We start from the raw sequence: 71,580 nt of genomic DNA, 5'->3' as shown, positions 1-71,580 counted from the left end.
ACTGCCCCTCTGACAGTGCAGTGCTCCCTCAGTACTGCCCCTGTGACAGTGCAGCGCTCCCTCAGTACTGCCCCTCTGATAGTGCAGTGCTCCTTCAGTACTACCCCTCCGACAGTGCGGCGCTCCCTCAGTATTGACCCTCCGACAGTGCGGCGCTCCCTCAGTACTGCCCCTCCGACAGTGCAGTGCTCCTTCAGTACTACCCCTCCGACAGTGCGGCGCTCCCTCAGTATTGACCCTCCGACAGTGCAGCGCAACCTCAGTACTGCTCATCCGACGGTGCAGCGCTCCCTTAGTACTGCCCCTCCGACGGTGCAGCGCTCCCTTAGTACTGCCCCTCCGACGGTGCAGCGCTCCCTTAGTGCTGTCCCTCCGACAGTGCAGCTCTCCCTGAGTACTGCCCCTCCAACTGTGCAGCGCTCCCTCAGTACTTCGCCTCTGACAGTGCAACGCTCCCTCAGTACTTCGCCTCTGACAGTGCGGCACTCCCTCAGTTCTGACCCTCCGACAGTGCAGTGCTCCCTCAGTACAGCCCCTCCAACAGAGTGGCACTCCCTCAGTACTGCCGCTCAGACAGTGCAGCGCTCCCTCAGGTATGCCCCTCCGACAGTGCAGTGCTCCCTCAGTACTGCCCCTCCGACAGTGCAGCGCTCCCTCAGTACTGCCCCTCCGACAGTGCGGCACTCCCTCAGTACTGCCCCTCCGACAGTGCGGTGCTCCCTCAGTACTGCCCCTCCGACAGTGCGGCGCTACCTCAGCAATGCCCCTCCGACAGTGCAGCGCACCCTCAGTACTGACCCTCCGACTGTGCAGCGCTCAATCACTCCTGCCCCTCCGACAGTGCAGTGCTCCCTCGGTACTGCCCCTCCGACAGTGCAGCGCTCCCTCAGTACTGCCCCTCCGATTGTGCAGCGCTCCCTCAGTACTGCCCTTGCAACAGTGCAGCGCTCCCTCAGTACTGCCCCTCCGACAGTGCAGCGCTCCCTCAGTACTGCCCCTCCGACAGTGCAGCGCTCCCTCAGTACTGCCCCGCCGACAGCACAGCGCTCCCTCAGTACTACCCCTCCGACAGTGCAACGCTTCCGCAGTACTGCCCCTCTGACAGTGCGGCACTCCCTCAGTACTGGCTCTCCGACAGTGCGGTGCTCCCTCAGTATTGACCCTCCGACAGTGCGGCGCACCCTCAGTACTGCCCCTCCGACAGTGCGGCGCTCCCTCAGTACAGACCCTCTGACAGTGCGGCGCTCCCTCAGTGCTGCCCCTCTGACAGTGCAGTGCTCCCCCAGTACTGCCCCTCCGACAGTGCAGCACTCCCTCAGTATTGACCCTCTGACATTGCAGTGCTCCCTCAGTACTGCCCCTCCGACAGTGCAACGCTTCCACAGTACTGCCCCTCGGACAGTGCAGTGCACCCTCAGTACTGCCCCTCCAACATTGCAGCGCTCCCTCAGGACTGCCCCTCCGAAGGTGCGGCACTCCCTCAGTACAGACCCTCTGATAGTGCGGCGCTCCCTCATTACTGTCCCTCCGACAGTGCGGCATCCCTCAGTACTGCCCCTCCAACAATGCAACGCTCCCTCAGTACTGCCCCTCCGACAGCGCAGCGCTCCCTCAGTACTAACCCTCCAACAGTGCAGCGCTCCCTCAGTACTGACCCTCCGACAGCGCAGCGCACCCTCAGTACTACCCCTCAAACAGTGCAACGCTCCCTCATTACTGCCCCTCCGACAGCGCAGCGCTCCCTCAGTACTAACCTTCCAACAGTGCAACACTCCCTCAGTACTGCCCCTCCAACAGCACAGCGCTCCCTCAGTACTAACCCTCCAACAGTGCAACGCTCTCTCAGTACTGCCCCTCCGACAGCGCAGCGCTCCCTCAGTACTGCACCTCCGACATTGCGGTGCTCCCTCAGTACTGCCCCTCCGACAGTGCGGCGCTCCCTCAGTATTGACCCTCCGACAGTGCGGGGCTCCCTCAGTACCGCCTCTCAGACAGTGCAGTGCTCCCTCAGTACTGCCCCTCCGACAGTGCAACACTTCCACAGTACTGCCCCTTGGACAGTGCAGTGCACCCTCAGTACTGCCCCTCCTAAAGTGCGGCACTCCCTCAGTACAGACCCTCTGACAGTGCGGCACTCCCTCATTACTGCCCCTCCGACAGTGCGGCGCTCCCTCAGTACTGCCCCTCCAACAGGTCAGTCTTCCCCCAGTACTGCCCCTCCAACAATGCAACGCTCCCTCAGTACTGCCCCTCCGACAGCGCAGCGCTCCCTCAGTACTAACCCTCCGACAGTGCAGCGCTCCCTCAGTACTGACCCTCCGACAGCGCAGCGCACCCTCAGTAATACCCCTCCAACAGTGCAACGCTCCCTCATTACTGCCCCTCCGACAGCGCAGCGCTCCCTCAGTACTAACTTTCCAACAGTGCAATGCTCCCTCAGTACTGCCCCTCCAACAGCGCAGCGCTCCCTCAGTACTAACCCTCCAACAGTGCAACGCTCTCTCATTACTGCCCCTCCGACAGCGCAGCGCTCCCTCAGTACTGCACCTCCGACATTGCGGTGCTCCCTCAGTACTGCCCCTCCGACAGTGCGGCGCTCCCTCAGTATTGACCCTCCGACAGTGCGGCACTCCCTCAGTCCTGCCCGTCCGACAGTGCGGCGCTCGATCAGTACTGCCCCTCCAACAGGGCAGCGCTCCCTCAGTACCGCCCCTCCGACAATGCAGCGCTCCCTCAGTACCGTACCTCCGACAATGCAGCGGACCCTCAGTGCTGCTCCTCCGACTGCACAGCGCTCCCTCAGTACTGCCCATCCGACAGAGCAGCACTCCCTTAGTACAGCCCCTCTGACGGTGCAGTGCTCCCTTAGTACTGTCCCTCCGACAGTGCAGCTCTCACTCAGTACCGCACCTCCGACAGTGCAGCGCACCCTCAGTGCTGCTCCTCCAACTGCACAGCGCTCCCTCAGTACTGCCCATCCGACGGTGCAGCACTCCCTTAGTACAGCCCCTCTGACGGTGCAGTGCTCCCTTAGTACTGTCCCTCCGACAGTGCAGCTCTCCCTCAGTACTGCACCTCCGACATTGCGGCGCTCCCTCAGTACTGCCCCTCCAACAGTGCGGCGCTTCCTCAGTACAGCCCCACCGACAGCTCAGTGCTCCCTCAGTACTGACCATCCAACATTGCAGCGCTCACTCAGTTCTGACCCTCTGACTGTGCAGTGCTCCCTCAGTACTGCCCCTCCGACAGTGCAATGCTCCCTCAGTACTGCCCCTCTGACAGTGCAGCGCTCCCTCAGTATTGATCCGCCGACAGTGCGGCGCTCCCTCAGTACTTCCCCTCTGACAGTGCAGCGCTCCCTCAGTACTGACCCTCCGACAGTGCGGCGCTCCCTCAGTACTGCCCCTCCGACAATGCAGTGCTCCCTCAGTATTGCCCCTCCGACAGTGCAGTACTCCCTCAGTACTGCCCCTCCGACAGTACAGTGCTCCCTCAGTACCGCCTCTCCGACAGTGCTGTGCTCCCTCAGTACTGCCACTCCGACAATGCAACGCTTCCGCAGTACTGCCCCTCTGACAGTGCAGTGCTCCCTCAGTACTGCCCCTCCAACAGTGCAGCGCTCCCTTATTACAGACCCTCTGACTGTGCAGTGCTCCCACAGTACTGCCCCTCCGACAGTGCAGCGCTCCCTCAGTACTGCCCCGCCGACAGCGCAGCGCTCCCTCAGTACTACCCCTCCGACAGTGCAACGCTTCCGCAGTACTGCCCCTCTGACAGTGCAGTGCTCCCTCAGTACTGCCCCTCTGACAGTGCGGCCCTCCCTCAGTACTGGCTCTCCGACAGTGCGGCGCTCCCTCAGTATTCACCCTCCGACAGTGCGGCGCTCCCTCAGTACTGCCCCTCCGACAGTGCGGCGCTCCCTCAGTACAGACCCTCTGACAGTGCGGCGCTCCCTCAGTGCTGCCCCTGTGACAGTGCAGTGCTCCCCCAGTACTGCCCCTCCGACAGTGCAGCACTCCCTCAGTATTGACCCTCTGACAGTGCTGTGCTCCCTCAGTACTGCCCCTCCGACAGTGCGGCGCTCCCTCATTATTGACCCTCCGACAGTGCGGGGCTCGCTCAGTACCGCCTCTCCGACAGCGCAGCGCACCCTCAGTACTACCCCTCTAACAGTGCAACGCTCCCTCAGTACTGCCCCACCAACAGTACAGTGCTCCCTCAGTACTGCCCCAACAGTGCAACGCTCCCTCAGTACTGCACCTCCGACATTGCGGTGCTCCCTCAGTACTGCCCCTCCAACAGTGCGGTGCTCCCTCAGTACTGCCCCTCTGACAGTGCAGCACTCCCTCAGTACTGACCCTCCGACTTTGCGGCGCTCCCTCAGTACTGCCCCTCCGACAGTGCGGCGCTCCCTCAGTACTGCCCCTCCGACAGTGCAGTGCTCCCTCAGTACTGCCCCTCTGACAGTGCAGCGCTCCCTTAGTACTGACCATCCGACATTGCAGCGCTCCCTCAGTACTTCCCCTCCAACAGTGCAGCGCTGCATCAGTACTGACACTCTAACAGTGCAGTGCTCCCTCAGTACTGCCCCTCCGACAGTGCAACACACCCTCAGTACTGACCCTCCGACAGTGCAGCGCTCCCTCAGTACAGCCCCTCCGACAGAGCGGCGCTCCATCAGTACAGGCCCCTCCGACAGTGCAGTGCTCCCTCAGTACTGCCCCTCTGACTGTGCAGCAATCACTCAGTACCGCCTCTCCTACAGTGCAGTGCTCCCTCAGTACTGCCCCTCCAACAATGCAATGCTTCTGCAGTACTGCCCCTCTGACAGTGCAGTGCTCCCCGAGTAGTGCCCCTCCGACAGTGCGGCGCTCCCTCAGTATTGATCCTCTGACAGTGCAGTGCTCCCTCAGTACTGCCCCTCCGACAGTGCGGCGCACCCTCAGTACTGCCCCTCCGTCAGTGCAGCGCTCCCTCAGTACTGCCCCTCCGACAGTGCAGCACTCCCTCAGTACTGCCCCTCCGACAGTGCAGCGCTCCCTCAATACTGACCATCTAACTGTGCAGGTCTCCCTGAGTACTGCCCCTCCAACAGTGCAGCGCTGCCTCAGTACTGCCCCTCCGACAGTGCAACACTCCCTCAGTACTGACCCTCCGACAGTGCAGCGCTCCCTCAGTACAGCCCCTCCGACAGAGCGGCGCTCCATCAGTAGTGCCCCTCCGACAGTGCAGCGCTCCCTCAGTACTGCCCCTCCGACAGTGCAGTGCTCCCTCAGTACTGCCCCTCCAACTGTGCAGCGCTCACTCAGTACCGCCTCTCCTACAGTGCAGTGCTCCCTCAGTACTGCCCCTCCGACAGTGCAACACTTCCGCAGTATTGCCCCTCTGACAGTGCAGTCCTCCCTCAGTAATGCCCCTCCAACAGTGCGGCGCTCCCTCAGTACTGCCCCTCTGACAGTGCAGTGCTCCCTCAGTACTGCCCCTCTGACAGTACAGCGCTTCCTCAGTATTGAGCCTCCGACAGTGCGGCGCTCCCTCAGTACTGCCCCTCCGACAGTGCAGCGCTCCCTCAGTACAGACCCTCCGACAGGGCAGTGTTCCCTCAGTACTGCCCCTCCGACAGTGCAGTGCTCCATCTGTACTACCCCTCCGACAGTGCAGCACACCCTTAGTAGTGACCCTCCGAAAATGCAGCGCTCCCTCAGTACTGCACATCCGACAGTGCAGTGCTCACTCAGTACTGCCCCTCCAACTGCGCAGCGCTCCCTCAGTACTGCCCCTTTGACAGTGCAGTGCTCCCTCAGTACTGCCGCTCCGACAGTGCGGCGCGCCCTCAGTATTGACCCTCTGACAGTGCGGCGCTCCCTCAGTACCGCCTCTCCGACATTGCAGTGCTCCCTCAGTACTGCCCCTCCGACAGTGCAACTCTTCCACAGTATTGCCCCTCGCACAGTGCAGTGGTCCATCAGTACTGCTCCTCCAACAGTGCAGCGCTCCCTCAGGCCTGCCCCTCTGACAGTGCAGTGCTCCCACATTACTGCCCCTCCGACAGTGCGGCGCTCCCTCAGTATTGACCCTCTGACAGTGCGGCGCTCCCTCAGTACTGCCCCTCCGAAAGTGCGGCACTCCCTCAGTACAGACCCTCCGACAGTGCGGCGCTCCCTCATTACTGCCCCTCCGACAGTGCGGCGCTCCCTCAGTACTGCCCCTCCAACAGGGCAGTCTTCCCTCAGTACTGCCTCTCCAACAGTGCAACGCTCCCTCAGTACTGCCCCTCCGACAGTGCAGTGCTCCCTCAGTACTACCCCTCTAACAGTGCAAAGCTCCCTCAGTACTGCCCCTCCGACAGCGCAGCGCTCCCTCAGTACTAACTCTCCAACAGTGCAATGCTCCCTCAGTACTGCCCCTCTGACAGCGCAGCGCTCCCTCAGTACTAACCCTCCAACAGTGCAACGCTCCCTCACTACTGCCCCTCCGACAGCGCAGCACTCCCTCAGTACTGCCCCTCCGACATTGCGGCACTCCCTAAGTACTGCCCCTCCGACAGTGCAACGCTCCCTCAGTACTGCCCCTTAGACAGTGCAGTGCTCCCTCAGTGCTGACCCTCTGACTTTGCGGCGCTCCCTCCGTACTGCCACTCCGACAGTGCAGTGCTCCCTCAGTACTGACCCTCTGACAATGCAGCACTCCCTCATTACTGCACATCCGACATTGCGGCGCTCCCTAAGTACTGCACCTCCGACAGTGCGGCGCTCCCTCAGTACTGCCCCTGTGACAGTGCAGTGCTCCGTCAGTACTGCTCCTCCAACAGTGCGGCGCTCCCTCTGTACAGACCCTCTGACATTGCGGTGCTCCCTCAGTACTGCCCACGACAGTGCGGCGCTCACTCAGTACTATCCATCCAACAGGGCAGTGTTCCCTCAGTACCGCCCCTCTGACAGTGCAGCGCTCCCTCAGTACTGACCCTCTGACAGTGCAGCGCTCCCTCAGTACTGACCCTCTGACAGTGCAGCAATCCCTCAGTACCGCACCTCCGACATTGCGGCGCTCCCTCAGCACTGCACCTCCGACAGTGCAATGCTCCCCCAGTACTGCCCCTCCGACAGTGCGGCGCTCCCTCAGTACTCCCCCTCCGACAGTGCGGCGCTCAATCAGTACTGCCCCTCCGACAGTGCAGCGCTCCCTCAGTACCGCCCCTCTGACAATGCAGCGCACCCTTACTAGTGACCCTCCGACAGTCGATCGCTCCCTCAGTACTGCCCCTCCGACAGTGCGGCGCTCCCTCAGCACTGCCTCTCCGACAGTGCGGCGCTCCCTCAGTACTGCCTCTCCAACAGTGTAGCGCTTCCTCAGTACTGCCCCTCTGACAGTGCAGTGCTCCCTCAGTACTGCCCCTGTGACAGTGCAAGGCTCCCTCAGTACTGCCCCTCTGATAGTGCAGTGCTCCTTCAGTACTACCCCTCCGACAGTGCGGCGCTCCCTCAGTATTGACCCTCCGACAGTGCGGCGCTCCCTCAGTACTGCCCCTCCGACAGTGCAGTGCTCCTTCAGTACTACCCCTCCGACAGTGCGGCGCTCCCTCAGTATTGACCCTCCGACAGTGCGGCGCTCCCTCAGTACTGCCCCTCCGACAGTGCAGCGCAACCTCAGTACTGCTCATCCGACGGTGCAGCGCTCCCTTAGTACTGCCCCTCCGACGGTGCAGCGCTCCCTTAGTACTGCCCCTCCGACGGTGCAGCGCTCCCTTAGTGCTGTCCCTCCGACAGTGCAGCTCTCCCTGAGTACTGCCCCTCCAACTGTGCAGCGCTCCCTCAGTACTTCGCCTCTGACAGTGCAACGCTCCCTCAGTACTTCGCCTCTGACAGTGCGGCACTCCCTCAGTTCTGACCCTCCGACAGTGCAGTGCTCCCTCAGTACAGCCCCTCCAACAGAGCGGCACTCCCTCAGTACTGCCGCTCAGACAGTGCAGCGCTCCCTCAGGTATGCCCCTCCGACAGTGCAGTGCTCCCTCAGTACTGCCCCTCCGACAGTGCAGCGCTCCCTCAGTACTGCCCCTCCGACAGTGCGGCACTCCCTCAGTACTGCCCCTCCGACAGTGCGGTGCTCCCTCAGTACTGCCCCTCCGACAGTGCGGCGCTACCTCAGCAATGCCCCTCCGACAGTGCAGCGCACCCTCAGTACTGACCCTCCGACTGTGCAGCGCTCAATCACTCCTGCCCCTCCGACAGTGCAGTGCTCCCTCGGTACTGCCCCTCCGACAGTGCAGCGCTCCCTCAGTACTGCCCCTCCGATTGTGCAGCGCTCCCTCAGTACTGCCCTTGCAACAGTGCAGCGCTCCCTCAGTACTGCCCCTCCGACAGTGCAGCGCTCCCTCAGTACTGCCCCTCCGACAGTGCAGCGCTCCCTCAGTACTGCCCCGCCGACAGCACAGCGCTCCCTCAGTACTACCCCTCCGACAGTGCAACGCTTCCGCAGTACTGCCCCTCTGACAGTGCGGCACTCCCTCAGTACTGGCTCTCCGACAGTGCGGTGCTCCCTCAGTATTGACCCTCCGACAGTGCGGCGCACCCTCAGTACTGCCCCTCCGACAGTGCGGCGCTCCCTCAGTACAGACCCTCCGACAGTGCGGCGCTCCCTCAGTGCTGCCCCTCTGACAGTGCAGTGCTCCCCCAGTACTGCCCCTCCGACAGTGCAGCACTCCCTCAGTATTGACCCTCTGACATTGCAGTGCTCCCTCAGTACTGCCCCTCCGACAGTGCAACGCTTCCACAGTACTGCCGCTCGGACAGTGCAGTGCACCCTCAGTACTGCCCCTCCAACATTGCAGCGCTCCCTCAGGACTGCCCCTCCGAAAGTGCGGCACTCCCTCAGTACAGACCCTCTGATAGTGCGGCGCTCCCTCATTACTGTCCCTCCGACAGTGCGGCATCCCTCAGTACTGCCCCTCCAACAATGCAACGCTCCCTCAGTACTGCCCCTCCGACAGCGCAGCGCTCCCTCAGTACTAACCCTCCAACAGTGCAGCGCTCCCTCAGTACTGACCCTCCGACAGCGCAGCGCTCCCTCAGTACTAACCTTCCAACAGTGCAACACTCCCTCAGTACTGCCCCTCCAACAGCACAGCGCTCCCTCAGTACTAACCCTCCAACAGTGCAACGCTCTCTCAGTACTGCCCCTCCGACAGCGCAGCGCTCCCTCAGTACTGCACCTCCGACATTGCGGTGCTCCCTCAGTACTGCCCCTCCGACAGTGCGGCGCTCCCTCAGTATTGACCCTCCGACAGTGCGGGGCTCCCTCAGTACCGCCTCTCAGACAGTGCAGTGCTCCCTCAGTACTGCCCCTCCGACAGTGCAACACTTCCACAGTACTGCCCCTTGGACAGTGCAGTGCACCCTCAGTACTGCCCCTACAACAGTGCAGCGCTCCCTCAGGACTGCCCCTCTGACAGTGCAGTGCTCCCTCAGTGCTGCCACTCTGACCGTGCAGTGCTCCCTCAGTACTGCCCCTCCGACAATGCGGCGCTCCCTCAGTATTGACCCTCCGACAGTGCGGCGCTCCCTCAGTACTGCCCCTCCTAAAGTGCGGCACTCCCTCAGTACAGACCCTCTGACAGTGCGGCACTCCCTCATTACTGCCCCTCCGACAGTGCGGCGCTCCCTCAGTACTGCCCCTCCAATAGGTCAGTCTTCCCCCAGTACTGCCCCTCCAACAATGCAACGCTCCCTCAGTACTGCCCCTCCGACAGCGCAGCGCTCCCTCAGTACTAACCCTCCGACAGTGCAGCGCTCCCTCAGTACTGACCCTCCGACAGCGCAGCGCACCCTCAGTAATACCCCTCCAACAGTGCAACGCTCCCTCATTACTGCCCCTCCGACAGCGCAGCGCTCCCTCAGTACTAACTTTCCAACAGTGCAATGCTCCCTCAGTACTGCCCCTCCAACAGCGCAGCGCTCCCTCAGTACTAACCCTCCAACAGTGCAACGCTCTCTCATTACTGCCCCTCCGACAGCGCAGCGCTCCCTCAGTACTGCACCTCCGACATTGCGGTGCTCCCTCAGTACTGCCCCTCCGACAGTGCGGCGCTCCCTCAGTATTGACCCTCCGACAGTGCGGCACTCCCTCAGTCCTGCCCGTCCGACAGTGCGGCGCTCGATCAGTACTGCCCCTCCAACAGGGCAGCGCTCCCTCAGTACCGCCCCTCCGACAATGCAGCGCTCCCTCAGTACCGCACCTCCGACAATGCAGCGGACCCTCAGTGCTGCTCCTCCGACTGCACAGCGCTCCCTCAGTACTGCCCATCCGACAGAGCAGCACTCCCTTAGTACAGCCCCTCTGACGGTGCAGTGCTCCCTTAGTACTGTCCCTCCGACAGTGCAGCTCTCACTCAGTACCGCACCTCCGACAGTGCAGCGCACCCTCAGTGCTGCTCCTCCAACTGCACAGCGCTCCCTCAGTACTGCCCATCCGACGGTGCAGCACTCCCTTAGTACAGCCCCTCTGACGGTGCAGTGCTCCCTTAGTACTGTCCCTCCGACAGTGCAGCTCTCCCTCAGTACTGCACCTCCGACATTGCGGCGCTCCCTCAGTACTGCCCCTCCAACAGTGCGGCGCTTCCTCAGTACAGCCCCTCCGACAGCTCAGTGCTCCCTCAGTACTGACCATCCAACATTGCAGCGCTCACTCAGTTCTGACCCTCTGACTGTGCAGTGCTCCCTCAGTACTGCCCCTCCGACAGTGCAATGCTCCCTCAGTACTGCCCCTCTGACAGTGCAGCGCTCCCTCAGTATTGATCCGCCGACAGTGCGGCGCTCCCTCAGTACTTCCCCTCTGACAGTGCGGCGCTCCCTCAGTACTGACCCTCCGACAGTGCGGCGCTCCCTCAGTACTGCCCCTCCGACAATGCAGTGCTCCCTCAGTATTGCCCCTCCGACAGTGCAGTACTCCCTCAGTACTGCCCCTCCGACAGTACAGTGCTCCCTCAGTACCGCCTCTCCGACAGTGCTGTGCTCCCTCAGTACTGCCACTCCGACAATGCAACGCTTCCGCAGTACTGCCCCTCTGACAGTGCAGTGCTCCCTCAGTACTGCCCCTCCAACAGTGCAGCGCTCCCTTATTACAGACCCTCTGACTGTGCAGTGCTCCCACAGTACTGCCCCTCCGACAGTGCAGCGCTCCCTCAGTACTGCCCCGCCGACAGCGCAGCGCTCCCTCAGTACTACCCCTCCGACAGTGCAACGCTTCCGCAGTACTGCCCCTCTGACAGTGCAGTGCTCCCTCAGTACTGCCCCTCTGACAGTGCGGCCCTCCCTCAGTACTGGCTCTCCGACAGTGCGGCGCTCCCTCAGTATTCACCCTCCGACAGTGCGGCGCTCCCTCAGTACTGCCCCTCCGACAGTGCGGCGCTCCCTCAGTACAGACCCTCTGACAGTGCGGCGCTCCCTCAGTGCTGCCCCTGTGACAGTGCAGTGCTCCCCCAGTACTGCCCCTCCGACAGTGCAGCACTCCCTCAGTATTGACCCTCTGACAGTGCAGTGCTCCCTCAGTACTGCCCCTCCGACAGTGCGGCGCTCCCTCATTATTGACCCTCCGACAGTGCGGGGCTCGCTCAGTACCGCCTCTCCGACAGCGCAGCGCACCCTCAGTACTACCCCTCTAACAGTGCAACGCTCCCTCAGTACTGCCCCACCAACAGTGCAGTGCTCCCTCAGTACTGCCCCAACAGTGCAACGCTCCCTCAGTACTGCACCTCCGACATTGCGGTGCTCCCTCAGTACTGCCCCTCCAACAGTGCGGTGCTCCCTCAGTACTGCCCCTCTGACAGTGCAGCACTCCCTCAGTACTGACCCTCCGACTTTGCGGCGCTCCCTCAGTACTGCCCCTCCGACAGTGCGGCGCTCCCTCAGTACTGCCCCTCCGACAGTGCAGTGCTCCCTCAGTACTGCCCCTCTGACAGTGCAGCGCTCCCTTAGTACTGACCATCCGACATTGCAGCGCTCCCTCAGTACTTCCCCTCCAACAGTGCAGCGCTGCATCAGTACTGACACTCTAACAGTGCAGTGCTCCCTCAGTACTGCCCCTCCGACAGTGCAACACACCCTCAGTACTGACCCTCCGACAGTGCAGCGCTCCCTCAGTACAGCCCCTCCGACAGAGCGGCGCTCCATCAGTACAGGCCCCTCCGACAGTGCAGTGCTCCCTCAGTACTGCCCCTCTGACTGTGCAGCAATCACTCAGTACCGCCTCTCCTACAGTGCAGTGCTCCCTCAGTACTGCCCCTCCAACAATGCAATGCTTCTGCAGTACTGCCCCTCTGACAGTGCAGTGCTCCCCGAGTAGTGCCCCTCCGACAGTGCGGCGCTCCCTCAGTATTGATCCTCTGACAGTGCAGTGCTCCCTCAGTACTGCCCCTCCGACAGTGCGGCGCACCCTCAGTACTGCCCCTCCGTCAGTGCAGCGCTCCCTCAGTACTGCCCCTCCGACAGTGCAGCACTCCCTCAGTACTGCCCCTCCGACAGTGCAGCGCTCCCTCAATACTGACCATCTAACTGTGCAGGTCTCCCTGAGTACTGCCCCTCCAACAGTGCAGCGCTGCCTCAGTACTGCCCCTCCGACAGTGCAACACTCCCTCAGTACTGACCCTCCGACAGTGCAGCGCTCCCTCAGTACAGCCCCTCCGACAGAGCGGCGCTCCATCAGTAGTGCCCCTCCGACAGTGCAGCGCTCCCTCAGTACTGCCCCTCCGACAGTGCAGTGCTCCCTCAGTACTGCCCCTCCAACTGTGCAGCGCTCACTCAGTACCGCCTCTCCTACAGTGCAGTGCTCCCTCAGTACTGCCCCTCCGACAGTGCAACACTTCCGCAGTATTGCCCCTCTGACAGTGCAGTCCTCCCTCAGTAATGCCCCTCCAACAGTGCGGCGCTCCCTCAGTACTGCCCCTCTGACAGTGCAGTGCTCCCTCAGTACTGCCCCTCTGACAGTACAGCGCTTCCTCAGTATTGAGCCTCCGACAGTGCGGCGCTCCCTCAGTACTGCCCCTCCGACAGTGCAGCGCTCCCTCAGTACAGACCCTCCGACAGGGCAGTGTTCCCTCAGTACTGCCCCTCCGACAGTGCAGTGCTCCATCTGTACTACCCCTCCGACAGTGCAGCACACCCTTAGTAGTGACCCTCCGAAAATGCAGCGCTCCCTCAGTACTGCACATCCGACAGTGCAGTGCTCACTCAGTACTGCCCCTCCAACTGCGCAGCGCTCCCTCAGTACTGCCCCTTTGACAGTGCAGTGCTCCCTCAGTACTGCCGCTCCGACAGTGCGGCGCGCCCTCAGTATTGACCCTCCGACAGTGCGGCGCTCCCTCAGTACCGCCTCTCCGACATTGCAGTGCTCCCTCAGTACTGCCCCTCCGACAGTGCAACTCTTCCACAGTATTGCCCCTCGCACAGTGCAGTGGTCCATCAGTACTGCTCCTCCAACAGTGCAGCGCTCCCTCAGGCCTGCCCCTCTGACAGTGCAGTGCTCCCACATTACTGCCCCTCCGACAGTGCGGCGCTCCCTCAGTATTGACCCTCCGACAGTGCGGCGCTCCCTCAGTACTGCCCCTCCGAAAGTGCGGCACTCCCTCAGTACAGACCCTCCGACAGTGCGGCGCTCCCTCATTACTGCCCCTCCGACAGTGCAGCGCTCCCTCAGTACTGCCCCTCCAACAGGGCAGTCTTCCCTCGGTACTGCCTCTCCAACAGTGCAACGCTCCCTCAGTACTGCCCCTCCGACAGTGCAGTGCTCCCTCAGTACTACCCCTCTAACAGTGCAAAGCTCCCTCAGTACTGCCCCTCCGACAGCGCAGCGCTCCCTCAGTACTAACTCTCCAACAGTGCAATGCTCCCTCAGTACTGCCCCTCTGACAGCGCAGCGCTCCCTCAGTACTAACCCTCCAACAGTGCAACGCTCCCTCACTACTGCCCCTCCGACAGCGCAGCACTCCCTCAGTACTGCCCCTCCGACATTGCGGCACTCCCTAAGTACTGCCCCTCCGACAGTGCAACGCTCCCTCAGTACTGCCCCTTAGACAGTGCAGTGCTCCCTCAGTGCTGACCCTCTGACTTTGCGGCGCTCCCTCCGTACTGCCACTCCGACAGTGCAGTGCTCCCTCAGTACTGACCCTCTGAAAATGCAGCACTCCCTCATTACTGCACATCCGACATTGCGGCGCTCCCTAAGTACTGCACCTCCGACAGTGCGGCGCTCCCTCAGTACTGCCCCTGTGACAGTGCAGTGCTCCGTCAGTACTGCTCCTCCAACAGTGCGGCGCTCCCTCTGTACAGACCCTCTGACAGTGCGGTGCTCCCTCAGTACTGCCCACGACAGTGCGGCGCTCACTCAGTACTATCCATCCAACAGGGCAGTGTTCCCTCAGTACCGCCCCTCTGACAGTGCAGCGCTCCCTCAGTACTGACCCTCTGACAGTGCAGCGCTCCCTCAGTACTGACCCTCTGACAGTGCAGCAATCCCTCAGTACCGCACCTCCGACATTGCGGCGCTCCCTCAGCACTGCACCTCCGACAGTGCAATGCTCCCCCAGTACTGCCCCTCCGACAGTGCGGCGCTCCCTCAGTATTGACCCTCCGACAGTGCGGCGCTCCCTCAGTACTCCCCCTCCGACAGTGCGGCGCTCAATCAGTACTGCCCCTCCAACAGGGCAGCGCTCCCTCAGTACCGCCCCTCCGACAGTGCAGCGCTCCCTCAGTGCTGCTCCTCCAACTGCGCAGCGCTCCTCAGTACTGCCCCTCCGACGGTGCAGCGCTCCCTTAGTACTGCCCCTCCGACTGTGCAGTGCTCCCTTAGTACTGTCCCTCCGACAGTGCAGCTCTCCCTCAGTACTGACCCCGTGACAGTGCAGCACTGCCTTAGTACTGCACATCCGACATTGCGGTGCTCCCTCAGTACTGCCCCTCCAGCAGTGCGGCGCTTCCTCAGTACAGACCATCCGACATTGCAGCGCTCCCTCAGTACTGACCATCTAACTGTGCAGCTCTCCGTGAGTACTGCCCCTCCGACAGTGCAGCGCTGCCTCAGTACTGCCCCTCTAACAGTGCAGTGCTCCGTCAGTACCGCCCCTCCGACACTGCAGCGCTCCCTCAGTACTGCCCCTCCAACGGTGCAGCGCTCCCTCAGTACTGCCCCTCCGACAGTGCAGCGCTCCCTCAGTACTGCCCCTCCGACAGTGCAGCGCTCCCTCAGGACAGCCCCTCCGACAGAGCGGCGCTCCCTCAGTACTGCTCCTCTGACAGTGCAACGCTCACTCAGTACCGCCTCTCCTACAGTGCAGTGCTCCCTCACTACTGCCCCTCCGACAGTGCAACGCTTCTGCAGTACTGCCCCTCTGACAGTGCAGTGCTCCCTCTGTAATGCCCCTCCAACAGTGCAGCGCTCCCTCAGTACTGCCCCTCTGACAGTGCAGTGCTCCCTTAGTACTGCTCCTCCGACAGTGCAGCGCTCCCTCAGTATTGACCCTCCGACAATGCGGCGCTCCCTCAGTATTGCCCCTTCGACAGTGCAGCGCTCCCTCAGTACAGACCCTCCGACAGGGCAGTGCTCCCTCAGTACTGCCCCTCCGACAGTGCAGCGCTCCGTCTGTACCACCCCTCCGACAGTGCAGCTCACCCTTAGTAGTGACCCTCCGACAATGCAGCGCTCCCTCAGTACTGCACCTCCGACAGTGCAGCGCTCCCTCAGTACTGCCCCTCTGACAGTGCAGTGTTCCCCCAGTACTGCCCTTCCGACAGTGCGGCGCTCCCTCAGTATTGACCCTCCAACAGTGCAGCGCTCCCTCAGGACTGCCCCTCTGACAGTGCAGTGCTCCCTCAGGACTGCCCCTCTGACAGTGCAGTGCCCCCACATTACTGCCCCTCCGACAGTGCGGCGCTCCCTCAGTATTGACTCTCCGACAGTGCCGCGCTCCCTCAGTACTGCCCCTCCGAAAGTGCGGCACTCCCTCAGTACAGACCCTCCGACAGTGCGGCGCTCCCTCATTACTGCCCCTCCGACAGCACAGCGCTCCTTCAGTACTAACACTCCGACAGTGCAACGCTCCCTCAGTACTGCCCCTCCGACAGCGCAGTGCTCCCTCAGTACTAACCCTCCAACAGTGCAACGCTCCCTCAGTACTGCCCCTCCGACAGTGCAGCGCTCCCTCAGTACTGCACCTCCGACATTGCGGTGCTCCCTCAGTACTGCCCCTCCGACAGTGCAGTGCTCCCTCAGTACTGCCCCTCCGACAGCGCAGTACTCCCTCAGCACTGACCATCCGACATTGCAGCGCTCCCTCAGTACTGACCCTCCCACTGTGCAGCTCTCCTTCAGTACTGCCCCTCCGACATTGCGGCGCTCCCTCAGTACTGCCCCTCCGACAGTGCAACGCTCCCTCAGTACTGCCCCTTCGACAGTGCAGTGCTCCCTCAGTACTGCTCCTCCGACAGTGCAGTGCTCCCTCAGTACTGACCCTCTGACAGTGCAGCACTCCCTCATTACTGCACCTCCGACATTGCGGAGTTCCTAAGTACTGCACCTCCGACAGTGCGGCGCTCCCTCAGTACTGCCCCTGTGACAGTGCAGCACTCCCTCAGTATTGACCCTCCGACAGTGCGGCACTCCCTCAGCACTCCCTCAGTATTGACCCTCCAACAGTGCGGCGCTCCTTCAGTGCTGACCCTCCGACAGTGCAGCACTCTCTCGGTACTGCCCCTCCGCCAGTGCATCGCTCCCTCAGTGCCCGCCCTCCGACATTGCAGCGCTCCCTCATTCCTGACCCTCCATCAGTGCAGCGCTCCCTCAGTACTGCCCCTCCGACAGTGTGGTGCTTCCTCAGTACTGCCCCTCCGACGGTGCAGCGCTCTCTCAGTACTGCCCCTCCGACAGTGCAGCGCTCCGTCAGTACTGCCCCTCCAACAGTGCAGCGCTACTTCAGTACTGCCCCTCCGACAGTGCAGCGCTCCCTCAGTACTGCCCCTCCGACAGTGCGGCGCTCCCTCAGTACTGACCCTCCGACAGTGCGGCGCTCCCTCAGTGATATGCCATCAATGACTCAAAGACAAGGATTCAACTGAAGGCTTTTAATCGCTAAGAACATAGCAGCATAGCAGGTCTTCCCACATCGGGTTCACTGGTAGTGAATGACTCACACAGCTCCTGAGACCTTTATATGGCAAAAGACAGGGGCGTAGCCAATACACACAATAGGAACAAAAGGGATGTGGTTCACACAATACAAGCAGGTAAAATACAGCAGGTCTGATGAAGGCATATTTCATCACATTCACCCCTTCTACAGATTTAGTCTGTCCGGGGGTGTGATAGTCCTTCCTGAACGTCGCAACAGTACCTCGGGTTCCGACCGGGAGTCCGTGGTGCCCTCCTGGGCATACCCATGTGCTGGGGGTGTTGCAGGTACTTATGGGGGCGGTGAGGATACCTCTGGGGATGGTGGAGGTTCTTCTGGGGGTGGTGGTGATGGGTCGTCGTCGTCGCTTCCTGCCGAGGCGAGGTCCTTTATGGACACGGTGTCTTCACGCCCGTCGGCGTGCTTGACGTACGCGTACTGTGGGTTTGCGTGGAGTAGGTGTACTGCCTCCACGAGGGGATCCATTTTGTTGCCCCTCACATGCTTCCGTAACAGGACTGTCCCTGGGGTGGAGAGCCACGAGGGTAGGGATACTCCTGAGGTTGATTTGCAGGGAAAAACAAACATCTTCTCGTGAGGAGTGGCGTTAGTCCCTCCTTTTCAAACAGTTTGGTAGGGGTAGCTCCCGTAGGGGGCGCAATTGGTCGGGGTCCGGACCGATTTCCCCGTTTTCCACCACGCAGCCCAGGATACAGAGGCGCGTGGTGCTAAAGACACACTTATCCTCGTTGTAGGTGAGATTGAGTCTGAGGGCGGTTTTCAGAAATCTCGCGAGGTTCGAGTCGTGGTCTTGCTGGTCATGGCCGCAGATGGTGACGTTGTCTAGGTATGGGTAGGTGGCTGTTAACTGGTTCTCATCGACCATGCGGTCCATCTCCCGCTGGAAGACCGAGACCCCGTTCGTTACCCCAAAGGGGACTCTGAGGAAGTGGTAGAGACGTCCGTTCGCCTCTAAGGCGGTGTATGGACGGTCCTCCGGCCTAATGGGGAGCTGGTGGTATGCCGATTTTAGGTCGATGGTGGGAAAACACCCGGTATTGCGCGATTTGGTTAACCATATCCGCTATGCGGGGCAGAGGGTAGGCGTCTAGCTGGGTGTATAGATTAACCGTCTGGCTATAATCTATCACCATCCGCTTCTTTTCGCTACCCTTAACTACTACTACCTGGGCGCGCCACGGGCTGGTACTGCATTCGATGATACCCTCCCGCTTGAGTCTTTCTACTTCCGACGCAATGAACCGTCTGTCCTCCCAGCTGTACCGCCTACTCTTGGTCGCTATGGGTCGACAGTTGGGTGCGAGGTTGGTGAACAGAGAGGGCGGCTTGACCTTCAGGGTAGCCAGACCGCACACTGTGAGGGGCGGCTGGGACCCACCGTAGGTAAGCGTGATACTTTGGTGGTAGCACTGGAAGTCCAGACCCAAGATCACGCTCACACAGAGATCTGGCATTATCAATAGTTTAAAATCTCTGTAATCATTGCCTTTTACCGACAACATAACCGCGCAGAAACCTGTAATTTTTGAGGTATGAGTCTTATCGGCCATGGTGATTTTGCCCTGTGTGGGGACTATCGTTAGAGAAAGTCGTTTTACCAGGCTAGGATGAATAAAGCTTTCGGTGCTCCCGCAGTCAATCAAGCATTTAACCTTGTTCCCGTTTACCTCTATGTCCATCATCGATTTAGACAACAGATGTGGCCTGGATTGATCCACTGTGATCGAGGCCACCAGTGGGTCCTGGAGGTCCGTGTAGTCGGGGCAAGATGGTGGACTCCATGAGGGTGGACAAGATGGCTTCCAAGATGGCCGCTCCCACGGTGCGCATGCGGCGGTGGTGGAGTTGGAGGCGGGGTTCCCTCTGCAGACTTTGCTGAAATGTCCTTTCTTCCCGCATTTAAAACAGGTGGTGCCCTTCGCTGGGCACAGATGCCTGGAGTGTTTGTCCTGACCGCAGAAGTAGCATTTCGGGCCCCGATGCATCGCGGCAGTAGTGGGGCTCCTGGGTGGAGGCTGGGGCTCCGATGGTGCGGGGCTGGCCTGAGACCTGAGAGGTGAAGATGGCTTCCAAGATGGCGGCCCCCATGGCGCGCACGAGGCGGAGTGGGCCGCGTGGCCTGGGGAACAGGATTCAGAGTTCCTCTGGGCCATATCCAGCGATCGCGCTATATCTATAGCCTGTTTTAAGTCCAGTCCCTCCTTTTCAAACAGTTTCTGCCGAATGTAATTTGAACTGAGGCCCGCAATAAGGGAGTCTCGAATCAGCTCCTCCGTGTACACGATGGCAGACACGGCCTTACAGTTACAGTCTCTGCCCAGTACTTTTAGGTTTAGTATCAAGTCTGCTGGGAGTGTACTATAGGCCTCCAAACAGTCAGGGGGAGATAGAGGAACAGATATGTAGGCAAATCTCAGAGAAATGTGCAAATAATAGGGTAATAATAATGGGGGATTTCAACTTCCCCAATATTAACTGGGATAGTCAGAGTGTGAAAGGCTCAGAGGGTGTAGAATTCTTAAAGTGCATCCAGGAGAGCTTTTTGAGCCAGCATGTAGAAAGTCCTACAAGAGAGGGGGCGGTACTGGACCTAATTCTAGGGAATGTGGCCGGCCAAGTGGAAAAAGTGCTAGTAGGTGAGCACTTTGGTGATAGTGACCATAATATGGTAAGATTTAAGGTGGTCATGGAAAAGGACAGGGATGGGCCGGAAATAAAGGTTCTAAATTGGGGGAAGGCCGATTTTAATAGGATAAGGCAGGATCTGGCCAAAATGGACTGGGATCAGCTACTTGTAGGAAAATCCTCATCGGAGCAATGGGAGGCTTTCAGAAGGGAGATTGAGATCATACAATGGCAACATGTTCCCGTAAAGGTCAAGAGTGGTTCCAAAAACCACAGGGAACCGTGGATGTCAGGGGATATACGAGAATGGATTAGGAATAAAAGGAGGGCTTTTGGTAGATACAAAAGGCTAAAGACAGAGGAAGCCCTAGAGGAGTACAAAAAGTGCAGGGGGATACTTAAAAAAGAAATTTGGAGATCAAGGAGGGGCCATGAGATAACACTGGCGAGCAAAATAAAGGAAAATCCGAAGATGTTTTATAAGTATATTAAGGGTAAGAGGATAACTAGGGAAAAAATAGGGCCCATTAGGGACAAAAGTGGCAATCTGTGTGTGGAGCCGGAAGATGTAGGAGGGGTTCTAAATGAATTTTTTGCATCTGTTTTCACTATGGAGAAGGACGATGTAGACATAGAAATAGGGCGGGGGGACTGTGATATGCTCGAACATATTAACATCGAGAGGGAGGAGGTATTGGCGGTTTTAGCTGGCCTAAAAATGGATAAATCCCCAGGCCCGGATGAAATGTATCCCAGGCTGCTGTGTGAGGCAAAGGAGGAGATTGCGGGGGCTCTAACACATATATTCAGGACCTCTCTGGCCACAGGGGATGTGCCAGAGGACTGGAGAACCGCTAATGTAGTACCATTATTCAAGAAGGGTAGTAGGGAAAAACTGGGGAACTACAGGCCAGTGAGCCTAACATCAGTGGTAGGAAAATTATTGGAAAAAGTCCTGAGGGACAAAATTTGTCTCCACTTGGAGAGGCAAGGATTAATCAGGGATAGTCAACATGGCTTTGTCAAGGGAAGATCATGTCTGACTAATTTGATTGAATTTTTTGAGGCGGTGACTAGGTGTGTGGATGAGGCTAACGCAGTGGATGTGGTGTACATGGATTTCAGTAAGGCCTTCGATAAAGTCCCGCACAGGAGACTGGTCAAGAAGGTAAGAGCCCATGGAATCCAGGGTGCCTTGGCACATTGGATACAAAACTGGCTTAGTGGCAGAAGGCAGAGGGTGATGGTCGAAGGTTGTTTTTGTGACTGGAAGCCTGTGGCCAGTGGGGTACCACAGGGATCGGTGCTGGGTCCCTTGCTGTTTGTGGTCTACATTAATGACTTGGATATGAATGTAAAGGGTATGATCAGTAAGTTCGCGGATGATACAAAAATTGGTAGGGTGGTTAATAGCGAGGAGGGTAGCCTCAGTCTGCAGGACGATATAGATGGGTTGGTCAGATGGGCAGAACAGTGGCAAATGGAATTTAACCCGGAAAAGTGCGAGGTGATGCACTTTGGGGGGACTAACAAGGCAAGGGAATACACAATGAATGGAAAGACCCTAGGCAAGACGGAGGGTCAGAGGGATCTGGGTGTGCAAGTACACAGATCCCTGAAGGCGGCGGAACAGGTGGATAAGGTGGTAAAAAAGGCATATGGGATACTTGCCTTCATTAGCCGAGGCATTGAATATAAGAGCAAGGAGGTTATGATGGAGCTGTATAAAACACTGGTTAGGCCACAGCTGGAATACTGTGTGCAGTTCTGGTCGCCACACTACAGGAAGGATGTGATCGCGTTAGAGAGGGTGCAGAGGAGGTTCACCAGGATGTTACCAGGGCTGGAGCGCTTCAGCTATGAAGAGAGACTGGGCAGATTGGGTTTGTTTTCCTTGGAGCAGAGGAGGCTGAGGGGGGACATGATTGATGTGTACAAAATTATGAGGGGCATAGATAGGATGGATGCTGAGGAGCTTTTTCCCTTAGTAGAGGGGTCAATAACTAGGGGGCATAGATTCAAGGTAAAGGGCGGGAGGTTTAGAGGGGATTTGAGAAAGAACTTTTTCACCCAGAGGGTGGTTGGAGTCTGGAACTCGCTGCCTGAAAGGGTTGTGGAGGCAGAAACCCTCACAACATTTAAGAAGCATTTGGATGAGCACTTGAAATGCCATAGCATACAAGGCTACGGGCCAAATGCTGGAATATGGGATTAGATTAGACAGGGCTTGATGGCCGGCGCGGACACGATGGGCCGAAGGGCCTCTATCCGTGCTGTATTACTCTATGACTCTAAGTCCTCTAGTGACTCACCATGCCGCTGCGTGCGAGTAGTCAGAAGATGCCTGGCGTACACCACGTTTATTGGCCGCGCGTAGTGGGCCTTCAGAATGGTGCAGGCATCCTCGTAGCTGGTGGCATCTTGGATGAGAGGGGAGACCCGATGGCTCACCCAGTTTCGCAGGATTCCCAGTTTCATGTCTCCGGTAGCGGTTTCGGCTGCGGCTATGGCAGTGGATGAGTTTGCAATGAAAAATTCGAAGCATTGGAACCAGTGTCCGAACTGTGTGGCTGCGTCTGAGGCATGGGGGTCCAGATCCAAGCGCTCTGGTTTCAGGAGTCGATCCATCTTGGTGTTTTAGTGATTAAAATTGATATGCCATCAATGACTCAAAGACAAGGATTCAACTGAAGGCTTTTAATCATTAAGAACATAGCAGCATAGCAGGTCTTCCCACATCGGGTTCTCTGGTAGTGAATGACTCACACAGCTCCTGAGACCGTTATATGGCAAAAGACAGGGGCGTAGCCAATACACACAATAGGAACAAAAGGGGTGTGGTTCACACAATACAAGCAGGTAAAATACAAGCAGGTCTGATGAAGGCATATTTCATCATACTCAGTACTGCCCCTCCGAAAGCACAGCGCTCTCTCAGTACTACCCCTCCGACAGTGCAGCGCTCCCTCAGTACTGCCCCTCCGACAGTGCGGCGCTCCCTCAGTACTGCCCCTCCAACAGTGCAACGCTCCCTCAGTACTGCCCCTCCGACAGTGCGGCGCTGCCTCAGTATTGACCCTCCGACAGTGCGGCGCTCCCTCAGTACTGCCCCTCCGACAGTGCAACGCTCCCTCAGTACTGACCCTCCGACAGTGCGGCGCTGGCTCAGTATTGACCCTCCGACAGTGCGGCGCGCCCTCAGTACTGCCCCTCCGACAGCGCAGCGCTCCCTCAGTACTGCCCCTCCGACAGTGCAGCGCTCCCTAAGTACTGCCGCTCCGACAGTGCGGTGCTCCCTCAGTACTGCCTCTCCGACAGTGCAGCGCTCCCTCAGTACTGCCCTCCGACAGTGCAGCGCTCCCTCAGTACTGCCCCTCTAACAGTGCAGCGCTCCTTCAATACTGCCCCTCCGACAGTGCAGCAATCCCTCAGTACTACCCCTCCGAGAGTGCGGCGCTCCCTCAGTACTGATCCTCCGACAGTGCGGCGATCCCTCAGTACTGCCCCTCCGACAGTAATGCGCACCCTCAGTACTGACACTCTGACTGTGCAGCGCTCCATCATTCCTGCCCCACCGACAGTGCAGCGCTCCCTCAGTACTGCCCCGCCGACAGTGCAGCACTCCCTCAGTACTGCCCCTCTGACAGTGCAGCGTTCCCTCAGTACTGCCCCTCCGACAGTGCAATGCTCTCCCAGTACTGCCCCTCCGACAGTGTGGCTCTCCTTCAGTACGGACACTCCGACAGTGCGGCGCTCCCTCAGTCCAGCCCCTCCGACAGTGCAGCGCTCCCTCAGTACCGCCCCTCCGACAGTGCAGCGCTCCCTCAGTACTGACCCTCCATCAGTGCAGCGGTCCCTCAGTAATGCCCCTCTGACTGTGCAGCGCTCCCTCAGTACTGCACCTCCGACAGTGCAGCGCTCCCTAAGTACTGCCGCTCCAACAGTGCGGTGCTCCCTCAGTACTGCCCCTCCGGCAGTGCAGCGCTATCTCAGTACTGCCCCTCCGACAGTGCAGCGCTCCCTTAGTACTGCCCCTCCAAGATTGCAGCGCTCTTTCAGTACTGCCCCTCCGACAGTGCAGTGCTGCCTCAGTATTGCCCCTCCGACAGTGCGGCGCTACTTCAGCAATGCCCCTCCGACAGTGCAGCGCTCCCTCAGTACTGCCCCTCCGACAGTGCGGTGCTCCCTCAGTATTGCCCCTCCAACTGTGCAGCGCTCCCTCAGTACTTCTTCTCCGACAGTGCAGCGCTCCCGCAGTACTTCCCCTCCGACAGTGCAGCGCTCCCTCAGTACTGCCCCTCCGACAGTGCAGCGCTCCCTCAGTACTGCCCTTCCGACAGTGCAGCGCTCCCTCAGTACTGCCCCTCCGACAGTGCAGCGCTTCCTCAGTATTGCCCCTCCGACAGTGCAGCGCTCCCTCAGTACTACCCCTCCGACAGCGCAGCGCTCCCTCAGTACTACCCCTCCGACAGTGCAGCGCTCCCTCAGTACAGCCCCTCCAACACTGCAGCGCTCCCTTATTACTGCCCCTCTGACAGTGCAGTGCTCCCTCAGTACTGCCCCTCTGACAGTGCGGCGCTCCCTCAGTACTGCCACTCCGACAGTGCGGCGCTCCCTCAGTATTGACCCTCCGACAGTGCGGCGCTCCCTAAGTACTGCCGCTCCGACAGTGCGGTGCTCCCTCAGTACTGCCCCTCCGGCAGTGCAAGCTATCTCAGTACTGCCCCTCCGACAGTGCAGCGCTCCCTTAGTACTGCCCCTCCAAGATTGCAGCGCTCCTTCAATACTGCCCCTCCGACACTGCAGCGCTCCCTCAGTACTGTCCCTCCGACAGTGCAGCGCTACCTCAGTACTGACCCTCCGACAGTGCGGCGCTCCCTCAGTACTGCCCCTCCGACAGTGCGGTGCTCCCTCAGTACTGCCCTTCCGACAGTGCGGCGCTACTTCAGCAATGCCCCTCCGACAGTGCAGCGTACCCTCAGTACTGACCCTCCGACAGTGCAGCACTCCCTCAGTACTGCCCCTCCGACTGTGCAGCGCTCCCTCAGTACTTCTTCTCCGACAGTGCAGCGCTCCCGCAGTACTTCCCCTCCAACAGTGCAGCGCTCCCTCAGTACTACCCTTCCGACAGTGCAGCGCTCCCTCAGTACTACCCTTCCGACAGCGCAGCGCTCCCTCAGTACAACCCCTCCGACAGTGCAGCACTCCCTCAGTACTGCCCCCCGACAGTGCAATGCTTCTACAGTACTGCCCCTCTGACGGTGCAGTGCTCCCTCAGTACTGCCCCTCTGACAGTGCGGCGCTCCCTCAGTACTGCCCCTCCGACAGTGCGGTGCTGCCTCAGTACTGCCCATCCAACAGGGCAGTGTTCCCTCCGTACTGCCCCTCCGACAGTGCAGCGCTCCCTCAGTACCGCCCCTCTGACATTGCAGCGCACCCTTACTAGTGACCCTCCGACAGTGGAGCGCTCCCTCAGTACTGCCCCTCCGACAGTGCAGCGCTCCCTCAGCACTGCCCCTCCGACAGTGCGGCGCTCCCTCAGTACTGCCCCTCCGACAGTGCAGTGCTCCCTCAGTACTGCCCCTCCGACACTGCAGCACTCCCTCAGTACTGACCATCTGACATTGCAGCGCTCCCTCAGTACTGCCCCTCCAACAGTTTAGCGCTTCCTCAGTACTGCCGCTCCAATGGTGCAGCGCTCCTTCAGTACTGCCCTTCCGACAGTGCAGCGCTCCTTCAGTACTGCCCTTCCGACAGTGCAGCGCTCCCTCTGTACTGCCCATCCGACAGTGCAGCACTCCCTCAGTACTGCCCCTCTGACAGTGCAGCGCCCCCTCAGTACTGCCCCTCCGACAGTGCAGCGCCCCCTCAGTACTGCCCCTCCGACAGTGCAGCACTCCTTCAGTTACTGGCAACCGGGCAGAGTCGGTCCTGGATTATGAGGCTTGAGCCCACGACCTTCTGACTGAGAGGCAAGAGAGAGAGAGTGCGACCCACTGAGCCACGACTAATCGATCTCTGTGCAGTGACAAATTTGACCAGTGTTCAAGATTGATAGACCATAAGAATTAGGAGCAGGAGTAGGCCATATGGTCCCTGGATCATGGCTGATCTTTGACCTCATCTCCACTTTCCCGCCCCATCCCCATATCCCTTGATTCCTCTAGAGTTCGAAAATCTATCTCAGCCTTGAAGATACCCAACTATTCAGCATCCACAGCCCTTTGGGGAATTCCAAAGATTCACAACCCTCTGAGTGAAGAAATTTTTCTCATCTCAGTCCTAAATGGCCGACCCCTTATCCTGAGACTGTGACCCCTAGTTCAAGACACTCCAGCCAGGGGAAACAACCTCTCAGCATCTACCCTGTCAATCCCCCTCGGAATCTTATATGTTTCAATGAGATCACCTCTCATTCTTCTAAACTCCAGAGAGTATAGGCACTAAGCTCATGGTCTACAGGGCAGCAGTGATACCTGTAGTATATGTACCTTTAAGAGAGAACTACTTTTACAGCTCCTGTATACTGTAGTACCGGCAGTGACATAAGAACATAAGAAATAGGAGCAGGAGTAGGCCAATCGGCCCCTCGAGCCTGCTCCGCCATTCAATAAGATCATGGCTGATCTGATCCTAACTGCCAATCCACTATCACAGAACCATCTCCTGAATCTAACAGAATTAGACACACGAAATAGGAGCAGGATCAGGCTACATGGCCCCTGGGCCCGCTCCGCTACCCACAGGGCCATGTCCGATCCGAACCTAGACTCATGTACAAATTCCTGCCCGCTCCCCATAACCCTTAATTCCATTAACTTCTAGGAAACTGTCTATTTCTGTTTTAAATTTATGTAATGATGTAGCTTCTACAGCTTTTTGGGGCAGCATATTCCATGGACCTACCACCCTCTGAGTGAAGTAGTTCCTCCTCATCTCAGTTTTGAAAGAGCAGCCCCTTATTCTAAGACTATGCCCCCTAGTTCTAGTTTCACCTATCATCGGGAACATCCTCCCCGCATCCACCCGATCCAACCCCTTCACAATCTTATATGTTTCAATAAGATCGCCTCTCATTCTTCTGAACTCCAATGAGTAGAATCCCAATCTACTCAACCTCTCCTCGTATGTCCATCCCCTCATCCCCGGGATTAACTGAGTGAACCTTCTTTGTACTGACTCGAGAGCAAGTATGTCCTTTCTTAAGTATGGACACCAAAACTGTATGCAGTATTCCAGGTGCGGTCTCACCAATACCTTGTACAACTGAAGCAATACCTCCCTATTTTTATATTCTATCCCCCTAGCAATGAAAGCCAACATTCCATTGGCCTTCTTAATCACTTGCTGCACCTGCATACTAACCTTTTGAGTTTCGTGCACCAGGACCCCCAGATCCCTTTGTACTTCAGTACTTTCCAGTTTCTTGCCATTAAGATAATAACTTGCTCTACGATTTTTCCTGCCAAAGTGCATAACCTCACACTTTCCAGTATTGTATTCCATCTGCCAAATCTCTGCCCACTTACTTAGCCTGTCTATGTCCCCTTGCAGGTTTTTTATGTCCTCCTCACTCACTACTTTCCCTCCCATCTTAGTATCATCTGCAAACTTTGATATGTTACACTCGGTCCCCTCCTCCAAATCGTTAATATAGATTGTAAAGAGTTGGGGTCCCAGCACTGACCCCTGCGGAACACCACTAGTTACTGATTGCCAGTCTGAGAATGAACCATTTATCCCAACTCTCTGCCTTCTGTTAGACAGCCAACCCTCTATCCATGCCAGAATATTACCCCCAATCCCGTGATTTTTTACTTAAGCAATAATCTTTTGTGTGGCACCTTGTCAAATGCCTTTTGGAAGTCTAAATACACAACGTCCACTGGTTCCCCTTTATCCACCCTATATGTTACTTCCTCAAAGAACTCCAGCAAATTTGTCAAACATGACTTCCCCTTCATAAAACCATGCTGACTTTGTCCTATTAAATTATGATTATCCAAATGTCCTGTTACTGTCTCCTTAATAATGGACTCCAAAATTTTACCTACCACAGATGTTAAGCTAACCGGTCTATAGTTTCCAGCCTTCTGTCTACTGCCCTTTTTAAATAAGGGTGTTACATTAGCAGTTTTCCAGTCTGCCGGGACCTTTGCTGAGTCCAGGGAGTTTTGGAAAATTATTACCAATGCATCCACAATCCCTACCGCCACTTCCCTCAAGACCCTAGGATGTAAGCCATCAGCTCCAGGTGATTTATCCGCCTTGAGTCCCATTATTTTACCAAGTACCACTTCCTTAGTGATTTTGATCGTGTCTATCTCCTCCCCCCCTTTAGCCCCCTGTTTGTCCAGTGTTGGGATATTCTTAGTGTCCTCTACTGTAAAGACTGATACAAAATATTCATTCAGTGTTTTTGCCATCTCCATATTTCCCACCATTAATTTCCCGGTCTCATCCTCTAAGGGACCAACATTTACTTTAGCCACCCTTTTTCTTTTTATATAACTGTAAAAACTCTTACTATCTGTTTTTATATTTTTTGCTAATTTACTTTCATAATCTATCTTCCCTTTCCTAATCAATCTTTTTGTTATTTTTTGCTGTCTTTTAAAGTTTTCCCAATCCTCTATCCTCCCACTAGATTTGGCTACCTTATATGCCCTTGTTTTTAGTCGAATACTATCCTTAATTTCTTTACTTAGCCACGGATGGCTGTCTTTTCTTTTACACCCTTTTCTTCTCAGTGGAATATATATTTTTTGGAAGTTGTAAAATAACTCCTTAAATGTACATCACTGATCATGTATCGTCTTACCCTTTAATCTATTTTCCCAATCCACTCTACTCAATTCCGCTCTCATACCTTCATAGTCTCCTTTATTCAAGCTTAGCACGCTTGTTTGAGATCCAACCTTCTCACCCTCTAATTGAATATGGAATTCAACCATGTTATGGTCACTCATTCCAAGGGGATCCTTTACTAGGACATTTTTAATTAATCCTGTCTCGTTACAGAGGACCAGATCTAAGGTTGCTTGCCCCCTGGTCGGTTCAGTTACATACTGCTCAAGAAATCCATCCCTAATACACTCGATGAACTCATCCTCAAGGCAGCCCTGCCCAATTTGATTTGTCCAATTAATATGATAGTTAAAATCCCCCATAATTATAGATGTTCCCTTATTACAAGCCTCAACTATTTCCTGATTGATACTCCATCCAACAGAGTTGCAACTGTTCGGAGGCCTATAGACTACGCCCACTAGTGTTTTTTTCCCCTTATTATTCCTTATCTCCACCCAAACTGTTTCATTATCCTGATCTTTTGACCCAATATCATTTCTCTGTATTACAATGATTCCTTCCTTTATCAACATAGCCACCCCACCTCCCCTTCCTTCTTGCCTGTCCTTCCTGATCGTTAAATAACCTGGTATGTTTAATTCCCAGGCATTGTCACCCTGCAGCCATGTTTCTGTAATGGCCACAAGATCATACCCATATGTAGTTATTTGTGCCATTAACTCATCTATTTTGTTACGAATGCTACGTGCATTCAGATAGAGAACTTTCAAATATGTTTTGTGACACTTAGTTCCTGCTTTTGCCCTTTTTATTACTTTACCTTTTACTCCATACCTTCTGCCCCTTCCTGACACGCTCTGGTTTTTAATTTCCCCTCTGCTACCTAAGTCTATGACCTTCTCTGTTGTCATTTTAATTATTTGCTCTCTAGGAACCTCCCCCCCCCCCCCCACTAGTTAGTTTAAAGCCCTCTCTACAGCCCTAGTTATATGATCCGCCAGGCCTCTAGTCCCAGCACTGGCCAAGTGAAGCCCGTCCCAACAGAATAGCTCCCTCCTGCGCAGTACTGGTGCCAGTGTCCGAGGAAGCAAAACCCATTTCTCCCACACCAGTCTTTGAGCCACGCATTTAACTCTCTAATTTTATTTGTCCTAGCCAAATTCGCTCGTGGCTCAGGTAATAATCCAGAGATTATTACCCTTGAGGTTCTGTTTCTAAATCTGACCCCTAGCTGCTCATACTCCTTTAACAGAACTGGCTTCCTAATCCTATCTACGTCGTTTGTACCAACATGGACCACTACAACTGGATCCACCCCCTCCCACTGCAAGTTTCTTTCCAGCCCAGAGGAGATGTCCTTAACCCTGGCACCGGGTAGGCAACACAGCCTTCGGGACTCTCGCTCTCGGCTGCAGAGAACTCTATCTATCCCCCTAATAATACTATCCCCTACCACTACAACATTTCTATTTACTCCCCCCTCTTGAATGGCCCCCTGTTCCATGGTGCTGTGGCCAGGTTGCTCATCCTCCCTGCAGTCCCTGCTCCTGTCCCCACAGGGAGTAAGAACCTCAAACCTGTTGGACAAGAGCAAGGGCTGCGGCTCCTCCAGCTCTACCTCCTGGATCCCCGTACCTGCCTCACTCATAGTCACACCGTCCTGTCCCTGACCATGGGCTACATCTGAATTAATTAACTTCATAGGTGTGACCGCCTCCTGATACACAGAGTCCAGGTACTTCTCCCCCTCCCTGATGTGTCGCAGTGTCTGAAGCTCAGACTCCAGCTCATCAACACAGAGCTGGAGTTCCTGTAGCAGCAGACACTTGTCACAGACGTAATCACCGTGAGCCTCAATGGGGTCCACTGGCTCCCACATCTCGCAACAGTAACACATCACCTGCTCCATTCTATGTAATTAATTAAATTATTTATTGTTAGTTATGGACACCCTCTGCCCGATTTTAGATGCTAGTATCCCCTTTAATTAGTTGGATTTAAATTAAATCAATCCCTCTAATTACACCAGTTAAATGGTTTACCAACAGTCACTCTGCACCAGAAAGGCCTTATTAACTACAACCCACAGAGTTAAAGTTTGAAAAGAGCACCTAACACCCCACTTACCCTAACTCACACTTACCCAAACTCACAGCACTCTCTGCTGACTCACACTCAGTGCTTGGACTGGTCTTTTTATACTGTTTGTTTGTTTACAACCAAATGAGTCACCCCTGCTGATTGGTTAGAAAACTGGTTTCCACTGCCTGCTGTGCCAATTTACTCCTACTGCAGTGTAACCTTGTTTTACTCTTCTTAAACCAACAGAATCCCAAATATTTAACTTTTCCCCTTTACTTAAACTGCTTAAGTAATCTTATCAAGAATGATTTAAAGAGAAATAACAATTAAAGAATTCTCACACTTACCCAAACTCACAGCACTCTCTGCTGACTCGCACTCAGTGCTTGCTCGCACCACACCTGTATATAAACCCTGTGTAGGGATCTGTACTGTTAGTTTTGTAGACTACCCTCATCCAGTAAACACCTGTTGATTGTTAATCTGCAGTCTCCGTCTATTTATTGAAGAAAACCATACCTTAAGATTCACGGATTTAACAGTGGCGACGAGGTCGATTAGAACCTACCTGCAACTCTGCATTTCCTCCCAGGGATTCGCTCCTGGAGGACAGTGGAAGAAAGTCGAGGCCAGAAGCATGGGTGTCGACCACGAGCAACCGCCCAGTCATCCGGCAGACAGTGAGCATCGCAGGGGAGGCTGTTGAGAGCTGGGCTTGGTTCTCCAGCCACGACGATCCAGCAACAGGCTGGCAACAGGTACGCAACAGGTACAGCGCAGACCCTTCCCGGACAGCGGCGGCTGGAGCCAACCGATGGCACAGAAAAGGCCGAGCAGCGTCAACAGGGTAAGAGAGAGGGTAAAGCGCACAGGGCGCAGCCGGGGGTTGAAGACCGAGCGGCATCGATGGAAAACAAAAAGAGAGAGAGGGTAAAGCAAAGCCGGGGTTCAGGACCGAGCGGCGGCAATGAGAGAGGCGCACAGGAGAACGCGCAGAGCGCAGCCAGGGCTCAAGGGCTGAGCAGTGTCCACGGGGGAAGAAAGGAAGCGCGGGAGATGCCATTTGAGCCGCGGAGAAGAAGGGAGAGCGTGGGAGACGCCATTTTAGCCAGTCTAACCACACCCAGGGATGCTGAAGAGTGGCAGTGTCACAGCGTTCGACAATGAAGTCGAAGATTGGGCAACATATGTGGAACGCATTGCGGTGTACTGCAAGGTGAATGAAGTGCCAGATGCCAGGAAAGCACTGGTATTGTTGAATTCCATGGGTGCAAAAACGTATGGCTCACTGCGAAACCTAGTAACCCCAGAGAAGCCAGTGGATAAGGATTTCGAAAGCATAGTGGCAATCCTACAGGACCACTTAAACCCCACACCGCTGCTGATAGCAGAAAGATTTAAGTTTCATAAAAGGAACCAGCATAAAGACGAAAGTAATGCTGAGTATTTAACGGAACTGCACAAGCTATCGAAACACTGCCAGTTTGGAATGGGACCAGCAGATACGTTAAGGGACAAGTTTGTGTGTGGGCTTCAAAGTGAAGGAACCCAGAAACGGCTTCTATCAGAAAAGGATCTTACGCTGCATGGGGCGTGGCAGAGATACAACAGAGACCGCAAGAATATGGCACCAATGAAATGTCATATGGAGCAGTGAAGTGTTATCGCTGCGGCAGAACAACACATGACCAGAAGGATTGTTGGTTCAAGGACCAAGTGTGCAGACAGTGTGGAAAAGCAGGACACATAGCAAGAGTCTGCAGGTCGGGAAAGAAAACCAGCAGCCAGAAATCTCCACAGAAGTACAAAAAGGTACATAAGGTGACGGAGAGTAGTTCAGATGAACAGAAAAGTGATACAGACTCCGGAAGCAAGGAGCTGGGTTGTCTGAAACTACATAATGTAATCAAAATGGAGGGTCACCAAACTATCTGGGTCACGCTCAAGATAGACGGAGTCCAAGTGAAAATGGAATTGGACACAGGATCAGCCCTAACAGTCATAAACCGAAGGGACTACAAGCGGCTATTCTCATATATACCCTTGAGAGATACAGAGATTGTCTTGAAGACGTACACGGGGCAAAAAGTCTACCCCAAAGGAAAAATAAGGGTGAACGTGATATACAACGGTAAGGAAACACCAAAAATGGACCTATATGTATTGCCAGATGGAGGACCAGCACTACTAGGACGTGAATGGATCCGGAAGATACAGTTAGATTGGCATTCCATACAGGCACTGACGGTAGAGGCCAAAAAGGATGACGATGTCACACCTGGACGACTGTCAAAAATGCTAACTGACGCACAAGAAGTGTTCCAGGAGGGACTCGGAACACTAAAAGGCATAACAGCGATGATCAAAATAGAGGAAAATGCAAGCCCAAAGTTTTTTTTTAAGGCCAGACCGGTGCCTTATGCGATCCGCCCAGCCGTCAAAGCAGAGCTGGAAGGTTTGGAACGTTCAGGAGTACTGTCCAAAGTGGACTGGAGCGAGTGGGCTACACCCATCGTTCCTGTAATGAAGAGGTCGTTGAGTAATACACCTGGGGAACCAAAGAAGGTTCGCATCTGTGGGGACTTTAAGGTGACAGTGAACCCAGTCCTTCACACGGTACAATATCCGCTTCCGCGGATTGAAGATATTTTCGCCTCGCTATCTGGAGGAAAATGCTTCACTAAGATTGATCTGGCCCAGGTGTACCTGCAAATGGAGGTAAGAGAAGCCTCGAAACAATACCTCACGATCAACACTCACAAAGGTCTCTACCAATACAACCGGCTGGTGTTCGGGGTAGCATCAGCTCCGGCTATTTGGCAAAGGGCAATGGATCAAGTCCTGCAAGGGATTCCAGGGACCCAGTGTTATTTGGACGACATCCTGGTCACGGGCGAAAATGACAGTGATCACCTCACCAACCTGGAGCAGGTGCTCACTAGATTGAAGGAATATGGGCTACGAGCTAATCGCCACAAATGCGAGTTTTTCCAGAAGCAGATCTCGTATTGTGGCCACGTTATTGATGAAGAGGGGTTACATAAGTCCCCTGAAAAGATTGAGGCAGTAGTCAAGGCTCCAGCACCGGAAAATGTGTCACAACTGAGGTCGTTCCTCGGGCTGGTGAACTACTACCATAAGTTCTTACCAAATTTGTCTACAGTATTACACCCACTGAACACCCTACTGCAAACGGGGGTACCATGGAAGTGGAATGACGAATGTAAACGAGCTTTCCAGAAGTGCAAAGAATTGATCACATCAAAAGAGGTGTTGGCTCATTTCAATCCAGCACTACCAATTCGGTTGGCGTGTGATGCATCACCCTATGGTATTGGAGCGGTGCTGTCGCACAAATTCCCAGATGGGTTGGAGAGGCCAGTAGCCTTTGCGTCTCGGTCACTAACCTCAGCCGAGCGCAACTACGCCCAGATTGACAGGGAGGCCCTCAGCCTAGTGTGGGCAGTGAAAAAGTTCAACCACTATCTGCACGGGCAGAAGTTCACCTTGCTGACTGACCACCAACCACTTGTCTCCATCTTTATTCCAAAGAAGGGCGTTCCGGTGATGACTGCGCAACGGCTACAAAGATGGTCCCTTTTTCTAGGGGCGAACCAATATGAAATAGAGTATAAGGGCACGAAACAGCATGGAAACGCTGATGGGCTATCACACCTGCCACTGCCTACTGCGGAGGAAGTACCAGCAGTGGACCCTGTCGAAATATTTTATTCAACTATAATCGAACGCTTGCCAGTAACTAACGCAGATATAGAGAAGGAGATCCGAAATGATCCGACACTGTCTCGGGTATTGAAATAAAGAGTAGATTTGCCTTTCTAAAAATCTAGGCTTTATTAACCTTAAAAACCCAGCAGCACATCTTCAACACCCAGTCCCAACCAAGGCTGTAGAGAACTGAATTTAAGATGGCCACCACAAATCACATGACATCAACTACCAATGAGTTTACAGCATATATCTCAAGGCAGGAAACAAACAACCAATCACAATACTTCTTATGAACAAGAATAATCACCACATTCACCCCTCCTTTTAAAACATACTCCAACCTAGGTAGCCTTTACAATTTACAATTAATTATTTATAACTAAAACAATACAAATATAATGTTTCAACAATTTTAAAACATTACTATCAAATTATTTTAAAAGTCCATTTTCAATCGGTCGACCGGATATCTTGTTCGTGTTGACCTTCTTAACCTTGGTGAAATTCCTTGCCCTCCCACACCAGGAGACACGGAAGTATCTTCTGCAGGAAGGCTATCCATATCCCGATTATCAACGGTTTCCGGATTGGAAATCCCATCAGGAGGTAAACTGGGACGGTCATGAACATCCATCGAGGGCTGACTAATAGAATTATAATTATCTGCAATAGGATTGGAAATATTCATAGTATCTGTGACGACATCCACATTATCTGAATCATGACTATTGTTAATATCCTCAGAAGAGGGCTGGCCACCACAAGGAGCCAAGTCTTTAATTGAAACAGTACTTTCTTTCCCATCTTGGAATCGAATATGAGCATATTGGGAATTTGCCTCCAACAGCTCCACCTCCTCCACTAAAGGACCATATTTTGACAATCTAACATGGCGTCGAAGCAGCACCGGTCCCTGCATAGTAAGCCATGAAGGTACCGAATATCCCGTAGTAGATCTCCGCGGATAGTTAAAGAGCCTTTCATGGGGGGTCACATTAGTAGCCATTGAAAGCAATGATCTAATGGAATGCAGGGCATCAGGCAATACCATTTCCCACTGTGTATTCTTAAGGTTCCGGGATGTCAAAGCCAACATAACTGCCTTCCAGATCACCCCATTATATCGTTCGCACTGTCCATTACCCTGGGGATTATACGGGGTAGTTCTACTAGTAGAGATTCCCCGACTCTGGAGGTATTCCTTCAACTGGGAAGACATAAAAGAACTTCCCTGATCCGAATGGATATACGCAGGCATCCCAAAGATGACAAAAAGTTGAGTCAGACATTTGATAACTGTAGCAGCTGATACATCTGCGCAAGGAAAAGCAAAAGGGAACCTTGAAAACTCATCCACAACAGTAAATATATATCGATTCTGAGTCGTTGAAGGAAGAGGCCCCTTAAAATCAACGCTCAAAAGGAGAAGTAGCCTTTATAAGATGAGCTCGTTGAGGCTTAAAGAAATTCGGTTTACACCGAGCACAGATAGAACATGATGAAGTCATCTGCTTGACGTCTTCAACTGAAAAGGGCAAATTCTTGCTGCGTATGAAGTGTATCATCCTCGTAACACCAGGATGGCACAAAGCATTATGAAGATTAATAAGTGTACCTCCGTGAATCACAGAACAATAAGCCCTCGACAGCGCATCAGCAGCAACATTATCCTTCCCTGGATGGTAAACTATATCAAAATGGTAGCATGCCAACTCAATCCTCCACCTCATTATTTTATCATTCTTGATCTTTCCAAAATGTTTGACATCAAACATAAAGGACACAGATTTTTGATCAGTTACCAACGTAAAATGTCGCCCCAATAAATAATGTCTCCATTTACGCAGTGCTTCTACTATTGCATACGCCTCTTTCTCTATCGAGGAGTGTCTTTTCTCACTATTGTTCAAAGTACGTGAGAAAAAGGCCACAGGTCTTCCATTTTGGTTCAGAGTAGCCCCAATTGCAAAATCGGAAGCGTCCGTCTCAATCACAAAAGGAACCTGCTCATCAATAGAATGCACAACTGCTCCAAGGATATCCTTTTTGAAATTATCAAAACACGTCCTGGCCTCCCATGATAGAGGATATGTCGTAACCCGAATAAGGGGCTGGATCTTCTGCGAAAAGTTTGCAATCCAATTAGAATAATAAGAAAACAGCCCAACAACTCGTTGCAGAGCCGTAGAATTAGTAGGACAAGGTAAATCAATCAATGGTCGCAGGCGTTCTGGATCTGGTTTAATCTTGTTTCCCGAGATAATATACCCCAGTAGATTTACCTCAGTGGTCGAAAAGATACACTTCTCTTTATTGAAAGTTAAACCAACTTTTTCCGCAGCTTGAAGGAATCTTTCTAAATTAGAATCATGCTCCACCCTTGATTTGCCACACACCGTGATGTCATCTAAATATGAAAAGGTGTCAGAGAGAGAGTTATCACTTATAAAAGCATCCATTGCCCGTTGAAAACAGGCAACACCATTAGTAACACCAAATGGTACTCGGCAAAACTGATACAGTTTTCCGCCAGCCTCAAAGGCCGTATATGGTTGATCCCTCTTAACGATAGGAATCTGATGATAAGCACTCTTTAGGTCAATAGTGCTAAAAACCTTATACTGAGATACTTTGTTGATAAGCTCATCAATCTTAGGCAAAGGGTACGCATCTAATTGAGTATACCTATTAATAGTTTGAGAGTAGTCTATCACCATTCGTTTCTTATGTCTCTCATTAGTGGTGACAACTACTTGTGCCCACCAGGGCGAACAACTAGGTTCAATGATTCCTTCCAATAAAAGACATTGAACTTCAGAATTAATAAATTCTTTATCCTGACTGCTATACCTTCTTGACTTGGTAGCAATTGGCTTACAATCCGGCATCAAATTGGAAAAAAGTGATAATGGAGAAATGGATAAAGAAGTTAATCCACAAATAGATAAAGGTGGCTTAGTTCCTCCAAAAGAAAGACTGAGAGACTCGTGTAATTGAAGCACATCATGACCAATCAAAATATCCGCAGAGATTAGGCAAAACAGATAGGCGTATATCAGTATACGTATTACCTAGAAGAATTAATTTCACAAGGCAACAACCAGCTACTTGTGAGGTGAGAGTCGTCTGAGCCATACACACCTGATAAGTAACAGGCGAAATTTTCAAACGCTTCTCCTTCACAAACTGAAGACTTATAAAGCTCTCAGTACTGCCTGTATCTATAAGGGCCTTCACTTCTAACCCATTAACTTGGGCCATAACTATAGCTTTGTTTAGGCCATGAGCAAAGGCAGCAGAAACTGATGCAATAAACGCCCTATCTAAAGGCTGAATAGTCACAGAGGAGGCAACTGATTTACAAACACGTGCATAATGACCTCTTTTGCCGCATTTACTACACACAGCCTCCCGAGCAGGACACTTCAGACGAGGGTGCCGGGCGTTCCCACAAAAATAACACTTCTGAATCCTAGAGGCAACAGCAGCCGAAGTAGAAACTGTTTCAGAATCTGGTAAACCACTCCTATTAAGTCCACATAATTCCTTTTCATCCGGAACTGCCGAAACCACAGTCGCAGGCCGATTAAAAAGAGCGTAAGAATCCGAACTTCTCTGAGCCAAATCCAATGTAGAGGTTTGCTCAAAAGCACTCTTGAGATCCAAAGTCTTATTTTCTAATAACCGCTGACGAATTGATCTAGACAGTAATCCATTAATAAAAGCATCCCGTACCGATTCTTCCTTATATTCTTCTGCCGACGCGGCCTTATAATTACAGTTAGCACCAAGGCGCCGAAGTGCTTGTAAATAAGCATCCAAAGATTCTCCCACCTGCTGCCTACGGGCAGATTGAAGATGACGTGCAAATACCTCATTCTTTGGTTTAACAAAAATCTTTTCCAATGTAGAAATAGCCAATTCGTAAGTTTCACAGTCCAAGATATACTTATACACATCCGGAGCAATGTAGTTGATCAGTATATTCAACTTATTTAGAGACTCTTGATCCAACACACCCAAAAAGTATTCAAATGTACGATACCAGTGTTTCCATTTATCATCCACTCCTGCAGAATTAGGGTCAGCATTAAATCGTTCCGGTTGAAGATATCGCTCCATTCTAACAAAAGGTTAATAAATTGAAATAAAGAGTAGATTTGCCTTTCTAAATTTAGGCTTTATTAACCTTAAAAACCCAGCAGCACATCTTCAACACCCAGTCCCAACCAAGGCTGTAGAGAACTGAATTTAAGATGGCCACCACAAATCACATGACATCAACTACCAATGAGTTTACAGCATATATCTCAAGGCAGGAAACAAACAACCAATCACAATACTTCTTATGAACAAGAATAATCACCACAGGTATATGATTTGACGGTGAAGGGATGGCCAACACATGGCGACTCACTGTTGCCAGCATTCTCATCCAGAAGAGAACAGCTGTCAGTATGCCAGGGGACAGTGATGTGTGGATCCCGAGTGGTAATTCCACCCAAGTTAAGGGAGAGAGTGCTCAATGAGCTTCACGAAGGCCATCTGGGAGGGGTGAAAATGAAAAGCCTTGCTAGGGCTTATGTGTGGTGGCCGGGGATCGATCAACAAATCGAGGACCTAACAAAGAGCTGCTCAGGATGTCAGAAGGTCCAAAATGCACCACCACATGCCCCTCTACACCCATGGGAGTGGCCCTCCTCTCCATGGCAAAGGGTGCATATTGATTTTGCTGGTCCATTCATGGACTCAATGTTCTTAATAGCAGTGGATGCGCACTCGAAATGGCCTGAGGTGATCAAAATGTCCTCCACCACTACGGAGAAAACGATTGCAGTCCTACGGACCATATTTGCCAGGAACGGCTTGCCAGAGCAGATTTGCTCCGATAACGGACCACAGTTTGTGTCCGAAGAGTTTCGGAAATTTATGAGAAGGAATGGGGTAAGGCATTACACATCCGCCCCGTATCATCCAGCCACAAATGGATTGGCTGAGAGGTTCGTACAAACCTTTAAAAAGGCAGTAAGGGCCATGTGCGATGACGACATTCCACTGCAGAATAAGGTGGACAATTTCCTGTTAGCCTACAGAAATGCGACACATGCAGTTACCAACCAGACCCCGGCCATGATGTTCTTTAACCGAAGGTTGAGATCTCGTCTGGATTTGCTCAGACCAAATGTGTAGTGTATGTGCCTTTAAGAGCCCCAGGTGTGTTGTAACGCCGGTAATTGCCACTCGGGCTATATAAGCCTGTATATTGTGTATATCCGTTAGAACCCCCCCCCCAGACTTTGCTTAGTAAACACCTATGAACCAACTCCTGTCTTCAGTGTCTTTATCAACACACGGACACTACAGTGGCGACGAAGTGGAAACGGACTTACCTGCAATTCGGCAGCACCTCAAGGACATCGATTCCTCGGGCGTCCAGAAGACTCAAGAAAGTGAGAGAAGCTGTGGTTTCACCAGCTGGCCAAGCTGGTGGCAGGTACTGCGCTAATCCTTCCTGGGCGTCAGGCTGGGGCTCCAGCGGCTGGCTCTACAGCTGAGACAGGCAGCAAAATCGGAGGCAAGCAATAACGGACTGGGAGGGAGCACTCGGGAGACGGCCGGCGCGGCAAGCAGGTCAGCGTTTAGACCTGGAGAGAAAGTCCGGCGGGAACGAGTCTCCAACTGTAAATAAAAAAAGGAAAAAAAAGAACGGAAACCGCGGGAAACAGCGTTGTCATCGGCAGCAGCGGCGGGAAAGCGCGGGAAGCACCATATCTTTGCTGCAGAAAAGAAAGAAAAGCGCGGGAAGTGCCATATCTTTTCTGAAATGCCTAAGTCTGGCAATATTGATGCTTTTGATAGCGAAATAGAAGATTGGACCACATACGTGGAAAGAGTAGAGGTATATTGCACTGCAAATGGAATAGAAGATGAAAAAAAAGCTTCAGTACTGCTGAACCTAATGGGCGCAAAGGCATATGGGCTGTTGCGAAATTTAATCACTCCAGCCAAACCAATGGGCTCGATGGGCCGAGGTGGCCTCTGTCTGCACTGTGGGGTTTCTGTGATTCTGTGACAAGACAAGAATTTTAAAGACAAGGACAAGAATTTCAAAGAAATTGTTGATACCCTGCAGGAGCACTTAAACCCAACACCGCTGCTGATAGCAGAACGATTCAAGTTCTTCAAGAGAAACCATCACAGTATTAAGGACCATATTTGCCAGGAATGGGCTGCCGGAACAGATATGTTCTGATAATGGACCGCAATTTGTGTCCGAAGAATTCAGAAAGTTCTTAAAAAACAATGGGGTTAAGCACTACACGTCCGCCCCATACCATCCCGCCACCAATGGATTGGCTGAAAGGTTTGTCCAGACCTTCAAGAAGGCCATAAAGGCCATGGGTAAAGAAGACATAAAACTTCAGCACAAGGTGGATAACTTCTTATTTGCATACAGGAATGCAACACATATGGTTACCAACCAAACTCCCGCCATGATGTTCTTCAATAGAAACCTAAGATGCCGGCTGGATTTGGTCAAGCCCAACATCAGAAGGGGCATGGAGAACCGGCAGTTTCAAGGCATGAATGAAAGGCCAACTAGAACCTTCCAGATAGGTCAACAAGTTTTGGCCCGGGACTACCGTACCGAGAAATGGCAGCCTGGAACTATCTGCACACGACTAGGACCACTGATGTATACCGTGGACATCGGAGAAAGCATAATACGGTGCCATGCTGACCAAATCATAAAGTCATCTGAAAAGGGACAACCTACACCACAACTCTATACGTCTAACGATGAAGTAGAGATACCCATATCTACCTCCGATCCGGTGATACTGGAACCCGATGAACCCGACACTGGCATTCAAGCCGAATCAGCCTTGCCAAAAGAACCTACTACACCACCAGAAACTACTACACCCCCGAGGCGTTATCCGGACCGAGTCAGGAAGCCTCCTGAGAGACTAACTTATAATTAATTAACTACAGCAATGTGTATATTATTTTTCTTACAACATGTAATTAATAATTACTTAAAATATGATGTACTGGTTAGCTAAAAGGGGAGGAATTGTAGTGTATGTGCCTTTAAGAGCCCCAGGTGTGCTGTAATGCCGGTAATTGCCACTTGGGCTATATAAGCCTGTATATTGTGTATATCCGTTAGAACCCCCCCCCCCCAGACTTTGCTTAGTAAACACCTATGAACCAACTCCTGTCTTCAGTGTCTTTATCAACACACGGACACTACAAAATGTACGAAGAAATGTTGAGAATAAGCAATTCCAGCACATCAATGAGAAGCCGACAAGGAGCTTCAATGTAGGACAACCAGTCTTGGCCCACGACTACCGAACAGAGAAATGGCAACCAGGGACGATATGCACACGGCAGGGGCCACTAATGTACACAGTGGATGTTGGGGAGAACATTGTGAGACGCCATGTTGACCAGATCCTAGCGTCACAGGAACGAGTCAACCCCATGTCTCGCGTACCTGGTGATGAACCCGACATACCAGTAGCATCTACCCCAGAAACAGTAGCATCGGAAGCTGATGAACTAACCGACGACAGGGGGACAGAATCGCCTCCGCACCAAGAACAAGACACTCAGGAATGGCGCTATCCAGAAAGGATCAGGAAGCCGCCCCAAATACTAAATCTATAAATGGACTATTTCAGTTAATGTGCATGTTAAAAGTGTTAACTGTTATTTGAATGTTATGGTACTGTTAATCTAAAAGGGGAGGAATTGTAGTGTATGTACCTTTAAGAGAGAACTACTTTTACAGCCCCTGTATACTGTAGTACCGGCAGTGACCACACCTGTATATAAACCCTGTGTAGGGATCTGTACTGTTAGTTTTGTAGGCTACCCTCATCCAGTAAACACCTGTTGATTGTTAATCTGCAGTCTCCGTCTATTTATTGAAGAACACCATACCTTAAGATTCACGGATTTAACAATACCTGCCCTGCTGTATGCCTCAGAGACATGGACCATGTACAGCAGGCACCTCAAAGCACTGGAGAGGTACCACCAACGCTGCCTCCGCAAGATCCTGCAAATCCATTGGCAGGATAGGCGCACCAACGTCAGTGTTCTTGCTCAGACCAACATCCCCAGCATCGAAGCTTTGACCACGCTCAATCAGCTCCGATGGACGGGTCACATTGTCCGCATGCCACGAGACTCCCAAAACAAGTGCTCTACTCGGAGCTCCGGCACGGCAAGAGAGCCCCAGGTGGGCAGAGGAAACACTTCAAGGACACCCTCAAAGCCTCCTTGAAAAAGTGGAACATCCCCACCGACACCTGGGAATCCCTGGCCCAAGACCGCACAAAATGGAGGAGAAGCATCTGGGAAGGCGCCGAACACCTCGAGTCTCTTCGCCGGGAGCAAGCAGAAGCCAAGCGCAAACAGCGCAAGGAGCGCATGTCAACCCAAGCACCCCACCCACCCGCCCCTTCAACCACCGTCTGCCCCACCTGTGACAGAGACTGTAGGTCCCGCATTGGACTCATCAGTCACCTGAGAACTCATTTTCAGTTCCGAGGGACTGCCTAAGAAGACTACCTAAGAGGAGATCCTTCCTTAGATAAGGAGACCAAAACTTTGCACAGTACTCCAGGTGTGGTCTCACCAAGGCCCTGTACAATTGTAGTAAGACTTCCTCACTCTTATACTCCAACCCACTTGCAATCAAGGCCAACATGCCATTTGCCTTCCTCATTGTTTGCTATACCTGCTTGCTAGCTTTCTGTGTTTCCTGTACGAGGACACCCAAATCTCTCCGAACACCAACATTTAATAGTTGCTCACCATTTCAAAGATATTCTGTTATTCTATTCTTCCTACCAAAGTGAATAACTTTCCCCACATTCTACTCCATCTGCCACCTTCCTGCCCACTCACTTAACCGTTCCATATTTGTTTGCAGGCTCTTTGTGTCCTTCTCATGGCTTACTCTCCCACATCCCTTTAACCGCAGTGGAATTAAAGGCAGTTACCTCTTACGTGCTCAGCTTCCCTCGCTCCGTACCTGCGCGCCCTCAAAGACATCACAAGCATGTCACGATTCGCAGTCTCCGTTTCTCTCTTCTTTCCGACGTTCCTTCGAGCTGAAAAATTACTCTCTCTGTTAAAAGAAAAGAAAGATTTGCATTTATATAGCGCCTTTCACGACCACCGGACGTCTCGAAGCGCTTTACAGCCAATGAAGTACTTTTGGAAGTGGAGTCACTGTTGTCATGTGCAGCCAATTTGTGCACAGCAAGCTCCCACAAACAGCAACAGATGATAATGACCAGATCATCTGTTTTTGTGATGTTGATTGAGGGATAAATATTGGCCCCAGGACACTGGGGATAACTCCCCCTGCTCCTCTTCGAAATAGTGCCATGGGATCTTTTACGTCCACCTGAGAGGGCTGACGGGGCCTCGGTTTAACGTCTCATCCGAAAGACGGCACCTCCGACAGTGCAGCGCTCGCTCAGCACTGCATTGGAGTGTCAGCCTAGCTTTATGTGCTCAAGTCCCTTGGAATGGGTCTTGAACCCACAAACCTTCTGACTCTGAGGCAAGAGAGTGCCACCCACTGAGCCACAGCGGACACTGCTCCCCCTGGAGGTTGGAATTCCCGAATTCCCCTCTGTGCGCTCCCGGACTTTCTCCTCTGCGAGCTGTATTCCCCGAGCCCTAATGGCCGAACCGGCCGAGGAAACGCTTCCCGCCCCCACCCTGGAAGAAATGCACGGTATCGACAGGTAGCTGTCCAGCCAGGAAGGGCTAGATGGGATCTCAAGAAGATCTGAGAGTCGGGACGCTCTCGAGACCCTTTGTGAGGAATCCACCCCTCCCCCTTCTCCAGGGATGGGCTGTTGGCGGAGGGAGGGAGCGAGGGAGGGAGTGCAGAGCTTCCCCCCACCCTGATCCCATGTACAGATTCTTCCCCTCCCCTAACTCTCCTGTCCTCTTTCTCTTTGTCTCTCTCCCTCCCTCTCTCTGTCTCTCTCTCTCTCTCTCCTTCTCTCTTGGTCTCCCTCTCTCTCCCCCTCTCTCTCCTCTCTATCTCTATCTCTCCTCTCTGTCTCTCACTCTCTCCCCATCTCTCACTCTCTCTCCATCTTTCACTTTCACTCTCTCTCCATCTCTCACTCGCTCTTCATCTCTCACTCTCTCGCGCTCTCTCCTTCAACCTCTCGCTCTCTCTCTATCCATCATTCATTCTGCCTCTCATTTTCTCCTCTCTTTGTATATCTTCCTGACTTTGTCTTTCTCTCTGTCTCAATCTTTCATCTATCTCGTCCTTGTATGTGTCTATGATGTCTTTCATGTCCATTGTTCTGTATTTAGCTCTCAATCTCCCTTAAGGTGTTTGTGTGTTACTTAAAACCAACCTCTTCACCAAGCTTTTTGTCACCTGTCCTAATATCTCATCATAGAATAGTGCAGCACAGCACAGAAGGAGGCCATTCAGCCCATCGAGTCTGGGCCGGCTCTATCGAAGAGCAATCCAGTCAGTCCCACTCCCCCGCTCTTTCCCCATATCCCTGCAATTCCCTATTAAAGGCTACTATTGACTCTGTATCCACCACCTCATCAGGCAGAGCGTTCCAAATCCCAACCACTCGCTGCGTAAAAAACTTTTTCCTCATGTCGCCTCTGGTTCTTTTGCCAATCACCTTAAATCTGTGCCATCTGGTTCTCGACCCTTCCGACATTGGAAAGAATTTCTGGTTGGCAGACAGGAAGCAGAGTTGGAATAAATGGCTCTTTTTCCGAGTGGCAGGCAGTGACTAGTGGGGTACCGCAGAGATCGGTCCTTGGACCCCAGCTATTCACAATATATATTAATGATCTGGACAAGGGAACTAGATGTAATATCTCCAAGTTTGCAGATGACACAAAGCTGGGTGGGCGTGTGTGCTGTGAGGAGGATGCCGAGAAACTCCAGTACGATTTGGACAGGTTGGGTGATTGGGTAGATGCATGGCAGATGCAGTATAATGTGGATAAATGCGAGGTTATCCACTTTGGTGGCAAAAACAGGAAGGCAGATTATTATCTGAACGGCAATAGATTGGGAAAGGGGGAAGTGCAACGAGACCTTGGTGTTCTTCTGCATCAGTCGCTGAAGGTAAGCATGCAGGTGCAGCAGGCGGTTAAGAAGGCAAATGCTATGTTAGCCTTCACAGCGAGAGGATTCGAGTACAGGAACAAGGATGTCTTGCTGCAGTTGTACAGGGCCTTGGTGAGACCGCACCTTGAGTATTGTGTGCAGTTTTGGTCGTCTTATCTGAGGAAGGATGTTCTTGCCATGGAGGGAGTGCAGCGAAGATTCACCAGACTGATACCTGGGATGGCAGGAATGACGTATGAAGACAGATTGTGTCGATTGGGCTTGCACTCGCTGGAGTTTAGAAGAATGAGAGGGGATCTCATTGAAACTTATAAAATTCTAACAGGACTAGACAGACTAGATGCAGGAAGGATGTTCCCGATGGCGGGGGAGTCCAGAACCAGGGGTCACAGTCTAAAGCTAACGGGTAAGCCATTTAGGACAGAGATGAGGAGGAATTTCTTCACCCAGAGAGTGGTGAACCTGTGGAATTCTCTACCACAGAAGGCAGTGGAGGCCAATTCATGAAATATATTCAAGAAGGAGTTGGATATATTTCTTAAGGCTAAAGGGATCAAGGGATATGGGGAGAAAGCAGGGACAGTGAGAGGGGCAATGTGAGGGGGGGCAGTGTGAGGGGGGGCAGTGTGAGGGGGGGCAGTGTGAGGGGGGGCAGTGTGAGGGGGGGCAGTGTGAGGGGGGGCAGTGTGAGGGGGGGCAGTGTGAGGGGGGGCAGTGTGAGGGGGGGCAGTGTGAGGGGGGGCAGTGTGAGGGGGGGCAGTGTGAGGGGGGGCAGTGTGAGGGGGGGCAGTGTGAGGGGGGGCAGTGTGAGGGGGGGCAGTGTGAGGGGGGGCAGTGTGAGGGGGGGCAGTGTGAGGGGGGGCAGTGTGAGGGGGGGCAGTGTGAGGGGGGGCAGTGTGAGGGGGGGCAGTGTGAGGGGGGGCAGTGTGAGGGGGGGCAGTGTGAGGGGGGGCAGTGTGAGGGGGGCAGTGTGAGGGGGGGCAGTGTGAGGGGGGCAGTGTGAGGGGGGCAGTGTGAGGGGGGCAGTGTGAGGGGGGCAGTGTGAGGGGGGCAGTGTGAGGGGGGCAGTGTGAGGGGGGCAGTGTGAGGGGGGCAGTGTGAGGGGGGCAGTGTGAGGGGGGCAGTGTGAGGGGGGCAGTGTGAGGGGGGGCAGTGTGAGGGGGGGCAGTGTGAGGGGGGGCAGTGTGAGGGGGGGCAGTGTGAGGGGGGGCAGTGTGAGGGGGGGCAGTGTGAGGGGGGGCAGTGTGAGGGGGGGCAGTGTGAGGGGGGCAGTGTGAGGGGGGGCAGTGTGAGGGGGGGCAGTGTGAGGGGGGGCAGTGTGAGGGGGGGCAGTGTGAGGGGGGGCAGTGTGAGGGGGGGCAGTGTGAGGGGGGGCAGTGTGAGGGGGGGCAGTGTGAGGGGGGGCAGTGTGAGGGGGGGCAGTGTGAGGGGGGGCAGTGTGAGGGGGGGCAGTGTGAGGGGGGGCAGTGTGAGGGGGGGCAGTGTGAGGGGGGCAGTGTGAGGGGGCAGTGTGAGGGGGCAGTGTGAGGGGGCAGTGTGAGGGGGCAGTGTGAGGGGGCAGTGTGAGGGGGCAGTGTGAGGGGGCAGTGTGAGGGGGCAGTGTGAGGGGGCAGTGTGAGGGGGCAGTGTGAGGGGGGCAGTGTGAGGGGGGCAGTGTGAGGGGGGCAGTGTGAGGGGGGCAGTGTGAGGGGGGCAGTGTGAGGGGGGCAGTGTGAGGGGGGCAGTGTGAGGGGGGCAGTGTGAGGGGGGCAGTGTGAGGGGGGCAGTGTGAGGGGGGGCAGTGTGAGGGGGGGCAGTGTGAGGGGGGGCAGTGTGAGGGGGGGCAGTGTGAGGGGGGGCAGTGTGAGGGGGGGCAGTGTGAGGGGGGGCAGTGTGAGGGGGGGCAGTGTGAGGGGGGGCAGTGTGAGGGGGGGCAGTGTGAGGGGGGGCAGTGTGAGGGGGGGCAGTGTGAGGGGGGGCAGTGTGAGGGGGGGCAGTGTGAGGGGGGGCAGTGTGAGGGGGGGCAGTGTGAGGGGGGGGCAGTGTGAGGGGGGCAGTGTGAGGGGGGCAGTGTGAGGGGGGCAGTGTGAGGGGGGCAGTGTGAGGGGGGCAGTGTGAGGGGGGCAGTGTGAGGGGGGCAGTGTGAGGGGGGCAGTGTGAGGGGGGCAGTGTGAGGGGGGAGGGGGGCAGTGTGAGGGGGCAGTGTGAGGGGTCGTTGGGTGTGGGGGAGGGGGAGGGGGCAGTGTGAGGGGAGCAGTGTGAGGGGGGGCAGTGTGGGGGGGGGCAGTGTGAGGGGGGCAGTGTGAGGGGGGCAGTGTGAGGGGGCAGTGTGAGGGGGGCAGTGTGAGGGGGGCAGTGTGAGGGGGGCAGTGTGAGGGGGGCAGTGTGAGGGGGGCAGTGTGAGGGGGGCAATGTGAGGGGGGCAATGTGAGGGGGGCAATGTGAGGGGGGCAGTGTGAGGGGGACAGTGTGAGGGGGACAGTGTGAGGGGGACAGTGTGAGGGGGACAGTGTGAGGGGGACAGTGTGAGGATGGGAGGGGGGCAGTGTGAGGTGTGAGGGGGACAGTGTGAGGGGGACAGTGTGAGGATGGGAGGGGGGCAGTGTGAGGGGGGCAGTGTGAGGGGGACAGTGTGAGGGGGACAGTGTGAGGGGGACAGTGTGAGGGGGACAGTGTGAGGGGGACAGTGTGAGGGGGACAGTGTGAGGGGGGGAGGGGGGCAGTGTGAGGGGGGAAGTGTGAGGGGTCATCAGGTGGGGGGAGGGGGAGGGGGCGGGTGTCGGTGTTGGGGGGGGAAGTGTGAGGGGTCGTCGGGTGGGGGGGGAGGGGGAGGGGGCGGGCGGGGAGGGTGTCGGTGTGAGGGCGACAGTGTGAGTGGTCGCCAGGTGGGGGGGAGGGGGAGGGTGCGGGTGGGGAGGGTAGTCGGTGTGAGGGGGGCAGTGTGAGGGGTCGTTGGGTGTGGGGGAGGGGCGGGTGGGGAGGGTGTCGGTGTGAGGGGGGCAGTGTGAGGTGTCGTTGGTGTGGGGGGAGGGGGAGGGGGCGGGTGGGGAGGGTGTCGGTGTGAGGGGGGCAGTGTGAGGTGTCGTTGGGTGTGGGGGGAGGGGGAGGGGCGGGTGGGGAGGGTGTCGGTGTGAGGTGGGGCAGTGTGAGGTGTCGTTGGGTGTGGGGGGAGGGGGGAGGGGCGGGTGGGGGGGGTGTCGGTGTGAGGGGGGCAGTGTGAGGGGTCTTTGGGTTGTGGGGGGAGGGGGAGGGGGTGGGTGGGGAGGGTGTCGGTGTGAGGGGGGCAGTGTGAGGGGTCTTTGGGTGTGGGGGGGAGGGGGAGGGGGTGGGTGGGGAGGGTGTCGGTGTGAGGGGGGCAGTGTGAGGGGTCGTTGGTGTGGGGGGAGGGGGAGGGGGCGGGTGGGGAGGGTGTCGGTGTGAGGGGGGCAGTGTGAGGGGTCGTTGGGTGTGGGGGGAGGGGGAGGGGGGCGGGGTGGGGAGGATGTCGGTGTGAGGGGGGCAGTGTGAGGTGTCGTTGGGGTGTGGGGGGAGGGGGAGGGGGCGGGTGGGGAGGGTGTCGGTGTGAGGGGGGCAGTGTGAGGGGTCGTTGGGTGTGGGGGGAGGGGGAGGGGGCGGGTGGGGAGGGTGTCGGTGTGAGGGGGGGCAGTGTGAGGGGGTCTTCGGGTGTGGGGGGAGGGGGAGGGGGGCGGGTGGGGAGGGGGGGGCAGTGTGAGGGGTCTTCGGGTGTGGGGGGAGGGGGAGGGGGCGGGTGGGGAGGGTGTCGGTGTGAGGTGGGGCAGTGTGATGGGGTCGTCGGGTGGGGGAGGGAGGGGGAGGGGGCGGGTGGGTAGGGGTGTCGGTGTGTGAGGGGGGGGCGGGGGGTGGGAGCGGCTGGGGAGCGGTGCCAGGACAGTCGCATTAACCTCTTGAGAAGAGCAAAACAGCACCGACCATCTCTGCAAACTCCTGCTCCTCGGCAGCCCGTGACTCAGGAGTGTTGCGGGGCCTCCGACAGGAAACTGGCACTGCCAGTGCCCCCCTCCCCCCCGCCCCCTTGGCGTCTGTGCCACAACCCGCCCCCCCTCCTCCACCCCAGAGCAGCTTTAGATCTTAAGACAGTCAAGAAACATTAAAGAAACGTCTGAATCCGATGCTGAGCTGCCGGACGGGACTCGAAGGGGTCTTCAGTTCAGCGTCGTTCCCCCCAACCCCCCCGCTCCCCCCCCGCCCCCTCACTTTTCCTTCACGCAGCTCCAGTCACACACACGGAGAGAGAGAGAGAACGAGAAAGGGGGGAGAAGAAAAGCGGGGGCTGTCGACTCCTTCTTTCTCCTTTCCGTCCTGGATCCTGGGGCATACCGGACGATCAATTCCCCGACGTTTCCACTCCTGGATCGAAATCTTTTTTTTTAAGAAGTAAAAGAAGCTCCGCAGATATTTCAAGGGCTGGTCTCCTCTCGCTGCCCAGAACGCCACCAGCCTGCCTCCCCTCCCCATCCCTCGCTCTCTGCAAGCTCACAGCGCAAACGTGGCACTGTGCCAACCAACCCTCGCCATCTGTGATGCCTTCTGCAGCAAGCTCCGTCTCTCTCTCTCTCTCTCCGTCACTCCCTTGGTTTCTCTTTCTCCGTCTCTCTCTCCGTCACTCTGTCGGTTTCTCTTTCTCCGTCTCTCTCTCCGTCACTCTCTGTTTCTCTTTCTCCGTCTCTCTCTCTCTCTCTCCGTCTCTCTATGTTTCTCTTTCTCCATCTCTCTCTCCGTCACTCTCTCTGTTTCTCTTTCTCCATCTCTCTCTCTCTTTCTTTCTCTCTGTCTCTCTCTCTCTGTATCTCTCTCCCCGTCTCTGCGGGTATGCCTGTATCTCTATCTCTGTCTCTATCCTCGCTCTCTCTCATCTGTCTCTATCCTCGCTCTCTCCATTGCTGTCTCTCTCTCCGTTTCTCTCTCTCCATCTCTGTCTCTCTCTCTCTGTATCTCTCGCTTCTTCACTCTCTCCTTCTCACTCTCTCTCCATCTCACTCTCTTTCTCTCTCCCCATCACTCTGTCTCCCTCACCTTCTCCCTCTCTCTCACCCTCCTTCTTTCTCTCTCTCACCCTCTCCTTCTTTCTCTCTCTCACCCTCTCCTTCTTTCTCTCCCCGTCTCTCTCTCTCTCGCTATTTCACTCTGTAATTAGCTCCCACATTAATTAACGACACTGCTCCTCATTAACATTCCCACAGGCACACAGCCAAGACCCACGGCCCAAGCTCACAACACACACACACCACTGTTTCCGGCTGCGAAATGCCGGGAATTTTATAGATCTGGTTGCGCAGGGAGCCCTGAGAGAGGGAGAGAGAGAATTTGTCATTTGTTTCCGGGACAGAGCAGGCAGACAGCACCAGATCAGCACGAGAATTATGTAAACTTCTTATGACTTGTAAAGACGGAAATGAAGATCCACTTCGGAATAATCGGAGGATTCCTCCTCGGTCACTCAGAGTAGCAATCTCGGATTAAGGAATCCTCACAGTCTGTGAAAATTAGTGGTAGTGTGAGGTTTCAATCCGATCTTCCAGTATCCTAATCCCAACACAAACCTTAATCCTAATCCTCGCCCTAATCGTAACTCTATTCCAACCCCAATCCGAACCGTAACCCTAATCCTAACTCTAATCCTAATCATAACTTTAATCTTAACCCTAACAAGAGATACAGGGGGGGATGTGAGGGAAAACTTTTTTACGCAGCGAGTGGTGAGGACCTGGAACTCGCTGCTGACGGAAGTGGTGGAAGCGGAGACACTCAATGTTTTCAAGGGGAGACTGGATAGGCACTTGAGGGAAATAAACTTGCAGGGCTACGGGGATAGAGCGGGGGAGTGGGACTGACTGGATTGCTCTACAGAGAGCCGGCACGGACTCGATGGGCCGAATGGCGTCCTTCTGTGCCGTTATGACCCAAATATTAATTCTAGCCCTAACCCCAACACTAGGAACAGGAGGAGATTCACCAGACTGATACCTGGGATGGCAGGAATGACGTATGAAGAGAGATTGGGTCGATTGGGCTTATACTCGCTGGAGTTTAGAAGAATGAGAGGGGATCTCATTGAAACTTATAAAATTCTAACAGGACTGGACAGACTAGATGCAGGAAGGATGTTCCCGATGGCGGGGGAGTCCAGAACCAGGGGTCACCGTCTACGGATAAGGGGTAAGCCATTTAGGACAGAGATGAGGAGGAATTTCTTCACCCAGAGAGTGGTGAACCTGTGGAATTCTCTACCACAAAAGGCAGTGGAGGCCAATTCATTAAATATATTCAAGAAGGAGTTAGATATATTTCTTGAGGCTAAAGGGATCAAGGGGTATGGGGAGAAGGCAGGGACAGGGTACTGAATTTGGATGATCAGCCATGATCTCATTAAATGGCGGAGCAGGCTCGAGGGGCCGAATGGCCTACTCCTGCTCCTATCTTCTATGTTTCTATGAGATCGTTCAGCCCCTCGAGCCTGTTCCGCCACACAGTTAAATCATGGCTGATCTGTATCCTAACACCATCTACATGCCATGGTTCCGTAACCCTTAAAATCCTTGCCTAATAAAAATCTATCACCCTAACCCTAACCACTTTGGACACAAGAAAGATAGACCAAAGTATTCTCTAAATGGCGAGAAGCTGGGAACTGTGTAGGAGTGGAGAGATTTAGGGGTCCATGTACACAAATCACTAAAAGCTAGGGGACAGGTACAAAATATAATTTAAAAGGCTAATAGAGTGTTGTCATTTATCTCGAGGGCTGGAATACAAAGGGGTGGAATTTATAGAGTCTCTGGGCTGGATTTTGCCAGGCCCGAGGAGGCGGGAGTGTTAAAATTGCAAAAAGTGGCGGGTGGGCCCAACCCCGCCTCCAAGCAATTTTCCCAAATGCGTGTTTCTGATCCCATCTCCGTCCCGCCTCCAAGAGGAGGGATAGGCCCCTTAACAACCACTGAATTGCCTCTATAATCCCATTTTGAGAGGCCTTTCCGATTTTAACACGTTTCCCACGTGATTCACGACTCCTCTGAAACACGACGGTGAAACCTGGCGGGAGCACAATTGGATTGCTGACTATCAGCTGCAGCTCCGCCATTAAAGAGGAGATTTGATCAGCCATCATTTGCAGGTGGCAGGACTTTGTAGTCTCAGGTCTGGGGGAACTTTTAGCAGACCTAACCACAGCTGTGGAAGTTTGGAGCCTGACACCCATCTCCAGTGTGACCTCCTGGAAACCCCTCTCGCCACCTTGACTGAGCGCTTCCTCAACTGAGGCATCTACCAGAAGCATGGGAACCATTGATTTCCTTTCCTCCTGGACATCAGATTCGGACGAAGACCAGCCGCGGCAGCAGCAGAACCATGAACAACAGCAGCACCAACAGCAGCAGCAACAACAGGAGCGCCAAGCTGCTGCTCACCCACCTGAAGCTGCACAGGCTAGAAGGCGCCAGCCCATGGAAGCCCGTCGGCGCAGGATATACCCCCAAACGGGGTCTACAGAGGATCAGCTACCTCAACATGAGTGATCAGCAGTGCCAAAGGCGGCTCCGACTTTCGCGAGAGGTAGTGGGTGACATCTGCGCCATGGTACAGCAAGACCTGGAGCCCAGAGGAGCAGGTGGACACCCCTTACCAGTGGCCGTCAAAGTCACCACCGCACTCAACTTTTTTTGCTTCAGGCTCATTCCAGGGATCAGCAGCAGACATCAGCGGCATCTCCCAGGCGGCCGCACACACTTGCATCACGCAGGTAACCGGTGCCCTCTTTGCCATCGCGCACAATCACATCCATTTCTCCAAGGATCAAGCAAGTGTCACGGCGCGTGCGGTTGGATTAGCTAATCTGGCAGACTTTCCAAGGTTGCAGGGCGACGTCATCAAATCTGGGAGCAGACTTAGGTCTCCCGCTACTCATTCTGCCTCCAGGTCCCTCTCACTGCAAAGGCCAAAAGGTTGGCAGTCTGCAGAAGAAGCAAGGCTTGTTGCAGACCTTAAATGCAGCATCAATGATGACGTCATCGGAGACGAGTTTCAGACTGAAAAAGCTAATTGGGCCACGGGTTCCCACATGCTGGAACTCAATTGCCCAATTATGTGAAAATTGCATCGATCTCCCACATCGATTTGGAATCGGGTGGATAACACGAAAAGCGGATGACACGACCCCAGCCGCCCCATGACAAAATCCAGCCCATAGAGTCATAATGGCACAGAAGGAGGCTATTCGGCCCATCGAGTCCGTGCCGGCTCTCTGTAGAGCAATCCAGTCAGTCCCACTCCCCCGCTCTATCCCCGTAGCCCTGCAAGTTTATTTCCCTCAAGTGCCTATCCAGTCTCCCCTTGAAAACATTGAGTGTCTCCGCTTCCACCACTTCCGTCGGCAGCGAGTTCCAGGTCCTCACCACTCGCTGCGTAAAAAAGTTTCCCCTCACATCCCCCCCTGTATCTCTTGCCCAAAACCTTAAATCTGTGTCCCCTAGTCCTTGTACCATCAACTAGTGGGAACAGCCTTTCCCCGTCTAGCCTATCCAAATCATGTCATAATCTTGTACACCTCTATCAAATCACCCCTCAACCTCCTTTGCTCTAATGAAAACAAATCCAGCTTCTCCAACTTGTCCTTGTAGCTAAGATCCCCCCTCCCCAGAACCATTCTGGTAAATCTCCTCTGCACCCTCTCAAGGGCCTTCACATCCTTCCTAAAGTGTGGTGACCAGAACTGGACTTTATAAAGTGCTTTATGCGACAGTTATTTATAAAGCTCATGTCAGACCCCGTCTGGAGCTCTGCGTTCAGTTCTGGGCACTGCCCCTCAGGAAGGATGTATTGGCCTTGGAGGGGGCTCAGCGCAGATTCACCAGAATGATACTGGGGCTAAAAGGGTTAAATTATGAGGACTGCTTGCAGAGACTAGGCTTCTGTTCATTCGAGTGTAGAAGATTAAGGGGTGATCTAATTGAGCTGTTTAGGATGATTAAAGGATATGATAGGGTAGATAGAGAGAAAGGGATAAAAATTCGGTAGCGCCCAGAAAAGGTTAGCGCCCCCGCGGCCGATTTTCCCAGGTAGTGACCCGAGAGGGAGGAGGGGCGCTACTGGAAGCGCCCCGCATCCCTCTTAGGGCACTGCGAGCCAAAACCGAGGCGCTACATGCCGCAGCGCCACACGGTACTGCAGGCATCCTCCCCGTCTTAAAGGGGAGGGGCCTGGCGCAGCACATCCTGGCGCCCAGCTGGGCCACCAGGGATCGGGAGTGCCGGGCTCACGGAGAGCAGCCGGCACTCTGCTGGGGCGGGGGGGGGGGGGCTTCACACAGGCCTTGGACAGCAACGGTGGGCGGGTGGCCAGCAACAAAAATGGCCGCCCGCTACCTCCCCTTTACTAGTGCCGCCCTGGCCGCAGGTAAGCCCGCTGACGCCGGCGGACATATATAGACCTCCAAACAGTAAGGCGGAGGTTGGGGATGGCATTAAAAGGGAAATTAAAGAAGCGTGCAATAAGGGCACAGCAGTTATCATGGGTGACTTTAATCTACATATAGATTGGGCCAACCAAATTAGTAACAATACTGTGGAGGAGGAATTCCTGGAGTGTTTACGGGATGGTTTCCTGGACCAATATGTCGAGGAACCAACCAGAGATCAGGCCATCTTAGACTGGGTATTATGTAACGAGAAAGGATTAATTAGCAATCTTGTTGTACGAGGCCCCTTGGGTCAGAGCGATCATAATATAATCGAATTCTTCATTAAGATGGAGAATGAAGTAGTTGACTCAGAGACTAGGGTCCTAAATTTAAATAAAGGAAACTACGATGGTCTGAGGCGCGAGTTGGGTAGGATTGATTGGGGAATGTCACTCAAAGGGTTGACGGTGGATAGGCAATGGCAAACATTCAAAGACCGCATGGATGAACTACAGAATTTGTTCATCCCAGTTTGGCATAAAAATAAAACAAAAATGGTGACTCAACCGTGGTTACCAAGGGAAGTTAGGGATAGCATAAGATCCAAGGAGAGGACATACAAATTGGCCAGAAAAAGCAATAATCCTGAGGATTGGGAGCAGTTTAGGATTCAACAAAGGAGGACAAAGGGATTAATTAAGAAGGGGAAAATAGAATATGAGAGTAAGCTTTCAGGGAACATAAAAACTGACTGTAAAAGCTTTTATAGATATGTGAAGAGAAAAATATTGGTGAAATCAAGCGTAGGTCCCTTGCAGTCAGAATCGGGGGAATTTATAATGGGGAACAAAGAAATGGCAGACCAACTAAATACATATTTTGGTTCTGTCTTCACAAAGGAGGACACAAATAACCTCCCAGAGATGCCGGGGAACATAGGGTCTGATGAAAGGGTGGAACTGAAAGAAATCAGTATTTGTAGGGAAATGGTGTTAGGGAAATTGATGGGACTGAAGGCCGATAAATCCCCAGGGCCTGATAATCTACATCCTAGGGTGCTTAAGGAAGTGGCCCTAGAAATAGTAGATGCATTGCTGATCATCTTCCAACATTCGATGGAATCTGGAACAGTACCCATGGATTGGAGGGTAGCTAATGTTACCCACTATTCAAAAAAGGTGGTAGAGAGAAAACGGGGAATTACAGACCGGTAAGCCTGACATCGGTAGTGGGGAAAATGCTAGAGTCCATTATAAAAGATGTAATAGCAGAGCTCTTGGAAAACAGTGACAGGATCGGACAAAGTCAACATGGATTCACAAAAGGTAAATCGTGCTTGACTAATCTACTGGAATTTTTTGAGGGTGTAACTGGTAAAATAGATAAGGGAGAACCAGTGGATGTGGTGTATCTGGACTTTCAGAAGGCCTTCGATAAGGTCCCGCATAAGAGATTAGCGTGTAAAGTTAAGGCACATAGGATTGGGGGCAAGGTATTAACTTGAATAGCGAACTGGTTGGCAGACAGAAAGCAAAGAGTTGGAATAAACGGGTCTTTTTCCGAATGGCAGGCAGTGACTAGTGGGGTAACGCAGGCCCTCAGCTATTCACAATATATATAAATGATCTGGACAAGGGAACTAGATGTAATATCTCCAAATTTGCAGACGACACAAAGCTGGGTGGGCGTGTGTGCTGTGAGGAGGATGTCGAGAAACTCCAGGATGATTTGGACAGGTTGGGTGATTGGGCAGAAACATGGCAGATGCACTATAACGTGGATAAATGTGAGGTTATCCACTTTGGTGGCAAAAACAGGAAGGCAGATTATTATCTAAATGGCAATAGATTGGGAAAAGGGGAAGTGCCACGAGACCTGGGTGTCCTTGTGCACCAGTCGCTGAAGGTAAGCATGCAGGTGCAGCAGGCGGTTAAGAAGGCAAATGGTATGTTGGCCTTCATAGCGAGAGGGTTTGAGTACAGGAACAAGGATGTCTTGCTGCAGTTATACAGGGCACTGGTGAGACCACATCTTGAGTATTGTGTGCAGTTTTGGTCGCCTTATCTGAGGAAGGATGTTCTTGCCATAGAAGGAGTTCAGCGAAGATTCACCAGGCTGATACCTGGGATGGCAGGAATGACGTATGAGGAGAGATTGGGTCGATTGGACTTGTACTCACTGGAGTTTAGAAAAATGAGAGGTGATCTCATTGAAACTTATAAAATACTAACAGGACTAGACAGACTAGATGCAGGAAGGATGTTCCCGATGGTCGGGGAGTCCAGAACCAGGGGACACAGTCTAAGGATAAAGGATAGGCCATTTAGGATGGAAATAAGGAGGAATTTCTTCACCCAGAGAGTGGTGAAACTGTGGATCTCTCTACCACAGAAGGCGGTGGAGGCCAATTCATTAAATATATTCAAAAAGGAGTTAGATATATTTCTTAAGGCTAAAGGGATCAAGGGATATGGGGAGAAAGCAGGGACAGGGTACTGAATTTGGATGATCAGCCATGATCGCATTGAATGGCGGAGCAGGCTTGAGGGGCCGAATGGCCTACTCCTGCTCCTATCTTCTATGTTTCTGTGTCCGACGGTAAGTCAGGGGGGCGCCACCCAATATTACAGCCGGGGAGCTGCGCATGGCTGTAGTGTATGTACCTTTAAGGGGAGAACTACTTTTTACAGCTCCTGTATACTGTAGTACCGGCAGTGATCACACCTGTATATAAACGCTGAGTAGGGATCTGTACAGTTTAGTTTTAGAGTAACCCTCATCCAGTAAACACCTGTTGATTGTTCCCTGCAGTCTCTTGTCTAATTATTGAAGGACACACAACATCAAGATACACGGATCTAACATTGGCGACGAGAAGATTCAAACCTACCTGCAACTCTGCATCACCTCCCAGGGATTGGCTCCTGGAGAAGTGAAAGAAGAAGGCCGAGTCCAGAAGCACGGGCGTCGACCATCCAGCGGAGACTTGAGCATCGCAGGGGAGGCTGTTGAGAGCTGGGCTTGGTTCTCCAGTCGGTGGTCCAGCGAAACGGGCTGGCAACAGGTACAGTGCAGACCCTTCCCGGCAGCGGCGGCTGGAGCCAATCGACGGCACAGAAAAAGGCCGAGCAGCGTCGACAGAAGAGAGAGGGTAGAGCGCACAGGGCGCAGCCGGTGTTCAAGACCGAGCGGCGTCGACGGGAGAAGAGAGAGGGTAAAGCGCACAGGGCGCAGCCGGTGTTCAGGACCGAGCGGTGTCAACGAGAGAGAGCAGAGCGTAGCCGGTGTTCAAGGGCCGCGGTGTTCAAGGGCCGAGCAGCGTCAACGAGAGAGAGAGGCGCGCAGGAAAACGCGCAGAGCGCAGCCGGTGTTCAAGGGCCGAGCAGCATCAGCGGGGAAGAAAGGAAAGCGCGGGAGACGCCATTTGAGCCGCAGCGGAGAAGAAGGGAGAGCGCGGGAGACACCATTTTGAGCCGCAGCGGAGAAGAAGGGAGAGCGCGGGAGACGCCATTTTGAGCCACAGCGGGGAAGAAGGGAGAGCGCGGGAGACGCCATTTTAAGCCAGTCTAACCACACCCAGGGATGCCGAAGAGTGGTAGTGTCACAGCGTTCGACAATGAAGTCGAAGATTGGGCGACATATGTCGAACGCATAGAAGTGTACTGCAAGGCGAATGAAGTGCCAGATGACAGGAAAGCGCTGGTATTGTTGAATTCAATGGGTGCAAAAACGTATGGCTTACTGCGAAACCTAGTAACCCCAGAGAAGCCAGTGGAAAAGGATTTTGAAAACATAGTGTCAATCCTACAGGACCACTTAAACCCCACACCGCTGCTGATAGCAGAAAGATTTAAGTTTCACAAAAGGAACCAGCATAAAGATGAAAGTAATGCTGAGTATTTAACGGAACTGCGCAAGCTATCAAAACACTGCCAGTTTGGAACGGGACTAGCAGATACTTTAAGGGATAAGTTTGTGTGTGGGCTTCAAAGTGAAGGAACCCAGAAACGGCTTCTATCAGAAAAGGATCTTACACTGGACAAGGCTTTCAGCATGGCAGTATCACACGAAGCAGCTGCACGGGGCGCTGCAGAGATACAACGGAGACCACAAGAATATGGCACAAATGAAATGTCATACGGAACAGTGAAGTGCTATCGCTGAGGCAGAACAACACACGACCATAATGATTGCTGGTTCAAGGACAAAGTGTGCAGACAGTGTGGAAAAGTAGGACACATAGCAAGTGTCTGCAGGTCGGGAAAGAAAACCAGCAGCAAGAAATCTCCACAGGAGAAGTACAAGAAGGTACATAAGGTGACGGAGAGTAGTTCAGATGAACAGAAAAGTGATACAGACTCCGGAAGCAAGGAGCTGGGTTGTCTGAAACTACATAATGTGATCAAAACGGAGGATCACCAAACTATCTGGGTCACGCTCAAGATAGCAGGAGTCCAAGTGAAAATGGAATTGGACACAGGATCAGCCCTAACAGTTATAAACCGAAGGGACTACAAGCGGCTATTCTCACATATACCCTTGAGAGATACAGAGATTGTCTTGAAGACGTACACGGGGCAAAAAGTCTACCCCAAAGGAAAAATAAGGGTGAACGTTATATATAACGGCAAGGAAACACCAAAAATGGACCTATATGTATTGCCAGATGGAGGACCACCACTACTAGGACGTGAATGGATCCGGAAGATACAGCTAGATTGGCATTCCATACAAGCAGTGACTGTAGATGCCAAAAAAGGATGACGATGTCACACCTGGACGACTGTCAAAAATGCTAACTGATGCACAAGAAGTGTTCCAGGAGGGACTCGGAACACTAAAAGGCATAACAGCGACGATCAAAATAGAGGAAAATGCAAGCCCAAAGTTTTTTAAGGCCAGACCGGTGCCTTATGCGATCCGCCCAGCCGTCGAAGCAGAGCTGGAAGGTTTGGAACGTTCAGGAGCACTGTCCAAAGTGGACTGGAGCGAGTGGGCTACATCCATCGTTCCTGTAATGAAGAGGTCATTGAGTAATATGCCTGGGGAACCAAAGAAGGTTCACATCTGTGGGGACTTTAAGGTGACAGTGAACCCAGTCCTTCACATGGTACAATACCCGCTTCCGCGGATTGAAGATATTTTTGCCTCGCTATCTGGAGGGAAACGCTTCACTAAGATTGATCTGGCCCAGGCGTACCTGCAAATGGAGGTAGAAGAAGCCTCGAAACAGTACCTCACGATCAACACTCATGAAGGTCTCTACCAATACAACCGGCTGGTGTTCGGGGTAGCATCAGCTCCGGCTCTTTGGCAAAGGGCAATGGATCAAGTCCTGCAAGGGATTCCAGGGACCCAGTGTTATTTGGACGACATCCTGGTCACGGGCGAAAATGACAGTGATCGCCTCGCCAATCTGGAGCAGGTGCTCACTAGATTGAAGGAATATGGGCTCCGAGCTAATCGCCACAAATGCGAGTTTTTCCAGAAGCAGATCTCGTATTGTGGCCACGTTATTGATGAAGAGGGGTTACATAAGTTCCCTGAAAAGATTGAGGCAGTAGTCAAGGCTCCAGCACCGGAAAATGTGTCACAACTGAGGTCGTTCCTCGGGCTGGTGAACTACTACCATAAGTTCTTGCCGAATTTGTCTACAGTACTACACCCACTGAACACCCTACTACAAACGGGGGTACCATGGAAGTGGCATGACGAATGTAAATGAGCTTTCCAGAAGTGCAAAGAATTGATCACATCAAAAGAGGTGTTGGCTCATTTCAACCCAGCACTACCAATTCGGTAGGCGTGTGATGCATCACCCTATGGCATTGGAGCGGTGCTGTCGCACAAATTCCCTGACGACTCGGAGAGGCCAGTAGCCTTTGCGTCTCGGTCACTAACCTCAGCCGAGCGTAACTACGCCCAGATTGACAGGGAGGCCCTCAGCCTAGTGTGGGGAGTGAAAAAGTTCAACCACTATCTGCACGGGCAGAAGTTCACCTTGCTGACTGACCACCAGCCACTTGTCTCCATCTTTAATCCAAAGAAGAGCATTCCGGTGATGACTGCGCAACGGCTACAAAGATGGTCCCTTTTTCTAGGGGCGAACCAATATGAAATCAAGTATAAGGGCACGAAACAGCATGGAAATGCTGATGGGCTATCACGCCTGCCACTGCCTACTGTGGAGGAAGCACCAGCAGTGGACCCTGTCGAAATATTTTATTCGACTATAATTGAACGCTTGCCAGTAACTAACGCTGATATAGAGAAGGAGACCCGAAATGACCCGACACTGTCTCGGGTATATGACTTGACGGTGAAGGGATGGCCAACACATGGCGACTCACTGTTGCCAGCATTCTCATCCAGAAGAGAACAGCTGTCAGTATGCCAGGGGACCTTGATGTGTGGATCCCGAGTGGTAAATCCACCCAAGTTAAGGGAGAGAGTGCTCAATGAGCTTCACGAAGGCCATCTGGGAGGGGTGAAAATGAAAAGCCTTGCTAGGGCTTGTGTGGGGTGGCCGGGGATCGATCAGCAAATCGAGGACCTGACAAAGAGCTGCTCAGGATGCCAGAAGGTCCAAAATGCACCACCACATGCCCCTCTACACCCATGGGAGTGGCCCTCATCTCCATGGCAATGGGTGCATATTGATTTTGCTGGTCCATTCATGGACTCAATGTTTTTAATAGCCATGGATGCGCACTCGAAATGACCTGAGGTGATCAAAATGTCGTCCACCACCACGGAGAAAGCTATTGCAGTTCTATGGACCATATTTGCCAGGAACGGCTTGCCAGAGCAGATTTGCTCTGATAACGGACCACAGTTTGTGTCCGAAGAGTTTTGAAGATTCATGAAAAGGAATGGGGCAAGGCATTACACATCCGCCCCGTATCATCCAGCCACAAATGGATTGGCTGAGAGGTTCGTACAAACCTTTAAAAAAACAGTAAGTGCCATGTGCGATGACGACATTCCACTGCAGCATAAGGTGGACAATTTCCTGTTAGCCTACAGAAATGCGACATATGCAGTCACCAACCAGACCCCGGCCATGATGTTCTTTAACCGAAGGTTGAGATCTCGTCTGCATTTGCTCAGACCAAATGTACGAAGAGATGTTGAGAATAAGCAATTCCAGCACATCAATGAGAAGCCGACAAGGAGCTTCAATGTAGGGCAACCAGTCTTGGCCCGCGACTACCGAACAGAGAAATGGCAACCAGGAACGATATGCACACGGCAGGGGCCACTAATGTACACAGTGGATGTTGGGGAGAACATTGTGAGATGCCATGTTGACCAGATCCTAGAGTCACTGGAACGAGTCAACCCCATGTCTTGCGTGCCTGGTGATGAACCCGACATACAGGTAGCATCTACCCCAGAAACAGTAGCATCGGAAGCTGATGAACCAACCGACGACAGGGGGCCAGAATCGCCTCTGCACCAAGAGCAAGACACTCAGGAAAGGTGCTATCCAGAAAGGATCAGGAAGCCTCCCCAAAGACTGAATTTATAAATGGACTATTTTCAGTTAATGTTGCATGTTAAAAGTGTTAATCGTTAAATGAATGTTCTGGTACTGTTACACTACAATTCCTCCCCTTTTAGATTATGTACCTTTAAGGGGAGAACTACTTTTTACAGCTCCTGTATACTGTAGTACCGGCAGTGACCACACCTGTATATAAACCCTGAGTAGGGATCTGTACAGTTAGTTTTAGAGTAACCCTCATCCAGTAAACACCTGTTGATTGTTCCCTGCAGTCTCTTGCCTAGTTATTGAAGGACACACTACATCAAGATACACGGATCTAACAATGGCGATGATGTCATCACTGGAGGCGCGGCGCTAACAGTTAGCGCTGCCGCTAACCTCGCTGAATTTCACGGGAGGCGTTAGCAGCGCCGCGTCCAGGCGTTAGTTCATTTGCGCCCCGCTAGCGCCCTTTTAGGGCGCTAAAGGGAGGTGCAAATCAACCAAATTTATCCCTCAAACTATTTCCTCTGGTGTGGTGGGGGGGGGGGGGCGGCGGGTGGTGGAGTCCAGAACAAGGGGGCATAACCTTACAATTAGAGGTACAAGTAAGGAGTGTGATGGAATACTCTCCACTTACCTGGATGAGCGCAGCTCCAACAACACTCAACAAGCTCGACACCATCCAGGACAAAGCAGCCCGCTTGATTGGCACCCCATCCACCACCTTAAACATTCACTCCCTCCACCACCGGCGTACCGTGGCTGCAGTGTGTACCATCTACAAGATGCACTGCAGCAACTCGCCAAGGCTTCTTTGGCAGCACCTCCCAAACCCGCGACCTCTTCCACCTAGAAGGCCAAGGGCAGCGGGCTCATGGGAACACCACCACCTCCAAGTTCTCCTCCAAGTCACACACCATCCTGACTTAGAAATATATCGCCGATCCTTCATCGTCGCTGGGTCAAAATCCTGGAACTCCCTCCCTAACCACACTGTGGGAGTACCTTCACCACACGGACTGCAGCGGTTCAAGGCGGCGGCTCACCACCACCTTCTCAAGGGCAACTGGGGATGGGCAATAAATGCTAGCCTTGCCAGCGACGCCCACAGCCCATAAACGAATAAAAAAAAATATCCAGGCCGTTCAGGGGTGATGTCAGGAAGCACCTCTTCACACAAAGGGAATGGAAATCTGGAACTCTCTTCCCCCAAAAAAGCTGTTGAGGCTGGAGTTCAATTGAAAATTTCAAAACTGGGATTGATAGAATTTTGTTAGGTAAGGGTATTATGCTAAACCTTTATAAAACATTGGTTAGGCCTCAGCTGGAGGATCGTGGCAAATACTTAGCCTCTCTATATCCCTTTGGAGATTCTTTGCGTCCTCCACACAACTTGCTGTCCCACCCATCTTTGTATCAGCAGCAAATTTGGCTACATTACACTCAGTCCCTAAGCCTCAGATGGAGTATTGTGTCCAATTCTGGGCACCACCCTTCAAGAAGGATGTCAAGGCCTTGGAGAGGGCACAGAGGAGATTGACTGGAATGGTACCAGGGATGAGGGACTTCAGTTATGTGCAGAGACTGGAGAAGCTGGGATTGTTCTCCTTAGAGCAGGGAAGATTTAATAGTGGTGTTCAAAATCATGAACCGTTTTGATGGGGTCGATAGGGAGAAAATCTGTTTCCACCGGCAGGAGGGTCAACAACCACAGGGCACAGATTTAAAATACTTGTCAAAAGAACCAGAGGGGGAGATGCAGCAAGTTGTTGTGATCTGGAACGCGTTGCCTGAAAGGAAGGTGCAAGCAGATTCAATGGTAACTTTCAAAAGAGAATTGGATAAATGTTAAAACGGCAAAAATTTGCAGGGCTATGGGGACAGAGCAGGGGAGTGGGATTAATTGGATCGCTCTTTCAAAGAGCCGGCACAGGCATGATGGGCTGAATGGCCTCCTTCTGTGCTGTATCATTCTATGATATGGAGCTAAAGCGGGTAATTGGAGTCGAGATACAGATCATTGAATGGCAAAACTGGCTCGAGGGGCTGAATGGCCTCCTCCTGATCCCATTTCTTTCGTACTTATGTAGGAAGGCTTGGGGGAGATGCTGGGGGAAGGGTTGGGGGAGTTGTAGACTATTCTCTCTGCTCTGTCCCAGAAAGTAATGATAATTTTTTTTAAAATCTCTCGCTCTCTCTCCGGCCTCCCTGCACAATGTATAAAATTCCTGGCATTCCCAGTCAGGAAGAAGCAATCGCTCCTTGTCCTTTGTATGTTGTGAGCTCAGACTTTGGGTCTTGGCTGTTTGCCTGTTGGAATGTTCGAGTTACGATTCGGGTTAAGAATAGAGTTACAGTTAGATTTAGGATGACGATTAGGTTTTGACTTAGGGTTAGGATTATAGTTAGGGTTATTGTTAGCTTTAAGGTTAATATTGGGAATAGGATAAGGGCTAGGAGTAGTGTAAGGGTTAGTTTTAGGGTTAGGATTAGGGTTTAGGTTAAGAGTAGGGTTAGGGTTTGGGTTTAGGTTAAGGGTAGGATTAGGGATTGGGTTTAGGTTAAGGATTAGGGATAGGGTTTGGGTTTAGGTTAAGGGTAGGATTAGGGATTGGGTTTAGGTTAAGGATTAGGGATAGGGTTTGGGTTTAGGTTCAGGATAGGGTTAGGATTAGCAAGGGAGAAAATCAGTTAGTGTTAGTATTAGGATTAGGGTTAGGGTTTAGGTTAAGGATTAGGGATAGGGTTTAGGTTAAGGATAGGGTTAGGATTAACAAAGGAGAAGATCAGTTAGTGTTAGTATTAGGATTAGGGTTTTGATTAAGGATAGGGTTAGGGTTAGTGTTAAGGATAGGATTAGGATTAGGAAGTTCATTAAGGTTAGGGTTAGGAATACAGTAAGGGTTAGCATTTGTTTTAGGGTTAGGGTCAGGATCAGAGTTAGAGTTACGTTTAGGGTCAGGATTAGAATTAAGGTTCGGGTTAGCATTAGGAAATTGGAAGTTCGGAATAAAACCTCAAACTGCTGCTGATTTTCACATACCCCATGGATTCCTTAATCCGAGATTGCTTCTCCGAGTGGCCGAGGGGGGAATCCCAGGATTATTGCCAAGGGGATCTTCATTTCCATCTTTACAAGTCATAAGAAGTTTATATAATTTTTGTGCTGACCTGGTGCTGTGATTCCCCTGCTCTGACCCGGAAACAAATGACAATTTCTCTCTCTCAGGGCTCCCTGCGCAACCAGATCTATAAAATTCCCGGCATTCCCAGCCGGAAACAGTAGTGTGTATGTGTTGTGAGATCGGGCCGTGGGTCTTGGCTGTGCGCCTGTGGGAATGTTAATGAGGAGCAGTGTTGTTAATTAATGTGGGAGCTAATTACAGAGTGAAATAGCGAGAGAGACGGGGAGAGAAAGGAGGGGGCGAGAGACACGGAGTGAGAGATGGGGAGAGAGAGAGCGAGAGAAAGAGAAAGGAGAGGGAAATAGAGATGGAGAGCGAGAGCTGGGGAGAGAGAAATGAGAGGGCGAGAGAGACGGAGAGCGAGAGCTGGGGAGAGTGACAGAGAGAGAAAGGAGGAGAGGGCGAGAGAGGAGAGCAAGAGCTGGGGTGAGAGAGAGGGACAGAGATGGAGAGAGACAGAGAAACACAAAGAGAGGGGGAGAGACAGACAGACAGAGAGATAGAGAGGGAGGGATAGAGACAGAGATACAAAGAGAGGGAGAGGGACGGAGAGAGAGATGGAAAGAGAGAGACAGGGAGGGAGTGAGAGAGAGAGACGGAGCTTGCTGCAGAAGGCATCACAGATGGTGAGGGTTGGTTGGCACAGTGCCACGTTTGTGTGGGGGAGGGGGTGTTGGGTGGGGGAAGGGAGCCCAGCACTTGTCAGCCAGCAGCCCAACTATCTGATTATCTGCAGTGCTTCGTAGTGAAGAATAAATCTCGGCACCTGGAGAAGCATCAGAAGGATCCTGAGGCTCTGGACCCTCCGTCTCTGAGGTTTGGAGGAGCTGTGATGGGAGCACTGTCTCTCGGCTCTCAGTCTTTCTCCGTGCCAGGTTGAAGGGATCTACGGGTGAAAGGAGGGCGGGGAGGAGGGGCAGATGTTGGACCGGACCCCCGCCAATAAACTCCGACAGCTGGGATGATACAGTGTGATGCCTGGAGATGGGCTTCGATAGATCCCAATGCCAAGGGAGGCGGAGAGCGAGAGACAGAGAGTGTGACAGAGAAAGAGAGAGAGAGAGGAAAGGGGGACAGAGAGAAAGAGACAAAGAGGGACAGAAAGAGACAGACAGAGAGAGACCGAAAGAGAGAGACCGAAAGAGGAAATACGGATGGAGAAAGAGAGAAACTGAGAGACACAGAGAAAGAGAGGGGAACAGAGCAAGAGAGACAGAGTGAGAGACAGAAACAGAGAGAGACACAGAGAGAGAAAAACACCGAGAGAGAGAGAGAGAGGGAGACAGAGAGAGGGGGAGATACAGACAGATGGAGAAATAAAGAGAGGGAGAAACTGAGAGACAGGCGGAGAAAGAGAGATTGGGGGAGAGATCAAGAAGGAGAGAGAGATAGAGGGAGACAAGTGAAGAAATAGAGAGAATGATGACAGGAAGCAGAATAAGAGCAAAAAGGGAGACAAAGGTTAAGAGAGATACAGCGATGGTTAGAGAAAGATATAGGAGAGAAGATGAGAGAGATTGAGGAAGTGCCATCAGATAGAGATAGAGCAAGAGAAAATGAGAGAGATGTAAAAGGAGAAGATAGAGAATGGGAGGCAGACAGAGAGACTGGTGGAAGGACAGAAAGAGAGAGACAGAGAGAGAGAGAGAAACAGAGACAGAGAGGCAGAGAGAGTGACAGAGAGACACAGAAAGCAAGAAAGGGACACACACAGAGACAGAGAGAGACACACATAGACAGAAAAAGATAGACAGACACAGCGAGACAGACATAGAGGGACAGACATGGAGAGAGTGAGTGAGACAGAGAGAAAGAGACACACACACAGACAGAGAGAGAAAGACAGAGAGAGAGAAACAGAGAGACACAGAGAGACAAGACAGAGACACAGGGAGACAAGACAGAGAGAGAGAAACAGAGAGAGTGAGACAGAAACAGGGAGACAGAAACAGGGAGAGTGACAGAGAGAGACACACACAGAAAAAGAGAGGACAGAGAGAGAGAAACAGGGAGAGTGACAGAGAGAGAGAGAGAGACACACACAGAGAAAGAGAGAGAGGACAGAGACAGAGAGAGAGACAGAGGCAGAGAGAGAGGTAGATAGATAGAGAGAGAGAGAGAGACAGAGGGGTATAAATAGAGAGTGAAAGAGATACAGATAGAGAGAGAATGGGGGGCAGACAGAGAGACTGGTGGAAGGACAGAAAGAGAGAGACAGAGAGAGAGAGAGAAAGAGAGAGTGACAGACAGAGGGAGTGACAGAGAGATAGAGAGAAGAGAGAGAGACAGAGAAAGAGTAACAGAGACAGAGAGACAGAGATAGAGTGAGAGACACAGACAGAGAGAGAGGCAGAGAGACACAGACAGAGAGAGAGGCAGAGAGAGACAGTCATAGAGAGAGAAAGAGACACACAGAGACAGAGAGATACACACATAGACAGGTAGAGAGACAGAGAGAAAGAGAGAGACAGAAAGAGAGAAGCAGGGAGAGACAGACAGAGATAGCCAGAGAGAGAGAGAGACACACACAGAGAGAGACAGACAGAGAGAGAGGCAAAGAGGTACAAATAGAGAAATGTAAGAAATCACACAACACCAAGTTATAGTCCAACAGCTTTATTTGAAATCACAAGCTTTCGGAGTGCTGCTCCTTCGTCAGGTGAAGTGGAGAGATGCATAACAACACAGCTTATATAGTCAGAGAATAATGTCAGATGTTTACAGGTAATCTTTCTAACTGCCATTTATCACACCTCGGCAGAGAGATAATCACAGCACTCAATGGTGTATCTCTCTCTGTCTCTGTGTGTTTCTTTCTCTCTCTCTGTCACTCTATCTGTCTCTCTCTTCTTACATTTGTCCACCCCAGTCCAACACCGGCATCTCCACACCATGTACAAATAGAGAGTGAGAGAGATACATATAGAGAGAGAATGGGAGGCAGACAGAGAGACTGGTGGAAGGACAGACAGAGAGAGAGAGAGAGACAGACAGAGCGATAGATAGAGACACATAGAGAGAGAGAGAGAGAGTGAGAGACAGAGTGAGAGAGACAGACAGAGAGAGACAGGCAGAGTGACAGAGAGAAAGAAACACACAGAGAGAGATACACACATAGACAGACACAGAGTGACAGACAGAGAGAGAGAGCGAGAGAGAGACACACACAGAGAGACAGAAACAGGGAGACAAACACAGGGAGACAGAGATATACAGAGAGAGAAACAGAGAGAGAGAGAGAGAGAGAGAGGTGGGTAAGGAGAGGCAGAGGAGATGGGAGGGAATGAGGTGATGGGGAGAGAAGGACAGATATAGAGACAGATAGGAAGAGAAAGAGATAAAGACAGGGAAAAGGGCACGCAGAAAAAGAGTGATAAAAAAACGAGAGATATAAATGTAGGGAGAAGCACTGATATAAGGACAGGGAGCTACACAGAAATAGAGAGACACTGAGGTAGAGAGAGAGGGACAGACAGGCAGAGACAGAGAGAGTGTGAGAGAGAAAGAGTGTGAGGGACAGAGAGAGCGAGAGGCAGAGACAGACAGAACAAGAGATAGAGAGACAGAGAGTGAGAGACAGAGAGATACACAGCAAGAGAGAAAGAGGCAGAGAGACAGAGAGAGAGAGAGAGAGGCAGAGAGACAGACAGAAAGAGAGAGACAGCAAAACAAAGACAGAGAGAGAGAAAGAAAGACAGCAAAACAAAGCCAAAGTGACAGAGAGGGAGAGGCAGGAATCAGTAGGTAAAGAACGGAGTGGATTTCTGGATGCCTGGGATCTTGCTATGCTGTGGAGACCTGGAGCCGACATTCCTGCAACAATTGGTACAGCACTCGTCAGTTCCAGAAGATTCTACTGAATTCCTTACTGGATTTATTAGTGACTATTTATATTTATGGCCCCCTAGTATTGGACCAGAACTGTGCACAGTGCTCTAAGTGTGATATGGAGACCAGAACTGTACACAGTGCTCCCAGTGTGATATGGAGACCAGAACTGTGCACAGTGCTCCAAGTGTGATATGGAGACCAGAACTGTACAGTGCTCCCAGTGTGATATGGAGACCAGAACTGTGCACAGTGCTCCAAGTGTGATATGGAGACCAGAACTGTGCACAGTGCTCCAAGTGTGATATGGAGCCCAGAACTGTACACAGTGCTCCCAGTGTGATATGGAGACCAGAACTGTGCACAGTGCTCCAAGTGTGATATGGAGACCAGAACTGTGCACAGTGCTCCCAGTGTGATATGGAGACCAGAACTGTGCACAGTTCTCCCAGTGTGATATGGAGACCAGAACTGTGCACAGTGCTCCAAGTGTGATATGGAGACCAGAACTGTGCACAGTGCTCCCAGTGTGATATGGAGACCAGAACTGTACACAGTGCTCCCAGTGTGATATGGAGACCAGAACTGTACACAGTGCTCCCAGTGTGATATGGAGACCAGAACTGTAGACAATGCTCCAAGTGTGATATGGAGACCAGAACTGTGTACATTGCTCCCAGTGTGATATGGAGACCAGAACTGTGTACATTGCTCCCAGTGTGATATGGAGACCAGAACTGTGCCCAGTGCTCCAAGTGTGATATGGAGACCAGAACTGTACACAATGTTCTGTGTGATATGAAGACTAGAACTGTGCACAGTGCTCCAAGTGTGATATGGAGACCAGAACTGTGCACAGTGCTCCAAGTGTGATATGGAGACCAGAACTGTACACAGTGCTCCAAGTGTGATATGGAGACCAGAACTGTGCACAGTGATCCAAGTGTGATATGGAGACCAGAACTGTACACAGTGCGCCAAGTGTGATATGGAGACGAGAACTGTGCACAGTGCTCCCAGTGTGATATGGAGACCAGAACTGTACACAGTGCTCCCAGTGTGATATGGAGACCAGAACTGTGCACAGTGCCCCAAGTGTGATATGGAGGCTAGAACTGTACACAGTGCTCCAAGTGTGATATGGAGACCAGAACTGTGCACAGTGCTCCAAGTGTGATATGGAGGCTAGAACTGTACACAGTGCTCCAAGTGTGATATGGAGACCAGAACTGTACACAGTGCACCAAGTGTGATACAGAGACCAGAACTGTACACAGTGCTCCCAGTGCGATATGGAGACTAGAACTGTACACAGTGCTCCAAGTGTGATATGGAGACCAGAACTGTGCACAGTGCTCCAAGTGTGATATGGAGACCAGAACTGTGCACAGTGCTCCCAGTGTGATATGGAGACCAGAACTGTACACAGTGTTCCAAGTGTGATATGGAGACCAGAACTGTACAGTGCTCCAAGTGTGATATGGAGACCAGAACTGTGCACAGTGCTCCAAGTGTGATATGGAAACCAGAACTGTGCACAGTGCTCCAAGTGTGATATGGAAACCAGAACTGTGCACAGTGCTCCAAGTGTGATATGGAGACCAGAACTGTGCACAGTGCTCCAAGTGTGATATGGAGACCAGAACTGTGCACAGTGCTCCAAGTGTGATATGGAGACCAGAACTGTACACAGTGCTCCCAGTGTGATATGGAGACCAGAACTGTGCACAGTGCTCCAAGTGTGATATGGAGACCAGAACTGTACACAGTGCTCCCAGTGTGATATGGAGACCGGAACTGTGCACAGTGCTCCCAGTGTGATATGGAGACCAGAACAGTACACAGTGCTCCCAGTGTGATATGGAGACCAGAACTGTAGACAATGCTCCAAGTGTGATATGGAGACCAGAACTGTGTACATTGCTCCCAGTGTGATATGGAGACCAGAACTGTGTACATTGCTCCCAGTGTGATATGGAGACCAGAACTGTGCCCAGTGCTCCAAGTGTGATATGGAGACCAGAACTGTACACAATGTTCTGTGTGATATGAAGACTAGAACTGTGCACAGTGCTCCAAGTGTGATATGGAGACCAGAACTGTGCACAG

At 53.0% G+C, this 71,580-nt stretch overlaps 1 long non-coding RNA gene across 2 annotated transcripts; it reads right to left on the bottom strand.

Moving 5' to 3' along the window:
• Positions 1–34,397: 34,397 nt before the first annotated feature.
• LOC147118339 (uncharacterized) lies at positions 34,398–65,741 on the bottom strand. 2 transcript variants are annotated; one of them, XR_015077903.1, is made up of 3 exons: positions 65,502–65,741; positions 43,444–43,571; positions 34,398–35,086 (listed from the first exon to the last, which is right to left on the bottom strand). It is a non-coding gene; the product is annotated as an uncharacterized LOC147118339 (long non-coding RNA). The 2 variants fall into 2 exon arrangements; XR_015077902.1 differs by lacking the exon at positions 65,502–65,741 and adding an exon at positions 49,893–50,372 and having other exon boundaries at positions 34,399–35,086.
• Between the last annotated feature and the right edge of the window lie 5,839 nt (positions 65,742–71,580).

The sequence above is a fragment of the Somniosus microcephalus genome, chromosome 4 (assembly GCF_052327205.1).
Source record: "Somniosus microcephalus isolate GS21.2 chromosome 4, FLI_Smic_1.0, whole genome shotgun sequence".
Lineage (NCBI taxonomy): Eukaryota > Metazoa > Chordata > Chondrichthyes > Squaliformes > Somniosidae > Somniosus > Somniosus microcephalus.
The sequence above is the reverse complement of the archived record's forward strand: the minus strand, read 5'-3'. Positions and strand labels throughout refer to the sequence as shown.